Genomic DNA, 72,089 nt, shown 5'->3' with positions numbered 1-72,089 from the left:
AACGTAGCAGCAATGGTAATATTTAATTTTAGTTACACAGGTAAATATCTTCCTCTATGCCAACATTCTTGTGAATCTCTTACGTATTTGATAATGTGGAGGCAACTTTGCGTGTTTAACTGACAGTGCAATTTAGCGATCTGTGCAAAATAACCACAGAAAGCTTCGGAAAGAAAACGTGAATCGTGTTTCGTTACCGGCTGCATCACTAATTCGGCGGGTAAATTCGATAAGAGCCAATCAGAATGCTCGATTAATTGTGGTGGGATATAGGAGGGAACGTTTGTGTATGTTGAGAGGTGGATGGGTACAATGTTAGGAGCATTGGGAAGAGCGCATTCGATGTTATTTCCGTAAACACGTTCTGTTATGTGAAGAATTTCCGTGCACACGACCTGAGACGTCTAGAAAGCGAGCGTTAACTATTTTCGGGACATTATACAATTTCCGAGAGGTTGACTAGGGCGTTATTTTTCTACAGTGCGTTGTGACGTAAGAATAGCGTTGAGAACGTTTTAGATGGCGAGTCGTCACGGAGCCGTTTCGCGGCGAGGCGAGAGCCATGCTGAGTAGTTAAGTATGGTTAAATGTGTGTGTGTGTCAACACGCGCTGTGCTATTATGCCTTCAATGGGGCTTATGAGACTGGCGTGAGCGCTGCTTGGAATGCAACTTTCATCGGTGTTCGACGACGCCGGCTCGGGGACTGTGACAGAGCGCACGGGTCCCGATCTGCGGCCGCCTCACTTCGCGAGTGTTGTGGCGCGCGCGGATTAGCTTCGGTCACGTCATCGTCGGCTTCAAGGAGAACACATATTTGGATAGGAATTTCACGGTTGTGAAGTATGAATGCACCTGTCACCACCTCATGTTTCCGGAAGCCGAGCAAGGACCTGTGTGCGGCTTGACAGCTGACGGGCGTGTGACTTTGCGGGGGACAGGGTGTGGTGGAGGGTGCTTGCGCGCGTCTGATGCGTTATTTTGCGAGCAGTCCTGTAGGCTGTGTCATGCGTTATTTGGACAGTTTACGAGTACTGATCGTGTTTGCAGATATGTGTACTGCATTATTCAGGAGCAGTTTGCTATTGTGTACTGAAATAAGGGGTTGTTTGCGCGTCTGTGGGCTGTGCAACATGACCCCAGGCACATCTGTGTGGCTGTTTTGTGACAGTGGGATAAATATACTCCATGCCTAAATAAATTGTTTGAAAATAGATAGAGTGCAGTCAATCTTTATTCTCCCCTGCAGCCCATAGCAGGCTGAGTCGTTTTGCCACCATTTCCCTAACCATCTTGCTTTACATCAGGAAGCGGACAACAGCGTCCTCTGCTGGTGGTACTGAGTACTAGACTTCGTGGAGAACATACTGTTTGCCGCAATCATGGATAACTGTACTTGTGTCATCAGCTGGTGTCACGGTGGCGTCCTCTGGCGGCGAAGAAATCTAGTAAGCCAATTGGGGTATGGGGCTCGTGGTGATCCACTATGTGGCGCCATCTTAGACTATTTAGACAATTTACGAGTTGTTTGGCTCTCTCGACGTAAATGTATTGCATTATTTACGAGTGGTTCGCATGTCTGTAGGCTGTGCAACGCGTTATTTTTGACAGTTTACAGTTAGCATGCGTGTGTGTAGAGCCTTATACATGAGTTATGTAGGAGTAGCTTGCAAGTCTGTATGCTGTGGGACATGTCACAGCCTGTGTTCTGTGGCAAATATACTCTATCGCTAAACAAATTGCCCCAAAATAAATAAAGCCAAGTGCAGGCTGAGTCCTTTTACCACCCGCCCCTACGAAGAGGTGGTGGCCTGGTCACTTAGGTTAGTGGTGGTGGTGAGCTTCGTTTGCAACAATTTTCTTACGTTGGTAGCGAAAGTACAAGTGACCTTTCTTTACTGCCAGAATTCAAACTTGGCGCCGGTTCCTAGGAGGAGGTGGCGGTCTGGACCTTGAAAAGTAGTTGAAAGTATAGCGAACACCTTTTCATACTTATAAGAAGTCGAATCACGTGGCCAATAGGAGTGCAGCATTCGAGGGGTGGGGGGGTGGGGGTGGGGGGGGGGGGGGGAGTGCTAGGTCATGAATGATCACCGCGCTGATAGTGGGAAAATACAGAACTTCTCATTTGATCATTGAATATTGAAATTGTGAACTGAATATGATTAAAATTGAAATGAAATTATGTACTTAAGTAATTGATAGGTTAGATGCGCGATGTGGGCGTTAGAATATTTACAGAAGACTATGTCCGGCGCTTGTATGGAGGTGGCAGCCAAGGGTGTGTGATGTAAGCAGTCGGACGTCCGTGGGCCAGTGGTGTGGCGCTTGTCCGGTTATAACGTGCGCGCGTGAGAGAGAGCAGACGATCTTGTGTCATCACTCGACTTCACGGCAGTGCTCTCTGGTGGGCACGATATGAACTAAGTCAGTTGCGCTATGAAGCTCACGGTGAACACACTGGGTGCAGCAATCTGAATAACTGTACTTGCGTCATAAGCTGACGTCAGGAGAGCGCCCTCTGGTGGCACTGATATGAACTAAGCCAGTTGGAGTCCAGCCCCAGTGGTGAACACACATGCTTGAAACTGGTTAAAAAATTAAGTCAAGTCCTTTTTTCCCGCCTTTTTCTTAGGTTTGATGCATTATCCAGTTGGAATTTGAACTTCCCGCCAATTTTTCTGGAGGGTTAGGTTAGTGAAGGTAGCCCAATTGACCTATCTTCCCGCCAAAATCCGCCATCTTGGATGATGTCATGCGCTGTTGCCGAGTCTACACGACGCCATCTTGGATACATGTGGCAACAATGGAATGTGAGGTGACACGCAGGTTGTCCTACTACTATTGATTTTCCATACTTGGATCATATCCTGTTCTGCATCTCTGAGTTTCTCTTCCCAGCAGAGGCCTCTGTGCTCTATCAGTCTTTCCTTCGGCTTCAAGTCACCTAAGCAAGTGACATCATCAGGATCGTGATAGTGTTGCCAGTCCCTCCTCATGCGCCGCTTAGTGACTTTCATTTCCCAGATATCAGGGGGCAGGTCCCTGGCTCCAGGCTCGGTGGCTATCCTGGTGCTTGTCTCTCGAGCACAGATCTGGATGACGTTTGTGAAATACACTACTGCTGTGTCCACCTCCCTTTCATTTCGCATTTGCGGGATGTCCTCCAGTTGTTATCCTACCTGGGCGGTATATTGTTCCCAGTTAGTTTGATACGTTGTGTTTGCCATCCAGATTGTGTCTTCGACATTCACACATTCCAAGATAACCGGGTTGTGGCTAGAGTCCAGCTCGTAATGGACTGTTTCGCAGCTCTCCAAGGCAGGTCCTTGCACAAGAAGACATCTAGGATGTCTGGTGCATGCTCAGGGTTGTAGGGGATGTGAGTAGGCTCGTTGGGAACAATTATCCCCACTTGGGGATTGCTCTCGATAAACCTTCTCAATCTCCAACCACCAGCATTTGTATTGTTGCACCCCCAGCCCACACTTTTAGAGTTCATGTTCCCTGCTGTTATGACTCTTTCACTGATGCCGATCAAGCTCTGAAGGTCCTCCACGCCGAAATTACTATGCCGACACTATTTTAACTATCTGATTGCCGACTTTTAATTCTATACTGGCCGCCTCGACCGTGGCCAAGTTTGGCATATCGATTGTCTGGTGACAAATCCTCCGCTTCACAAGAATGGCGACTCCTCCGCCTGCGCGGTCTTGCCTGTTGACCCTGTGCACGGAATAGTTCCTCACCCTCAATCGATCGGTCGGCGTTAGATGTGTCTCCTGAATGGAGGCTATACCTATGGCGTGCCGGTCTAGGAAAGATTGTAACTGTGGGATCTTTGAGGATATGCCAAGATCGCTGTCCGCGCTTGGACCCGCCTGTGGCTGCTCCTGCGCCGGGGATGCAGTTGCGTTTGTTGTTACAGTTGCCTGTTCTGGGACTGGTGGTGCGGGTGAAGTAGTGTGGGTTGGGGGAGGTGCTGATGGGGCTGGAGGAAGGGTCGTCTCCTTCACAGTCGCAAGGGTACCGCAGACGCAGAGTAGTCAGTGGGAGCGAGCATAGCTGCCCTGTGTGGTAGCATACCCGGGAAATCTCTTGCTCGCAATTCAAAGTTTGGCTGTTGGCGAACTTAAGCGTTTGTTGTTGCTGTTGTTGCTGGGGCAGTTCTCCACTGCATCTGGTTTTGCACCAATCTTTGGTACACTTCACAGCCGTGGTAGTTAGCTGGATGGGGGCCGTTACAATTGGCACAGACTGGGGTTGCCAGTCTCTAATGCCTGCATAGCTTGGTAAGGTGGGGACCTGCACATTTAACGCATCTCGTTGCAGTTGTTGCAAGTTTCTGACACCTGTGGCACTGTCCAGAACCTTCCAGTTTATTGTATCGTTCTACTGTTATTCGTAATCTTAGCAGGTATCTCAGTTTGAATACCCTTTGAGCATCCTCGTTGTTTTCCAGCACTGCCAAGAAGCTAGGCTCCTTCTTGCGGCTGTGGTTGACTTCTTCAGTCGGGGTGGGTTTTGAGAATTGGCGAACCAAGTGTACTATGAACCCTTCCTCTGTTAACTCATTTTTTACCTCCTCCTCTTCAGCATCGATGAGTAGATGCTTTAATACTACTCTCAGAGCCTGTTTGGGATCGATAGAGTATGTGTGGAACTCGATTTCTTTCTTTTCAAGTTCCGATTTAACCTTCCTATAGTCCTCTACATTATCCACCTGTATTTTGGTTGTCCTAGGGCGATATACCGCCGTCAATTTCCCCTATATCCCCGCTTGCAACTCTCTGAGGAGTAACGAACTTCCCTTTGCAATACAGGCGATGATTGGCGGTACTCGCTCCTTCCTCTTGCGCCTAACCGTCTGCATTTCGCCTTGCACTCCCGCGCCTTCATTCTCCAGGACTGAGAATGAGCTCGCGGTCGGTACATTAGCGATAACCTGCTCCTGCTGTTCGGTTTCCCCATCGTTTTCCGAATCTCTTCCAACTAAATCAATGTAAAGTCTATCTGTACCCGAACTATCGGAACTATCAGACTGTCAGAGCATGACTCCTCATGCACCGTCTGCAGACTAGCCTTGTCTGTGTTAGCTGTTTGTCCGGCCCTACACAGGCTGCGGGTTTTCTGGAGAGAGCCGCAGCGGTCTAATGGTGAGGATTTCCTCGAACGATGCGTCGCAGCCATATTGAAACGTCCCCTTAGAAAAATTGTACATGACTGTGCTTAAACTGACACACAATATTTTTAGCGCAACGCAATCTGACTTTCAAAAATCCCTACAAAAGAATGGCCCTGACTAACATTAACCTATACGTTTCACAGATCACTTACCCCACAAAAATCTTGGTTACTCGAACTACTGCAATACAGCGAGCGCCACTACTGCCAGCTAAATAAAAGATTCAAACTACCGAAGGCACTAACTACTGATAGGCATAGTTAGCAAATGAAATATTTTAATAGAGAACAAACAATGTATTTACCTTAATAGTCATCAAAAGTCATAATATATATAGCAGTTCATGATATTCAGTCTTACAAATTTCAAAACTCCGCCATTTCTCTCCCCACATCCACCACTGCTGGCGGCTCACATCCAACTGCGCAACGCTATGCGTTGTTCACATCCAGCTGCCCAACACTACAATGGCAGACAACAATGCAAACCAGCCACAGACTGCACACAGCGTAGCCAGTGATTTTCATACAGAGCGCTACGTAACGTTGCCAATAAGAAAACATAAACAGCCTACTTACATAGCCCCCATGCTCCCCACAAAAAATTTTACAAATTGTTTTGGGCAGTGGCCAATAATGATTTGATAAAATTTTTCATAATTACAATAACAAAGATATCAAATGCAAACACTTATTGATACAATGTTGGTCAAAAGCTAAAATTTTCTCACAGTCCATAAAGACAGTCCTGATCATTCATCACAGTAGGAAGGACGACGGTTCAATCCCGCGTCCGGCCATCCTGATTTAGGTTTTCCGTGATTTCCCTATATCACTTCAGGCAAATGCCGGGATGGTTCCTTTGAAAGGGCACGGCCGATTTCCTTCCCCATCCTTCCCTAACCCGAGCTTGTGCTCCGTCTCTGATGACCTCGTTGTCGATGGGACGTTAAACGCTAATCTCCTCCTCCTCCTCATCACAGTAAAATTGCAGTGTTTCTTTTTTTCAAAGTCTGAGCAGTAAAAGAAAATGCACACAGAAGTAGTGGATTTCCATGCAGTCTTGAAGAAGTAGTGTTGTCCTTCCAACGGAAAGACAGTGCTGACTCTTGACATGCAGACAGGTAATGGGCCACAACAGAGCAAACCCACAGCAGAGTCATTCGCAGTTTTGAAGAAAACTTGTAGGTAGGTCATCACAGAGCAAACCCACTGTAGTCCTGGTAGAGATTATTGTAGTGGTGGACCACCAGAGGTGCAGACCCACTGCAGTCCTTGTAGAAATAATGGTATTGGTGGGCCATCAAAGATGCAGATCCACTGTAGTCCATGTAGTAACGGCCAGCAGCCATCTGTTGCGACTGTGCAGGTGCACAACCACCATCGAAGAGTCTTGTACTATATAACAAGTCCATAAACCACCACTTGTGCACTCACAAAGTTCTTTTTTTTTAATTGTCCTTAGAACCAGCAATGCTGTTATCCAGTCCCTTGCTGAATTATTAACACACGTGCAAACACTATCAGTCCCTACTTCTCACATATTGTCCATATACTATGACCAACAGAAACGTGTGCAGTGAAATGATACTTAATTTTATGAACTGGTGTCAATTACAATTTTATAACATAAGAATACAATAACAAAGGTACAAAATACATCATTAAAGAACATAACAGTACAGATAACATTTGTAGTAACACAGACTTTACAAAAGAATTAAACTAACATATACATCAGTGTTACAGGAATTATGACATAAATAAATACATAAAAGATCAGAATAACTTTTGAGACATCAACTTTACACATGAGCATTAAAACAAAACAGAATAAATAATGTCTAAGCATATTTACAAGGTAAATAACATATTATCAGAAAATTATACAACATAAATCTTATTAGCTAGACACATACAGACAGGAAAAACACAAATTCACATAGTGTAATAATACAAAAATATAGGACAGGGTTTGTTTTCAGTGTAATATTTGGTACTGCAGTCCAACCCAAAACTTCATTCCATAGATCTTTCGTCTTATTTCAACATTTGTTTCCACCAAAAAAATCCTATCCAAGCATGCTTTCTGTATTTATATGTTCACATATTTCTAACCTCATTATTTATTTTCCATTATCTTACCTCATCATTTATTTCCAAGAAAATCCTACCTAAACCTGTTGTCCCTAAACCCTACTTTTTTTGTTCATATCCTCTTTCAAAATACTTTTTTGGCCAAACCATTTTCTTATAGCATCTCAATGCATTTCTTCCAATTCATCACAACTTGTTCTCTTATATGGCCTACCCCATCTTAAGCTAACTTAAATCTACTGAGCTCAGATGCTAAACTAAGGGACGAGGAAATGCAGCAGCACAAAACAATTAACACAAACAGCAATGACAAAAAAATGCAAATTGGCAAAGCAAGCAGCAATATTACAACTAATATAAGGCAATGAGCAGCAAACAAGAAAAATAAATCAGTAGTAAAACTGGCTTAACAGAGTAATGCAAAGTGAAATTTAGTAGCACTGTGCCTGGCAAACAGCAGCAGCAAATGCTATAACTTATATCTAAACATGACAGAGCTCAAGCACAAAAAATAGTAGACCAAAGACAACAATGCAGATAAGGGAAATGTCTATTTACATCTTAATATCTATGTCATTAAAGTGGTGCACCAAAAGAAGTTATTCTACCAAAAATATTACCAAGTAGTTGAAAAGTAAATTAAGTATGCAGTAACTGTTATTAATCCCTTCTTATTGTTCTTTCCTTTCCAAGTGCTCTTTTTTCGAACAATGTAGATCATAAAATAATTATTTAATAGGTCTGTTGACAGAAAGTGTTCACATTAGCACATGCATTTAATTTTATTTTATAAAACCAATGCTGCAACAGAGCTGGAAACCAGATATCAAATGAAATAAGCAAATATGTACAAAGTAAAGCATAAAATAATCATTCAGTAGTCATGAGGCATTTCATAAGTTAGTAGAAATTCTCTCAATTCTCGTAGAAAGACACTTCTCATAATCAGGTGTGCAGATGTACAAATATTTCCCATCAATTCATAAGCATTTCAGTAAGTAGCACAAAGTATGAGTAATCATATGTTTTCAAGTAATGAGCGTGTCATATTTGCGATGCTTTCTGTTGTGTCGGTAGCTGGGCCGACACCGTGAAGTAGAGATGGCTGAAAATGAACTCTAGACTAACGCTGTAGCCGATAGGGCACGCACTGCTAAAGCAGACGGGCGTGAAGTCTGGAACATGAGAACTTATAAATGAATAAGAAGAAAAGTATGTAGATGCTTATTACTTATCTTTTTATTAGTCCTTGGAATACATCTCTCTTGAATACTCGTAAGCTATAGGCACTGATACAAATGGCGCCTTGCTAGTTAGTAGCCATTAACTTAGCTGATGGCTATTCTGTCTCTCGGCTAATGAGAGAGAAAGGCTTCATACATCTGGTCGGTAGCTAGGTTCTCGTACAACTGGGCGGTAGCTAGGTTCTCGTACAACTGGGCGATAGCTAGGTTCGCGTACAACTGGGCGGTCCACTCTCGTATCACGAGACCTGCCTTGGTGGTGGCGCTAGGTCTGCGATCACAGTGGCGACACGCGGGTCCGACATGTACTACATGGACCGCGGCCGATTTAAGCTACCACCTAGCAAGTGTGGTGTCTGGCGGTGACACCACACTTTCTACAAAGGAATGTCAATAGCGAGGTTAATGGTCTCTTTTTTTTTCTCCACCTGTACCTCTGAAAGGCACACACTAATGGCTTTTTTCCAGGCGACTGTCGCGCAGCTGGGTGCCCACGACTCATTACGTGAAGGTGGTCACTTAACTTTCTTACTGAAATATTTACGACACCAGTCTGCATTACAGTGACAGTCTCATATAAAAAATTTCACAGGTCGAGAATTTGCATTACAAATGCATAGAAACTACATCCTATAAATACAACAGTGTCCAAAAAATTTTCAGTGGCATTGTGATACATTCACACATTTACACACATTTCATAACTCTTTAAAGTACGATTCTTGGTTTCCATCATCGTTTTTCGCAAGTCAGAGTCCCTAACCACTAATCCTTATTCCTTATCTTATTACATATATACATATTCATCAACACGTCTTCAAAATTTCCTCAAAATTAATGCAGAGCATAATCAAATTCCTCATATAGCATCTCATTGATCATAAACATACCTCAACAGCATAATACACATCGTCGTCATAATAATAAATCATAACAGATCAATCACATCTCAAAATCGTCGTAGCTTTCTGGATATTTTAAAACCTAAAAAAAATTCTCTGCTCATTTCAAAAGTGTCATCTACCTCAAACATACTTTAAAAATCATGATCCCATTACAAATACATCATTCAACGCTCTCATAGTATCACAATGGTTCCGAAAAAATATGAACAGTTCACAAAGTACAGACAAAATACAATTTCGTAAGTGTGAAGTTACCCAACTGTGTAATTGTGTAAACATATGTCATTGATGTAGTAAAAAAAATGTTTGTTTCTCTGTTAAATGATCAGATAGCTGTGTAATTTGTGTGTTAGAGAAATATGGTACCGATGTGTAAAGTTGTATAAGCAAATATCATATTAGCTAGGGCTCCTTGTGCTTGCCAGACACATGGTGAACAAAGTAAGCGTGTACCCCCTGAGGATTAATGAATAATACCCTCAGGTGTTACAGATTACAGCAATGGAATGAAATGTATCACGGAAAACCTTTGTATCATTGTACTTCAAATATCTTTAAAAATAAATGTTTTAAGTACAAAATTAATCACTCAAATACGAGTACTGTAGCGCTAAACTGTGCGTCTTGTTGTAAGATAATCTCTGTGGAAGTGTCGTAGTTATCGTCCTCCGAAAACTAAGTTGCGCAGAAGTCAATGTACTTACCTCATGATAAACAAAAGTGAAATGCTTTGCGTATAGATATCTTAGTTATTACGCTTATTGCCGTGATGAAGAAAGTACTGTGCTGTAACGTATTGTTGTGCTACGGAAAAGGCTGTCTCATTGTAGCTATACCACAAAAGTTACTACTAAAACATGTTTTACTTTCCAGAATAATTCAGAAAAACTGTGCAGATATGAAACAGAAACACCGCAAAAGCAACATTGTAAATTGTCACTCATTAGTAGCGTCGTGATAAAATCGTGTAGCTGTCACATAAACTAACCACTGTGTCATCTGGTATCTCACAGAAAGTACTTTAAATCCAGAATGTATGTTCAAGTAAACCAAAATGTTGCATTAAAATCTCATTAGCAGTACTGGTAAATGTTCTAAGTATGTGAGCCTTATAGACGTTGCGTAATCGTGCAACTAACAAGCAAGAATGTACACACACAATAACACTGTGTCGTCTGTTCACAATAACAATGCATTCGTAATTTCTGTTTAAATAAGTTCTCTTGGTTCTTGACTGGATATTTGACTTCAGACATTCATGCATGTTAACAGATTCTAAGTCTGACAAAGCATACTAGTAATGAAAGTGAAAAATTTTGTAGCAAGGCTAAGTTAAAAAGCAGATTATCTCTGAATAAATGGTTTTACATGTGAAATGTGGTGTAACCCTTTGCTCTTCCTAGTACGCAGAGTTTCAACTTTAACGCAATTATCATGTGGTATACGTCGGTAAAGAATACTGCAATTTTTCTCAATGATAGCGTCTATGTTATTTTTCTCTGAGCCAGCCGGCGCACGCGGCTGCCTGCGGTGAGAGTCATTGTCTGTCTCTTTGTTGGCACGCGTCGTTATTAGGATTAGGAGACCTAACTTCTACAAATTCACCTTGTCGAGAGTGCCCTGCTCTGTTTGAATCTCGCCAGTTCTGATGCAATTCAAGTCTGTCGTTACGATTATATCGTCTGTCGTCATGTCGGAAGTTCCTGTAGCTTCTTTCTTGTCGGTTAAGTGGTGGAGAATTTCTCCCTGAATTATCACTGCATGGTGGACTGTTGCGTCTGAAGTTATTCTGTCTCCCGTGATAATAATAGTTCTGGTTGCCATATTGTCTGTTTCTATGGTTATCTCTGTCATACTCATTACTACGGAAATGCGGTCTTTCTCTGTAACTATTATTCTGCCAGTGGTTGTCATATGGGTAGTGTCTGTTTTGTTCACGATTTGCGTTGTAAAAATAGCCTTGTCGTGTCCAGTTATTATTTCTTTCATCGCGGAATTGCGACGGATGTGACCTGTAATTGTTGTGTTCCTGTTTTCGCGTTCCGCGATTGTCAGTGTCAATTTCTAATTCTTGTAAGAGTCCCTGAAAAGCTTCAATGTCGTCTTTGCAACGTCCTGCCAAAATAATATGTCGTAAATGTTCAGGTAATTTGATTAAGTAAATGCGGATTTAGCGCAACGCAATCTGACTTTCAAAAATTCCTACAAAAGAATGGCCCTGACTAACATTAACCTATACGTTTCACAAATCACTTACCTCACAAAAATCTTGGTTACTCGAACTACTGCAATACAGCGAGCGCCACCACTGCCAGCTAAATAAAAGATTCAAACTACCGAAGGCACTAACTACTGATAGGCATAGTTAGCAAATGAAATATTTTAATAGAGAACAAACAATGTATTTACCTTTAGTCATCAAAAGTCATAATATATATAGCAGTTCATGACATCCAGTCTTACAAATTTCAAAACTCCGCCATTTCTCTCCCCACATCCACCACTGCTGGCGGCTCACCTCCAACTGCGCGACGCCATGCGCTGTTCACATCCAGCTGCCCAACACTACAATGGCAGACAACAATGCAAACTAACCACAGACTGCACACAGCACAGCCAGTGATTTTCATACAGAGCGCTACGTAACGTTGCCAATAAGAAAACATAAACAGCCTACTTACAATATTAGCAGTCAGTCAGTTTGTGGTGCCGCCATGGGACACTGGATGGTGTTTAGTTCTCACCTCCACAACTAAGTGGCAGGTATCTGCACCAGAGCCAGTTACTACGCCTCAGCAGACGCTGGTAACCGTGCAGCGCAGCGGGCCCTGGTCTGCAAATTCCCTAGTACCATATGGAGGAGCAGGGAGGATGCCCCGCGGCGGCAAGAAAAGAAATGCGCCCGGCAGAAGAAGCGCCAAGAACAGCTCTCCAGTCGCACAAATCCTGGCCGCAGCCTCCGCGCTGGCCAGTAAACCGGCAAACGGTAACGCTACAGTCACGCCATGCGCATCCGTTAGGTGCAAACACGACAATTCTGCAGGATAAACACGACAATTTCGCTTCCTACTCTCCAACTCGACGAGAAGAGTGCTTAGAGTGAAGGGGAGACCCCAAGGCAGCAGAACTAAAGCTCACGAGCTATGCAGTGCGTCCGCTCAGTGCGCCAGTCGCTCGGCTAATGGTGGCTTGAAGGTCTATCCACATGATGTGGTTTTTGTGTTCAACATTGCGCATGCGTGTAAATTTCCAGCAGCGCAACTACACATGCGTGTTTGTGCATGCGTAATTTCCTGGAGATGAAGGAGCTTTTTAGCAGACAATAGGTAGATGTGACCCACGTGTGTTCGATTGCGTAGTGTGTTGACGTTTATGCTGTGAAAAGATTTATGCGCAACAATGTCTGTTGACTCCAAAGGAAGCACGCTAACGTTTATAGAAGATTACAGACAAAGAAGAAAGTCGTACGGAGTGCTCCTTCTGAAAATAATTTGAATAAAAATTCGAGCTCTGTTGGCCTGAACATCAAGTGTTATATAAATGGTCTCCGATCATATTTTTGTAAAGAATAAATTACTGTAAGTTTTGAAGTGAAAAACTCAGAAGAGTAAGCCAAAAAATTGTGAAAAACATAGGCCTACATGAAAACCATGGACGAACATTCATGCTGCGGCGACTTAAAAGCACAACTGGGCACTCTAACATTTGATAAAAAGAAGTGATCGGGTTTGTTTATCTCCTCAAATAACTACTAAAAGTTGAAATGAAGTGCACTGATGATGCGAAAAACACAAAAATTGAAAAATGCAACCTCATTTGTAATTGATTCTGTCGACTATGAAATTCCCAAATTTGTCGAGTGCGAGGCGTTAATCACAGTTCAGATTGATATACACTGAAAATCCAAAGAAACTGGTACACCTGTCTAATATGTAGCCCCCCCCCCCCACACACACACACACACACACACACAAACCACGCAGAAGTGCCGCGACACGACGTGCCATGGATTCGACTAATGTCTGAAGTAGTGCCAGAGGGGATTCACACCATGAATCCGGCAGGGCTGTTCATAAATCCGTAGGAGTACGAGGGGTTGGAGATCTCTTCAGAACAGCACATAGCAAGGCGTCCCAGATATGTTCAATAATGTTCATGTCTAAGGAGTTTGGTGGCCAGTGGAAGTGTTCAAACTCAGAAGAGTGTTCCTGGAGCCATACTGTAGCAATTCCGGACGTGTGGGGTGTCGCATTACCATACTGGAATTGCCCAAGTCCGTCGGAATGCACAATTGACATGAATGGACGCAAGTGATCAGACAGGATGTTTACGTACGCGTCACCTGTCAGAGTTGTATTTATACGTATCAGGGGTCCCATATCACTCCAACTGCACACGCCCCACACCATTACAGAGCCTCTGCCAGCTTGAACAGTCCCCTGCTGACATGCAGGGTCCATGGATTCATGAGGCTGTCTCCATATCCGTACACACCCATCCGCTCGATACAATTTGAAACGAGACCTGTCCGATCAGCCAACGTGTTTCCAGTCATCAACAGTCCAATGTCGGTGTTGGCAGGTCCAGGCTAGGCGTTAAGCTTTGTGTCGTGCAGTCATCAAGGTACAGGAGTGGGCCTTCGGCTTCGAAAGCTCAGATCGATGATGTTGCGTTGAATGGTTGGCACGCTGACACTTGTTGATGGCCCAACATTGAAGTCTTCAGCAATTTGCGGAAGGCTTGTACTTCTTTCACGTTCAACGATTCTCTTCAGTAGTCGTTGGTCCCATTCTTGCAGGATCTTTTTTCCGCCGCAGCGATGTCGGAGATTTGATGTTTGACCGGATTCCTGATATTCATGGTACACTCGTGAAATGATCGTATGGGAAAATCCGCACTTTATCGCTACCTCGGAGATGCTGTGTCCCATCGCTCGTGCGCCGATTATAACACCACGTTCAAACTCATTTAAATCTTGATAACCTGCCATTGTAGTAGCAGTAACCGATCTACACTACTGGCCATTAAAATTGCTACACCAAGAAGAAATGCAGATGATAAATGGGTATTCATTGGACAAATGTATTATACTAGAACTGACATGTGATAACATTTTCAGGCAATTACCCACACGCAGTACCCACAACAACCACCTCTGGCCTTGATATGCCTGGGCATTGAGTCAAACAGAGCTTGGATGACGTGTACAGGTACAGCTGCCCATGCAGCTTCAACACGATACCACAGTTCATCAAGAGTAGTGACTGGCGTATTGTGATGAGCCAGTTCCTCGGCCACCATTGACGAGACGTTTTCAATTGGTGAGAGATCTAGAGAATGTGCTGGTCAGGGCAGCAGTCGAATATTTTCTGTATCCAGAAAGGCCCGTACAGGACCTGCAACATGCGGTCGTGCTTAATACTGCTGAAATGCAGGGTTTCGCAGGGATCGAATGAAGGGTAGAGCCACGGGTCGTAACACATCTGAAATGTAACGTTCACTGTTCAAAGTGCCGACAATGTGAACAAGAGCTGACCGAGACGTGTAACCAATGGCACCACATACCATCGCGCCAGGTGATACGCCAGTATGGCGATGACGAATACACGCTTCCAATGTGCGTTCACCGCGATGTCGCCAAACACGGATGCGACCATCATGATGCTGTAAACAGAACCTGTATTCATCCGAAAAAATGACGTTTTGCCATTCGTGCATCCAGGTTCGTCGTAGAGTACACCATCGCAGGCGCTCCTGTCTGTGATGCAGCGTCAAGGGTAACCGCAGCCATGGTCTCCGAGCTGATAGTCCATGCTGCTGCAAACGTCGTCGAACTGTTCGTGCAGATGGTTGTTGTCTTGCAAACGTCCCCATCTGTTGACTCAGAGATAGAGACGTGACTGCACGATCCGCTACAGCCATGCGGATAAGATGCCTGTCATCTCGACTGCTAGTGATACGAGGCCGTTGGGATCCAGCACGGCATTCCGTATTACCATCTTGAACCCACAGATTCCATATTCTGCTAACAGTCATTGGATTTCGACCAACGCGAGCAGCAATGTCGCGATATGATAAACCGCAATCGCGATAGGCTACAATCCGACCTTTATCAAAGTCGGAAACGTGATGGTACGCATTTCTCCTCCTTACACGAGGCATCACAACAACGTTTCACCAGGCAACGCCGGTCAACTGCTGTTTGTGTATGAGAAATCGGTTGGAAACGTTCCTCATGTCAGCATGTTGTAGGTGTCGCCACCGGCGCCAACCTTGTGCGAATGCTCTGAAAAGCTAATCATTTGCATATCATAGCATCTTCTTCCTGTAGATTAAATTTCGCGTCTGTAGCACGTCATCTTCGTGGTGTAGCAATTTTAATGGCCAGTAGTGTAACAATTGCGCCAGGCGCTTGATTTCATATAGGCGTTGCCGACCGCGCCCTATTCTGCTTGTTTACATATCATCGTATTTGAATAAGTATGCCTGTACCAGTTTCTTTGGCGCTTCATTGTATAAGTCGCCATTTACTAGTAAACGATATTTCATTGCCAGCCTTATCACTGCAGTTTCCGAAGAAAAACTAAAATCTCTCTGTGACTACCTTTGAAATTTGCAGACAGAACCTTGTCATCACTTCGAATTTCTCGTACCTCTGTTATTTTGATACTTCTTTACCTACAGTCGCTTTTGTGTTTTCCTTTTTCTGCCGCCTTTTCATCACAATAAACGCAACAGAAGCGCCCAAGCAAGGAAGGGAGCTCATAGCAGTATGCTTTCACATCGAGGCAGTATATGGACATGAGAATACCATTGCATACATGCGTTCTTTGCACAATTTTTTATGCATGCTCTTTTATTCCCGTACCTCTGCGATTGTGCACGACGAAGGAGGCATAGTGTGGACTACCTTGAAGGCCCCTGTAAACGATCAAACGTCTTTGACAAAATTGTTCCTATCTAGCCATGGATTTGCCAAGCAAGCCTGTACACGTTCAAACAAGGTTTTCCAGTTTAACCTCACTTTGAAGCAGACGCTGTCCGTCTTGCTAAGTATCTTGACAGTAGTGAGAACGGCCAAAAATGAGGACAAATCAGTCCTGCTATTGTCTTTGGCACTGTATTTAACGAAGAAGAAGAAGAAAGCAAGACTTTGGTCCAGGAAATGGTTTAAAATGAGAGATTTGCCCATTAATATCTGCTAAAGGAAATATTACCCTCAGAACCCGATGATTACATCAACTTTCTTCGAATGGATACTGAAATTTTTTAAAACTTGTTTATGCACTCCTGAAGGAGCAAGCTTGTCTGTCGAGTTCACTTTTACCTAGCCACAGATGTGTCAAACAAGCCCGTACACATACCAGAAAGCATGTAAATTTAACATTACATTTGAAGCGGAGGCTTTTCATGTATGCTGTATTTTGGCACTAATGGGAATGGCTACAAATGCAGATAAAGCATTTGCAGTAGCATGGAAAACTGCATCAAATTACTCTTCGGACTGAAAACCACAAAAGCAATAACACTAACTCTGGCACTATGTTTAATGAAGAAGAAAATAAGACGCCGCAAGACGGAATGGTTTAAAATGAGAGGGAAACATATAACTGAAGACCTGTTAATGGAAATGTTACATTCAGAACCTGATGGTTACATAAAGTTTCTGTGGATTGACAGTGAAGCATTGAATAACTTGTTTAGCGTTACTTCGCCCTCACACTGAAAAAGCAGACACAAGTATGAAAAATTTATTCTCTTCTACTTATTCCTGTAAGACAGTTCGTTAAAATGTCACAGCATAGGAACATATAGCCCACATCGTCCGTGGAAGAACCGGAAAACTTTGATTTCTTTTCTTTCATTCCACTTGGATATGGCTGTATGCGTAAAATATTGATTTTGTCGATAACCGGCGAAGAAGTAGACAGTCACAAGCATTGTATGGATAAAGTTTGTTTTCAATTACTTTGCACTTAATTAACGGAATAGTTGTTATATTTTTGGGTTCCATACGATAGTAAATTACCGAGAGACATGAAGTATCGTGAAATACATGTAAAAACAACCGAACCGCACCTATTCACTGACATAAGCTACAAGTCATTCATGAATAAATACATTCTAATACGTCTGTATTTGCGGCTTACTCTGTTGAAAGCAAGAGAATATAAACACATTTCATGCATGAGAAGCATATATTTCTTTTATTGTCTGTTGTTTTTATTATAGGCACTATCCTTGGCACTTAAAAATTTTTATGGAGTCCAGTAATTCGCCCTTTCTTACACATTACTAGACTTTCTAATACACGAATATTTTAGTAAATGTAATACCTTTTGCTTCAAAAGCGAATACGTCGAAGATTCTTGTCGTTTGTGACTCAGATTTAGCAACAGGTTTCTCCTGTGTTGGGAAACAGTTACATTGCTTTTGATGATTTATTACCACGTCTGTGAGGTTTTCCCTTAAACTACAGTAGTGGTGGCTTATTGGATACATTAAATATTGTAGGTATTTATTTCATATAGGTTTCTTACGTTCCACTTTCACTGATTTGGCCGAAAGGGTACTGGACAAAACTCTGCTGTGCTGGATAGATTTGCGATGACTTTCGGTAAAATGACGTGTCTTCTGGAACTGATAATTTTATGTTATTATGGAAAAAGACATTATTCAGTAAACGTCTGTATGTTACAAGAGAATCGTAAATAAACTGTCCTGTAATTCACCATTTCGTGTCTCCCAGGGTGCTTACGAAACTAATTAATCACACATGTAGTCTAATTTTTAATTATTGTCGATTTTTATGGCATTACCTACACTTCCTACTGTCAAAACTATACTAAAAATCAATTGAAACGTAAGTATTCGTACTCATCCGAAACCGTATTCAGAAGTGTTGCTTGCTGGCCGCTTGGGGCGCTGCTACAGCTGGGGTAACAAAAACGAGACAGTGTATCGTGACTGTCACGTTAGACTGTGCTTCTACCTAAATATGTCACTGTAACGATCAGAAACAGTTCACGTGTAGCTCAAAGAGCAAATTCATTAGCCCAGGCCTGCTGGTGTGGCCCAGCGGTTCTAGGCGCTTCAGTCTGGATCCGCGCGACCGCTACGGTCGCAGGTTAGAATCCTGCCTCGGGCATGGATGTGTGTGATGTCCTTAGGTTAGTTAGGTTTCAGTAGTTCTAAGTTGTAGGGGACTGATGACTTCAGACGTTAAGTCCCATAGTGCTCAGAGCCATTTGAACTATTTCAGTAGCCCGAAAATGCTGGCTTGCAACTGAAATAAGAACGTTATACACAAAAGATGCGAAGTGAATCGCACATTGTATGAAGCGCACTTACATGACACTACAAATAACACCACTTTTTTCTGCTTTAATCTACACCGGCCGATATCTCTTGAGCGGCACAATTCTGCAAAAAATGTCTCTTGTAAAAGTTGTAAGGTTTGAAGGGGGTCATGGAGTGATTTCATCGAAATAACACTGAACCCCGTTTTCAAGGTCAAGCTAAGGTAAAGTTCATTTTTGCAAATGGCAACCCCTATTTTTTATTCCATATTCGTATTCTACATGAAAAAGAAGCATTGTTTGTAGAGAACATTTTTTTCGAAAAACCAATGGTTTGTCGCCAGGAGGCACTTCATTGTAACTTTCCCAGGTTACCAGTATCTCGAGAACGAAGCGAGATCGGGAAAAATTTTCAATGAAAATCTTGTATGATTTCTAAATTCTGTCCACTGGTGAAATTTTAGTGAACGTGAAATGGCCTTGAAATTCTTCAGTAGGGATTAACCTGAAAGCAAATACCGTCGGCATTAGCGGAACCCAATGTGCACCACGTGTAGGTTGCCCAGCGGATTTCGCACATCGTTAGCTCTGAAAAGAGCTGAGTAACATGGTTCTCACTTGAAATTTATAATTTCAGATGCTCGATCAACTTCCCATTTTGCCTAATGCACATTTGCACTCTGTGTCTGAAACTCGTCTCGACATTTTTCAGTGTCTGATGGGTGATTGCCTGGAAAGCCGCCACAATCCTTTCTCTCATATCTTCTGGCATCGTCGGATTAGTGGAGTCCACCTTCTGCTTCACAGCTCCCCGTAAGAAGAAGTCCACTGGTGTTAAGTCTGGCGATCTTGGCGGGAATTCATGAATTGCACTGCCGATACCAATCCATCGATTCGGGCAAGTTGCATTAAGGTACCTTCTGACAGTTAAGGCCTGATGTGCAGGGGCGTTGTCATGTTGAAAGCAAATATGTGCTCATATGTCTAGGGGGATATTTTCTAGTGAAGGAAGCACCAGATTCTGGATAATATGAAGATAGCGCAAGCCGTTCAACGTTTCGCCATGAAGAACAGAACCTACCACGTAGCCTCCAATTATGCCCGCCCAGACACTGACGACCACTGCCTCTGTATTTGGTGATCTCTTTGAGAGCGAGGATTTGCTTCCGCCCAGTAGTGTGCGTTATGGAGACTGACTCCTCTCATGTTGGAGAAATTTGCCTCGTCTGTAAAGAGAGTGCGTGCGAAGAAAAAGGGACAACGATGTATTTGCGTATCGGCCCATCGACAAAATGCTAGGCATCTCTCCGGATCCCCAGGCTTGGGTGATATGTAAGCGATATGAGTGGAATTTAAAGATGCCGTTGATCGAGGCACGCCATACATTCGCTCAATCTGGCGAGTCGAAAGGTCTGGAGCTTCAGCAACGATAGCACGAACTCCCAGTGCAATCGCCTCTCTCAGGCCCGTCTTTCGTCTCTGCCTTTTCGAGGTCCCTCTTAGCTCGTCTTACCAGAGACCTAATTGTAACCTTCGTGGGATGACGGGCATCGGGATTCCTTTCTGAATAGAATCCTTGTTGCACGGCTGCATAATTATCGTGACGCTCGCCAACAATTTTTTATCATTCTCACTATTTCTAACGGCATGTAAGCAGTCATTTCGAATAGATTAGAGTCGAAAAATAAATTTTACTGATCACTTTTACTATTATTGGTTTTCTTAGGTTTTTCCTTCAACGATACATCAGACAAAAGTGTTGCAGGACAAATGACTTATTACAGTGTACGCGACCTGTTTGTTTACACGTTTTCGCCGTTGTTTACGTCACAACATGAAGCCAAAACATACAGTTTCAAGAGCCCTCGTTCAGAAAATTACTTAGGTGTCTAACTAATGTGGGTCTTTCAAGTGGTCACCTTTACATATCTCGATATTGACGTAAGTAATAAAATAATGAAATACCACATGATTATTCGTCCTTTTCAAATATGGAGATAAGGTTCAAATAAAAGATGGGCCTGAGAAAGTCGATTGTAAGACGAGGTGACTCAGATAAATTTTTCTCTTATGAGCTCCAAACATTTGTGTTGAGAAGAATTTTGCTTGTATGGATTTGGAAAAATTTAACTTCGCAGGAACTCATAAGAGTCTCACGAGACGAGATTGTTCTGAGTCCCACGAGGCGAAATTCATAAGAGTTCGACGAGGTGGAATTTTTCTAAATCCCTTAACACACACTTTTGTCAGTCTATAAGAGGAAAATTTATCAGTGTCACACCAGTCAAGAATCATTCTAAGTGAGCACAGCCGAGAAATTTTCAGTCTCAAAAGGTAAAATTTCTCTGAACCCTCAGTCATGATTTTAAATTCCCCGACAATGACACTTATTAGTTAGCCTCAAAGCTCCACCCTTCACTTCCCTGATTGTACCGGCACAAGCCCAATGCTAGTTTCTGATTTGGCACCCTCAAAGTGGTGCACATTGGGTTCCGCTAACGCCAACGGTATTTGCTTTCAGGTTAATCCCTACTGAAGAATTTCAAGGCCATTTCAAGTTCACGAAAATTCCATCAGTGGACAGAGTTCAGAAACCATGCAAGACTTTCATTGAAAATTTTTCCCGATCTCGCTTCGTTCTCGAGATACTGAAACCTGGGAAAGTTACAATGAAGTGCCCCATGGCGACAAACCATAGTTTCTCGAAAAATATGTTTCACGTAGTATACGAATACTGAATAATAAACAGGGGTTCCCATTTGCGAAAATGAACTTTACCTTAGCTTGACCTTGAAAACAGTGTTCAAGGCCATTTTGAGGTAACCATTCTTCAAGGTCATTTCGAGGTAACCATTCCATGACTCCTTCAAACCTAACAACTTTTGCTAGAGACTTTTTTCCCAGAATTGTGCCACTCCAGAGATATTGGCCAGTATAAATTAAAATGGGGCACCCTGTATACTGCAGAAGTTTGAGGAACACACCCATAATGCCATACAACAGCTAAAGCAAAGACAGAATAAGAAACTTAAGGACACTTATGGACAAAGAAATACAGTCAAACACCCTAAACAGACAGAGATGCACCAGTCAATTCTACCCATGTCTCATAAACTTCACAGGCACTAAACTTTAACATGAAGAGACACAGCTACTACAGAAAGGTTTAAAACACAATGTAAACACAAAACTAAATGCACAGTTCATAGAAAATCTTATTATAGAGTCTGAGAACATACTGTCTCAAGAACAGAGGAAAGACATAAGCACAATGTAACATAAGCCTAACAAGAGAATTAATAGGCAAAGGAATTAAATCATCATAGATACAAGACATGGACACAATGAAACAAGGGTGATACCCACAGAAACTAAAACTCTGAACACTCTTAGAGAAGAGCTACACAGAGACAACATAATCATAACAAAGGCAGGCAAAGGGACTGCAGCCGTCCTTATGGATGAACAAGAATAAAATAACAAGACACAAGAATTAATTTCACAAAATAAAATCACAAAACTAAAGTCAGACGCAACAAGCATGTTCTACCAAAAAAAATGTAAAACGTTCTAAATACAACTGAAGACACACTAGATGACAGATAAAAAGCTCATGACACATGAAACCTAATGCCCCAAAACTCTGGAGCCAACCGAAACTTGATAAAGAATATACCCCTGTGAGGCCTGTTGTGAACTACAGAAAAGCACCCACATATGCCCTCAACAGGCGTATACCAAACATACACAACAGTATAAAATACAAAATGACATGAAAAACACAGAATAACTAATAAATCACATAAAAGACTTATACATCCCAGACACAGGTATGTTCATCTGACTTGATGTATGAAACATGTACTACACAATCCCATCCAAAGAAACAATCAAGATAATAGAAAAAGACCTAAATACTTACAGTCAGTTAGCGCTAGAACACATAAGTTTGAAAACATCGTCTTTAAAAGTTAGAAAATATTATCTAAAAACTTGCATAATACAGTAAACTAAACCTTGTGGAATTCATTCATGGAATGTGACTTAGTAAAGAAATGTTGAAGCAAGTGGAACTTGCAGTGGCTAGAAAACTGATGAAAATTAGAGCAGAAGCACAGTAAAACATCCACGAAGCACAACTGCACAAAAAGAAGACTCAGTCCTGGCATCGCTTATAGAGTTAGTTGACCATACTGCTGCGAAGAGCGCAGCACCAAAGATGGTAATAACACTGCCAAGTAAGTGGATTATGGATAAAAATTAACAACAAAATTCGAAAAACGCTGAGAAAGCAAAGTCTGTTGCACTCTCGGTTCAAAAGAGAAAGCGTAAATGACGATTGGCAAAATTTAATTAAAATTCGTGTGTCTGTAAAAAGAGTGATGTGTGGCGCTTAGAACAATTACCATCATAGCATAGCAACAGATATTGTATTCTTGTCTGACACAAAATCGTTGAGTGGGTCTGAGGTTTCTCGCCAGTCACCCATCGACCAGTCTGGTATGGCAGTAGAAGGTATCAAAAGTACAACCGAAGTTTAAAATTTCAAATTTAATAAATTATACATGCAGGTGAATCATACACACATACCATCGTTTGACCAGCACACAGACTCCTGTGTGAAGGACATAGTAATACGCATCACTGGTGCAAAGAAACAACTAAAAGATTTGAAAGCAAATAAGTCGCCAGGTCCTGATTGGTGTCGCAATTCACTATTACAAACAGTACTCTACAGTACTGGGCCCTTACTTAGCTCACGTTTATCGTGAATCTCTTGTCCAGCACAAAGTCCCAAGCGAGTACAAAAAAGTGCATGTAACTCCTGTATATAAGAAGGATATATGAACAGACCTGCAAAATTACAGACCAATATCTTTAACATTGGTTTGCTGCAGAATCCTTGAACATATTCTCAGTTCCAATACAATAAATTTCCTTGAGGAGGAGAAGCTTCTGTCCACAAATCAGCACAGTTTTAGAAAGCATCGCTCATGCAAAACTCATTGGGAAACTTATTTACAGTTTCAAGGGGACAGTTGATACAGTCTGGGGCATGCTGATACAGTTTGGAGGCAACCTGATACAGTTTTGGGGTTATTTGATACTTCTTGTGGGACAATTTGTTATAATCTTGGGGCAATTTGATACAATTTTGCTACAGCATGGAATACAATTTTGGTAACCAGCTTCAAATTTTTAAATGGTGACTCATTTTGTTTTTTCAAATTGTGATCAGTTCTATTTTTTCTTAAATTGTGGCTGGTTCTGTTTCATTAAATGGTGATCCATTCCTTTTTTTAATGGTGACTTGTTCAGTTTTTTAAACAATGATACATTCAATTTCTTTAAATGGTGACCCATTCCCTTTCTATAACTGGTGACCTGTTCCATGTTTTAAATGCTGACTCATTCAGAGAGGCTGTATGTTACGAAAATATATTTGAATTTCATGGAAATAATACAACTGGTGGCCATTTCTATTCATTATTTTGGTATTATACTAATTAAATACAGAGGTATGTATTTGCAAGCAAATATCTTTGACTTTCCTGGAAATAATATGTATCTTTTTCCACAGTACCTATTCAAGTGAAGGTTACATATTTTTTCTGCACATCTTTATATTTGGTGCCATTTCATGCATCATTTTAATACTGCAGTGATTAAATAGATTTATGTTGCATATGCAAAGATCTTTGAGTTTCATAGAAATAATGCAGATCTTGATTTTGGTGTCTATTCAAGTCAAGGTCCACAATTTTTTATTTCGTACCTTCAAACTTGGCACCATGTTTTGCAGCTGATTGCCTCACTTTAATACTACACCCTGATAATCTGGAGACAATGAGGAGGAGGAGAAGGAGGAGGGGAAGGGAGAGGGGCTAAAAACCACAGCTGGGCTAATTCCATCATCTTTAATTTTTCCCATTAGCACAATGGGGTCAGTTCCATCGTCTTAGATTTTGATTGATGCTTTCATTTTAGTGACACTAAAGTGCCAGGCTATGATTGGCTGATGAATGGGGAAGTTTCAAATTTCCTGCTAGCACAACTAGTTTAGCTCAGCCACCTTGGATTTTGATTAACTGTCTCAATTCTGTTGCTCATAAAGGCTGTGATTGGTTGGAGAAGGGAGGGTAGGTGGATGCAGAAAGGGGCATGGCTCGGTAGTGTCATTGATAACTTGTAACATCATGGGTGTTCACATGATACCTTCATGAGCATCAGCAGACATTTGAAGGTTAGGGTGTACTGGAATGCCTATAATATGCTACTTATCATGTATACACTGAAACGAAAAGTGCAGCACTAAACACAGACAAAACGGGAAAGGGGGGAAAGATAAAATTCTGGGTGACAATCATGGATGTGGTATCAGGAGAAACTCAATGCAATAGGCATTTAGCTTTATTACACCAGTCTCATGACAGCTTGTGGCAGTTCCACCTGCTTCATTTATCTTGTTGTTTGTTGATTGTTGTCCTTGGTGTCGACATACTGTGTTGCCACACTGGATGAAAAATGGGGTTTGTTGAATCCAATACTGACTACTTTAAATGATGTAGCCGATAGATGCACAGTTATGTTTTATATTATTTTAATTTTCACTTTGCACAACCCCCTAATATTACACAGTTAAATGGCCAGTGCACCATTTTTAAACTTTCCATAAGCCTCATTAATAGTTTGCATGCGAAACTCCATAGACTGCTACAATAGTTTCTTGTTGAACATCTATGATCAGTAAAACCTAACCTCAAAGATCACAGTTCTTGAAGAATAATCAGATTCATATGGAGACAGACACTGTCACTGGCTTTTACCCAAGGCCTAATTGTTTAACATTTATACCATAATTAATCTGAAGCATTGTTGTTGTTCTAACCAGCACAAGTTACTCGTCTGAAACCCAGCCATGGACTGACTGTCTCATGTCCAAAAATTGGGCCCTTATATGCCATCACAATAATAGGTGCTGAAACTAAAGATTGTTTAAAGTTAAATTTACAGAAATTACATTTAAAACATAACTCGTTTGATTACCTGAATACATAGAAAAATTGGTTCTTTTTAACAGTTTCCTCTACTGCAAGGAACTTGTGATTTTGTAGATTTATTGAGAGGTGGTGTTAAAATAAAGGTAGGTGAAAAGAGAGAGGAAGTGATGTTTGTAGGCTGTGTAATCCCAAAAAGTAAACGGAATGCGTGTAAAAATATCAAAGAACAAAATTAATGATTACCATGATGAAAGTGGCAATGGAATAATGAAAGTTGAGACAGCACAATTGTAGCTTTAGAAACAAATCAAATTGCATTATGTATGATGAGAAATATGTATCTTTTGATACAGTAGAGGAGAACATGAAATATGTGGATTAAGGTTAAATTTCATAGCATCCCAGCAAAGCAATGATGACATAATCAATATCAATTGTAAGGTGCAGGATATGACGGAAAGAAATCACTAAAGAGGTTGTTGAGGAAAATGTTAAAGTATTTTCTGATAGATGTGGTCTGAGGAAGGACTATGTTCACTAGTTTGGAGGTGAGAGAATGTAGCCGTCCCAAACTGCAGTTACGTGTAATACCAATAGTAAGACAGAAGGCCATAGATAAAGACATTAGACACATGCTGAAATGGAATGTTTTTTAGAGAGCCCAGAGGCAATATTCTAGCCCCATTGTTGTGGTAATTGAAATGGTGGATATTACAAAATTTCTCATCGTCTCTGGAAACAAAGTTTTTCGGCACATGCCTTCAAGATACACACACACATAAAATAAATGGAACACTAAATAAAATATGTTATAGAGTACAATTACTCTATGTTAAAGCAAGTTTTAGCACTGTCCAAATTGCCTCTTTGTCCAGTTCCATAGCATTGTGTGGTACGGAATTGTATTTTAGGGTTGTACACCACCTAGTTCACTCATTTTCCTAACCCATAAAAGAACTGTAAGAGCAATGCAACAGGCACGTCAAACAGATTCTTGCAAAACCCGCATTCAAAACTCATCAGTCCTCCCACTTTCCTGTATGTACATACTAGAAATCTTTAAGTGTGCTAGAAAGAATTTAAAGAAATAAATGAAAATTTTAATAGCCATGAGCATGATACAAGACATAAGGAAAAGCTTCATGTCCATTCAGTAAGGACATCAGCCTACAAAACTTCTACAATGAACAGGTTATAAAAATTTACAATAGGCTTTCACATAAAGTAAAAATCATGTCATCATTCACTCTCTTTTGTGAAACCCTATGGGCATTCCTGTTAGATCGTTGCTTCAATTCAGTAACAAATTTTTTTTAAATATTTGAGGTACAAGAGACTTGAAACAAGACAGTGCAGCTACTGCAACTAGTGCAAGCTTGTTTGTGGATAAAAATAAAATTTATGTATCTGCTGAAGTAATACCGTGTTTTTGCTGTGATGTGTTACTTTTTTGTTTCGAGTTTGTTTTGTGTCCCACAACCTGGAAAGGTTTTTTGATGAATAAATAAATTAAAAAACACTGGATGCTAAGGCAATAAATAAAATAATCATTCCACAAATGGATAGAACAGAGCTGTTAGAGGAATATATTTGTGTCAGCCTTTATAAGTATGTTGGATGGTGTGTTAGGAGAGGACTTATTACCAAGAATGAAGTGTTATGTAGATGACTGATATCAGTTAGTAATTGGAAGGAGCATAACAAAATTTTGGATATATCAGTATCAGGGGCATTCCCTGAGAATGGCATCAAAGTTAGTGGTATATATCTGAATTTGGACAAAAAGAAATAAAGTTTTTGGATATGTTATTATAGTAGATGGCATTTGACAAAATCCAGAAAAGAATACAGGATTAGTGATATAAAAAAAATTATGGAATAAATGAAGGACCACACAAAATAATGCGCATAACTCTTACTAATGCAGTGGAACTGGCAGCATCTGTAAAAAATGTGATGAACTCTAGGGTGTTGTAGATATAAAATATTACTGCGCATGAAAAATTACAGGCATCATTATTACACTGAAAAATGATACATTTTATTAATAAAGACTGAAAGGGAACTGACTTTGTTACTTTAGCCATTATGTATTTTAAAAGGTATGTCAGTACTCTGTTAATGTTATGTGATAATAAGTACAAATGTTGTAATATTTTGTACATAGCATAGAGGACAGATAAAAAGGCTCACACAGTGCAATAGAGTGAATAGTGGCATCTCTGGAATGTAGAGTTGGTGAATCATATTGTCTGGGTCGCCGACACCTGGCAGTCATACCAGTCAAGGACATATTAGCGGCAGCCAAAACACAAATTATGATCTGGATATTGAGAGGATTCAGATCAACGTAAGAGTTCACAATTTATCAACAGATACAATTTTAATTTACTGTGTGTAATTATTAAATATTAATCTAACTAACTTTATTGTGATTTTGGTTTCCAGGAAATTAATCTTTTGTGTGTGTCTAGTGTCTATTTTTAATATATGCTGCATGCGTTATAGTATTTGAGATAAATGGAAATGAGGTGCTACAAAGACTTGAACGCCATGAGCAGCCAATGGACCGACAGCAATTAAGACAACCAACAAGCCACATGGTGTGGCTGTGTCATGAGTAAATACACTAAGATGTACAAAATTATGTTTATAATATATGCATATGATTCTTAAAATATATATTGATTATAATTGTAGAATAAAATAAAAAATAGCCAGATTACTTAATTTATCCATCAGACTTCAGAAAAAAAACATTTAACACAGTTCTAAAGATAGCAAGAGTCAACAAGTGCGAGAACACCAAAGAAACTGGTATAGGCATGCATATTCAAATACAGAGATAAGTAAACATGAAGAATATGGTGCTGAAGTCGGCAAAACCTATATAAGACAAAAAGTGTCTGACACACTTACTAAATCAGTTATTGCTGCTACAATGGCAGTTTATCAAGATTTAAGTGAGTTTGAATGAGGTATTGTAGCCATCACATGAGCAATGGGACACAGCAGCTCTGAGGTAGCGATGAAGTGGGGATTTTCCCATAGTACCATTTCCCAAGTGTACTGTGAATATCAGGAATCCGGTCAAACATGAGATCTCTGCTATCACTGCAGCCATAAAAAAATTCTGCAAGAACAGGAGCAACGATGACTGAAGCGAATTGTCTAGTGTGACAGTAGTGCAACCCTTCCGCAAATTGCTGAAGATTTCAATGCTGGGCATCAACAAGTAGCATAGTGTGAACCATTCAATGAAACATCATCAATACGAGCTTTTGGAACCAAAGGCCCAATGGTGTACCTTTGATAACTGCATGACATAAAGCTTTACACCTCACCTGGGCCCATCAACACTGACATTGGACTCTTCGTGACTGGAAACATGTTGCCTGATTGGAGAAGTCTTGTTGCAAATTTTATCGAGCCAATGGACGTGCACAAGTATGGAGACAACCTCATCAATACATGGAACCTGGATGTCAGCAGTGGACTTTTCAAACTGGCGGAGGCTCTAGTGGTGTGAGGCGTGTGCAGTTGGTACGATATGAGACACCTGTTATGTCTAGATACGACTCTGACAGGTAACATATATGTAAACATCCTGTCTGATCCCCTGCGTCCATTGTGCATTCTCACGGATTTGGGCAATTCCAACAGGACAATGCGACATCCCAAACTTCCAGAACTACTACAGAGTGGCTCCAGGAATACTCTTCTGGTCACCAAACTCCTCAGAAATGAACATTATTGAGCATATTAGGAATTCCTTGCAACATTCTGTTGCGCAGAGATCTCCACCCCATCGTAATCTTACAGATTTATGAACAACCCTGCAGGATTCATGGTGTCACTTACCTCCAGCACTATGTCAGACATCAGTCGAGTCCATGCCATGTCATGTCATGGCACTTCTGCATGCTGAAGGGGACCCTATACGATATTAGACATGAGTATCAGTTTCTTTGGCTCTTCAGTGTAATATGCTCTTCCAGATACGTTGAGGAAGCTTGTAGCAGGTTTTCTCGCATTCCATTTGAAATTTTCAATACTTCCTGTGCAGTGGTTAGCAAATGAAACAAAACTAAAGCAGGCAAGAAAGGCCAAATATCTTTACAAAAATGGTTCACACCACATTTAAAGAAGCTAAGATTATTGCTTTTGATCTGTCATAATAAAATAAAAGGTGGTAGTACTAATAAAACGGCATATAGCCTCTAGAGACCCTACAGATCACAAAGCAGGTTAGCCAAATGCAGAGAAAACGATAACTTCATTGAAAACTCCAATAAGAAATGTCAGGCTGCATTAGGTACAGGTAGACATTGTGCAAAAGTTAAAAACGATGTTATTGTCACTCCAGAGGAATTTATGCTCTTTTTTCTCAATTCTGCCAACCTAACTCGTCATTCTCTCATAAAAAAGGTTTGAAGGGTGCACCAAAAGCTAATTCACAATCTGCTCATATAAATCAGTTTGCTGATACAAGGCCAGCTTTTAATTGAAGGAAAGTGGAAGTATGTGCTGTAATTAAATCAGAACCGTAATTACGTGGTTCCCAAAAGATAACGATCTTAATATCACTTCCTCTCTGCAACTTATGAACTGGATGTTAATTAGCGTTATTTTTTTCAGAATGTCTAAAAATACAGTAGTAATTCCATCACACAAAAGGGTAATAAATCCTGCACTAGTAATTATTATCCAATTTCTCTGGTATATTTTTTCTCGAAAACAATTGAATATTGTATGCAAAATCAAGTTTATATGCATATGTCAGAAATCAGTTAAGTCTCAGTTTGGTCTTAGGTCCCAGTGATCAAGCTGTTCAAATTTTGTTTCTATTGTGCAGTCCTCTGTTGAATCCAAATTAACTGCTGAAGCCACACTAATGGACCTCAACAAGTCTGTAAACCACAGAATATTACAGGAGAAACAATGGTGTTGCAGCATTAGGGACACAGAGCTCTGCATCATTAAATCTTATTTCAGTAGCAGCAAACAAATTGTAAGCTACAGTGCTCAAAACTCAGTTTCTGAATGTTACTAGAGGCGTTCCCCACAGGTCAATGCTTGGGCCACTACTGTTTATAATATTTATCAATTACCTGCCAGCAATACGTCATGCAGATCTGTACTTTATGCAGATGATTCAGTTTTCATCAATTCTGGGAAGGACATAAATAAACTGAAAGAGCAAAGTAAAGATTTCCTTGAATTTTCCAGTATGCGATTTGAAACTAATGAGCAAGCTATTAACAATGAGAAGACACTAATATTTGTTTAGCTTATCCAATGTTGATGATAGTCCACTCCTATCAAACTCCTTGGCATATACCTAGATACAAAATTACCTTGGGAGAATCACAGACACTATATACATCACAAGCATTCGCAAGTTATCTATCTACTGAAAAAAATATGCACATCTGTTTCTGAGAAACTTCTATTTAACTCCTCTTATACCTTCTATCATTGCCATCTACGCTATGGTATTCTACTATGGGGTAATTAGCCAGGGGCAAGCTAAATTTTTATTTGGCAGAAAGAAGCCATTAGGAGCAATGCTGGGATCACCAAAAATAACATCACATAGGCATTATTTCAAAGAATCACAGTTACTGACAGCTGAATCCCTTTCAACAAATGGCTGCTTTTTGTACATAAAAGAAAACCTCAACAGTTACAACTTTATGCATTCAGTTCACAATAATAATACCTGTCAAGCATTAAAGGTAGAAATACCTACTTTTTGCGTGGCCATCCTCCGCAGTAAGTGTAGAAATATTTGTTTCATGAATAAAAAGCGCTTTTTCTTGCTGCACTGTAGTACTGTATTTTATTACTCCCAGATGCGTTTCGCCTTTTTTACTTTGAGGCATTTTCAGTGGGGTCTCGAATGATACAGTTTTGATATGTGTTATTTGTAGATTATAAAACAATTCACATCTTATTATTTACGTAAACAAGTGCTTACTTACAGTCCTTCACGCTTTTTGTTGGCAGCTGCGTTTCCTCTCATCTGGTCACATGTTGGAGGTCGCACTAGAAATTGACTTAAGAAACATAAGCACGTTTTCACGTTTCGAACTTTTTTTCTTCACAATTTTAATATTGTTTGTCCTCATTGGTGTAGTGCACAATTAGTCTTCTGTCACTAATTGCTAATATTTGATCACAAACTGTGAGTTAAAGACGTAACTACTGTCAGTTCACTCTATGTCTCATCCTGTTTGGTTTGCTTATGCAAGTTGCCAACCGACTGAAGTGTATGCTAGAAACTAAGTCCCGTTTCACACTGGGACACTGGTGACGGTCGCCTGTCATGGTCACCAGTGACTGTGGTGAACACTCTTGGATCACTGGTGTCTGACACTACAGGTATTGCCAACAAATAAGTTAGTGAAATGGACTCATACAGGGGTAACAATTAAATTTCGCTAGCCTTTTATGGTTCGAAAATTAAGGTATTAAATTTGGAAAAAGAACATACAACTTACCAATTTTGTTTTTCTTATCCATGCTCTTCTCACTGAAATCAGGCACAAACTTCATTATAATTTCTTGCCATGCACTCATTTTCATCAGTTTGTTGCTATACTGATCACTTTTGACATCCCAAAAAGCAGGATGGCTTTCTACTTCACTTACAAAATCTTCCATGTTAATCAAATTTAAACTCATGAGTATAGTGTGTACAGTATAATGTGCAACGAATATTTCACATCTCTGTCTCAGAAATGACTACCCATCAGTTGGCAAATCTGCAGTGCTGTATCTGTGATCAGTGTTCCAAACTAATGCATGCATGGCGATGACTGCTGTGAACAGAGTGACCTTGTCCATCACATGTGGCGAGGGTGCGTCACTGCTGGATCACAGTGGCTTGGTGAGGCAGTGTAGTGTTCCGGTATGAACACTCCAGTTCAGACGAATGTATCTCAGTTGGTGACTGTCGCTGGTGACTGTCACCAGTGTCATAATGTGAAACAGGCCTAACGTCTATTCATTTCTGTTATATTTGTAGCTGTGTGTGTGTGTGTGTGTGTGTGTGTGCGTGTGCTGTAGAATGGTGAATATGAATGTAATAGCTGTCAGAGAGTGGTTGGATATTTTAGTGTTCAGATGATTTGAGTTTTGGTTTAAATTTTTGTGGAAGGGTTCATGGACAAGTGAGAGGAAAAATTACATACTGACATCAATAAGGTTCATAAAAATATAAAATTCACAATTGAAAGACAACAGAATAATCAAATTAACTTTCTGGATACAACAATCAAAAAACAAAACAATAAAAACATGTTTGAAATTTACCATAAACCCACAGAAACTAATGTTATCATTCCCCAATACTCGGAATAGCCACACATACAAAAGCAAGCAGCACTTTGACACATGCTCCATAAACTCAACACAGTGTCGCACATCAAATAAAACAATAAAGAACTTCACACAATAATGCAGATAGCTGAAAACAATGGTTCCGTCAAATGGGGATACTTTGACCAAAATTTTCAATTTAAGTGTGATATCGGTCACACACAGTTTCCTGAAACTGAATATTGTATTTTGGGGGCTAGCCACCTAGCTACTGATTAATTTACCTAACTTTATTTAAAACGATGTACATCAAGCAAAATAATTTTTTTGTCACTGGTCAAAGCTACTTCATGGTTGGGGTTACTTTGGACACTTGCACAAACTTAATGAAAAATACTTACCTGGGCAAAATATCCCCAGCTGGCGTGTAAATTGACCAACTCCATGATAAGTAAATGGATATTTATATTTCAAAAAATATTTTAAGTAACCGTAATGAAGCTGCAGTACATTTATCATCAGTTGTACACCATTATATTATACAAGCTTATTGAATTACATTTGAATTTAGTGTGATGTGAGGTAACAGTAACCTCCTTAAACCACTCAAATTATAGAAAAGCCTTCAAGTCCTTTTTCTGAGAAACGAACACCACGCTTCAAAATTTCTGGTTTGTTGAGTACAAAAGCAATTTGCTCAAATGTTATTAAGCATTCGTCCAACACTTCTGGCCACACAAACTTATTTTGCTGTTTCCTTAGAAACCTAACAAGAAATTCTGAGCCAGTTTTCTCTTTGATTTCACCCACAAAGTATTTGCGTGTATTGTGTGTTGTCAGCACACAAACAATCACAAAGTCATTAGTTTTTACACTTTGTTGAGTCATCCCTGAATCCCCCAGACATTCAGCAGTCTCTCCAGCCATTCTTTCTTCATTATCTTCAGCTGAGAACAAGAAATAAAGTAAAATAACCTAGGTGATTCAAAAGAGCAATAATAAGAACCAAGATAAAGAAGAAATAAGTTAATAAGTGATTACACAATCATACATGATTTTACCTGTATTTAATAAATGAATATCTAGATCATTGTTCTCACTGGAAGAGGAATCTGGGTCATCTACAAGGTCTTCCATACACTAACTCTTTCCTGCTATGACATTTACTCTGGAACGCCATCTGCGAGGTTTGGCATTCTCTTCATGTCTCATCGATTTCAAAAGATCGATCAATGCATTGGAGACTGTAGGCATAATTTCATCCAAGCCAGAGTTGTTCTGACCAGTTATACGGATCAGTACTTGCTCTGGATTAAAAGGCCAGATACAACATTTTCTTAATCATGAAATAAGATTCTGACTTACAGCTTCATTTTCTGGTGAACCTTTGATCTTATCATACAGGGTTGATAATAATGCTGGGAAGCTATCTTTTGACAAAATATGTGACCTCTTTTTTGAGCCACTTTTCCAGTTGTCCAAAATTTTTTAAGGGGCCATAAAATGCCACATCCATAAAATGCCACATCCACTGGTAGGCACATGTGTCTGGAGTGTTTTGGGATGCACAAAAAGGCAATGTTATTGCTTACAGCTGCCTGTATGACTTCAAGAGTGAAGTGGGAAGATAGATTGTCTCCAATAAGCACAAATTTGCCACCAAGCTTTTTGGCATGTGGAAGAAATAATTTCATAAACCAGTCAGTAAAAATATTGGCATCAAACCAACCAGAACGACTTCGATTGTACCTGGTTTTGCCGGGACCCCCTTTCACCCAGGTTTGCCACAAATGTTCAGACTTATAAACTACATATGGAGGTAGAACCTCTCCAGCTGCAGAGCCACAAAACATCAAAGAAATGCTGGTTTTGGTACTGTCCTTCACCTGTTCTGCGTATTTCACCCCTCACTTGAAAATGCACTTCTTCACACCCGAATCATCACACAGGTTCGTTTCATCAAAATTAAAACTTCTTTCTGGAGGTACACCAGTAACTTCATTTTCGTCTTGAAGCGACTGTTCCAGATTAATGAAATAGTTCTTTATTACATCTGCTGTAATTCCCGCTTTTTCAAGCCTGATGTTCTGGCGGTTCCTAAATGTAAGACCATTTTTATGTCTGTTAACAAATGAACATACCCAATCAATTCCTGGCAAAATATTCCTGCCAAATAATATAACTGGTCTTCCCTGTATATCTAAATAAGACTTAACAAGGTGTCGTAAATCAAGGCTGTCAAAAGGGAAACCCCATTCACTAACAACAACAGCATTCCACACCAAAGCTATCTCCTATTCAGAAGAAAATACAGTGGGCTTGCCAAACTGTTTTTCATGCCTGTTGTGAAACCTATTACTTAATGTTCCTTTCACTATATTGTATTTCTTAGCAGCTGCAGTGATTGACAATGTACCTTTTTTAACCTCATTTAAAGCTGACTCGATATTTTCTGGAATAGCACTCTTATATCTTCTTGCTGAAGGGAGTCTTTTATGAATTCTAGTCATTTTCTCTTTGTGGTGGTGGTTAGTGTTTAACGTCCCGTCGACAACGAGGTCATTAGAGACGGAGCGCAAGCTCGGGTTCGGGAAAGATTGGGAAGGAAATCGGCCGTGCCCTTTCAAAGGAACCAACCCGGCATTTGCCTGAAACGATTTAGGGAAATCACGGAAAACCTAAACCAGGATGGCCGAAGACGGGATTGAAGCGTCGTCCTCCCGAATGCGAGTCCAGTGTGCTAACCACTGCGCCACCTCGCTCGGTATTTTCTCTTTGTTTAGGCCTACCTACAACATAAGGGCAAAAAAATGCTGTAAAACGGAAGAAAAGCCATTAAAATCGCTATTTTTGTGTAGTGGGGATACTTTGACTACTAGCCAAAGTAACCCCACATAACTTAACAAACATGCAGTCCTCAAAAAATGGTTCAAATGGCTCTGAGCACTATGGGACTAAACATCTGTGGTCATCAGTCCCCTAGAACTTAGAACTACTTAAACCTAACTAACCTAAGGACATCACACACATCCATGCCCGAGGCAGGATTCGAACCTGCGACCGTAGCAGTCTCGCAGTTCCGGACCGAGCGCCTAGAACCGCTAGACCACCGCGGCCGGCATGCAGTCCTCAACAAAATGTTTATTTTTAAGTTTCATGAGTCAATTCTTGCGCAAGATATTACATAAGCATTGTCAATAGATATCGTACAGCTTACTACAATACACAAAGACTGCAAATCACCACTGATATTCTTCATATAGGTAAATTTAGACAGACGAAAAAAATTTGCGGAATGTAACGTTCAATATGTCTGCCATTTATGATTGCACATTTATGTTCTTTGATGATGGGATTTGTGCTGCCAACTACGACGGAAAGAGTGCGTTCAGCTAAGTTCAGTAATATCTGTGAAAGATACGCTCAAAGTTTTTCCTAATTTTTGAACAAAGTAAGACCTGCAGTCAAAGTATCCCCACTTGACGATTACAGTTGTAACATAGTCACAGAGCTAAACAGCAAAATTAAACGTAAAATAAAAGCAGAAAAAACAAAACCACTTACAACAACACAACAGAACCAAACACTATTGTAAACAGTCAGTACTATAACAAATCACAAAATAATCAGGAAAATTTAAGAGAAAACACGAGATGGTATACAATGACATACAAACACAAAATCACTAACATTTCCAAAAGACAGGGCATAACCATAGCATACACAACAGACAATTCTATCAAATATACCCAAAACTGGCAAATAACATACATGTATACTAGAAATCACGTATATATCAATTACAGTGTAGCTCTTGTGATGGCAGATACACAGGACAAACAGGCAGAGCATATGATGTCGGATACAAAGAACAGATGAGAGCCTTGAAGTATAAGGCAAACCACTCCACATTTGTAGAACACCTAAGGGAACACAATTACAAACCAACCACTTGAGAAGAAGAAGACATGAAAATAATTATAATCAACAATAAAAAACGCCTACTAACCCTGCAACAAAATTATCACGTGCAGAAAACCAAAGCAGAAAAGAAAACCCTGTTAATTGATCAAGTTCACGTTCCAGACAACTCATTGTTTACACTAGTAAATAAATTAATAGAGTAATGCTCCAATAGAGGATTATTATCACAATAATAATGATAGTAATGATAATACCAGTCACTTACCCATGAACCTCTCCATAAATCATTTCAACCAAAACTCAAATAAGCTGAACACCAGAACTTTCAACCACTCTCTGAGAGCTATTACATTCATATTCGACATTCTGCAACTCTAGCTGCACACACCTTCGACCATAGATATCTATGGTCGAAGGCGTGCACACACACACACACACACACACGTTTGTTTCCAGCAGACACTTCGTTAGGTTGGTAATTTGCGTAAACAAACCAGGCAAACAGGATGACACACATGGGGAACTGACAGTAGTTGCGTTTTTGATTAAATATGTACAATTACTGACAGAAAACTAATAGTGCGCCGTGTCAAGAAGGGCAAACAGTATGTAAATAGTAAAGAAAAAAAGTTCGAAACATGAAAACGTGCTTATGTTTCGTATGTTAAGTTCTGAAGCAGCCTGTGACCAAATGAAAGGAAACGCAGATGCCGGCCAAAACCGCAAAGAACTGTAAGTAGCCACGTATTTACTTAAAACGAAATATGAATTGCCTTAAAATTTACAAATAACATATATCAAAACAAAACTGTATCATTCTATACACTGCTGAAGATACCCTAAAATAAAAAAAAAAGAGTCTGTGAGATATAGAACACAGTGCAGCAAGAAAAGACAGTTTTTATTTATAAAACAAGCATACCGTCAATTCGATTTAATAAAACACAAAACAGTTGCAAATATGCAGGACTAAAGCTTTTCAACACACTACTTGCGCAGGCAATGTTACTTACTTTCATTCTATGCTTTTTTGTGCCCCTTGTAGTAATGAATATTCAAGTAACTAAATAATGTTCAGCTAATATTTATACTGTTACCATATTTGCAAATTTTTGTCTATATCCTTTATTAATTTATTGCGTGATACTTATTAAATTACCAATGTATAATTCCATATTTAATATTTAACAGTGTGGAGGAATCTTTATTTACCACGTGTGGTTTTCTTGTATCGTATATGTGCCTTTATTATGTTTGTTTTATTTATGTGTAGTACCATAGTGTAAGTATGTTTCTTAACAAGTTACTCGTACTTTATAAAACCTCTTGTACATTGTTCATGGCAATTCAATTGCATGCAAATGCTTAAAGATGGATGAATAAATAAATAAATACATAAATAAATACTTGGTTGACAAAACCTTGGGAACAAAAACATGCCAGCTCATGTAGAGCATGGCTTTAGAATCCAAAAATCACACTGCTATATATGACTGTGTGCACAATGTTGTAAAACATATGGATGATAAAAGTCAAGTAACAGGAATATTCCTGGACTTAACAAAACCATTAGCCATGGTTGACCACACCAGTCTCATTAGGACAATTAGACACTATGGTATAAGGACTTCCAATTGAGCTGTTTTAGCGATCGTATCCAAAGAGTTAACTTACGGTTTACATACTGCATCACAAAACTAGTTCCTGTGTGCTTATCAATTCAGACCCATTCACCTCTGGCATTTATCAAGCATCAGTACACAAACCTCTAGTTCTTATCTGTATTTATGACTCATTCGAAAATATTGAGGCAAAAAAAAGTATTGTTTGCTGATGACATGGCAATTATAATGCAGGTAGAAAATTATGAGAATCAGCTAAAACCCAGATGAACTAGGTACTTTTTAATGACAGTAAAACAGCATAATTAAATTTTTGTTATGAACAAAACTGAAGTGACCAATATCAATATATCGCTTTTAGTATTCAACCAGTTGTAAATCTGCGTAAATAAGCAAGCAGCTGTTAGTGCATGTTACACATTTATGCTCATTCTCATTAGATATAAATTAAGAAAAAAAATAATTAAAAAAATAAAATAAAATAAAAAAAATAAAAAAAAACACAAAAAAATAAAGTAGTTATATTAACTTAAGTATGTTGTTAAATTAACCTAATTATGTCATGTATTGGAAAATTCGACTCGTTCCACATCATTACGAAATATCGTATTCATGATCCATGGAACTAGTGGGCAATTCCATAGTTACGGGTGTTACATGTACACACCTTAAAATCAGGAAAAATAATGTAAGGAAAAATATTTATTGAATTTAATATTGAAAACTTTTAAGGCTTACATTATATTTCATGTTAAAAATGTTGATACTGGAATTGTTTTATTGTTCTCCTGGTTATTAATCAAAAAAGTAGTGTTACGGGTGTTACCAAAAGTAGACCTAGTCCCTGTTATGAGTTAGGGAATTCTCTAATTTCTGCAAACTTGATGAAGCTTTTATTCTTGTAAAACAACTGTCAAGAGGTATTGCCCCAAATTTTATTTTGAAATATAAATTTTTATTTTTTTGGACATCATAACTCAGTATATATATTTTTTTTGCTGTTACGGGCGTTACATTAAATGTTACGGGTGTTACATAGACGCATCAGATTTGATTCTTGAAGGAATAAATCTACCTCTTACAATTGCATAAAAAGAAAAGAAGTATTGTAGTTTATTTGGAATAAAAGTATGTACTTAAGAGAACATATTTGAAGGATAAAGCTATTTATTACACAAAAAATTTTGTTACAATTTTATAGTACAACTAGGCCAAGATATCGTTACTTACTTAACATTTACCTCATTTTGTAGGCCTAATAAATTTATGACAAAAATGTTTTCTTATTATTGATAGGTTTAAAAACTTCATTTAATAAACTTTTCCAGCAACATCCAATTCAAAATTGAACTCATAGTACAAACGGTTACCTTGTTTGATTTCTGGTGCTGTTGCCTTAGATAGTACTTGACTGAATTTCACAAAACAAACATCAGTTTCATCTAGTTTAGAAAGTGTTTTACTTTTTCCTACTGACTTCAGAAACATTATTTTCACATCCTCCTCTTCATCAACCTCACTCTGGCAGATTCCCAAGTAACGGTGTTGAATTTTGGATAGGGTTGGCTTCTTTTTGTCACTTGGAATGTCAACCAAGACAAATAACCCAAATTTTAAATCAGACTTTTCAATTTTATTAGTTAGGCTTAACTCACAAGCACTTCCAATATTGTCTTGCGATTCAGATGGTGAAACAGTCTCCTGATTAGAATCATTAGAACTGCACATTTCATAGAAGTTTATGCATCTTTTTGCATGTAATGTTTTAACTTTGGCATCCTCAGTAATAAATACTGACATCCTTGTCATTAATGACTCTGCTGTTTTTGAACCCAGCAAATCAGTTGTGTTATAAGCCCGAAAGTGATGGCAGCCCTGGATTTGAGGAATTGCTTGTAAATTTTTCCACCTTTCATCCAAAATAGGAATGTTATGCTCCACTGTTATCTTATCAACCCATAGTACCTTAATTTTAGAAAAATTCTTCAGAGTGTAGTCATAAAAGTCAATTGCGTTGTTAATAATAACTTTCCTAGATCTAACAGCTGTCCACACACTCCTCTTCAGTGCACCTCCTATGCCATCCATGGCTCCTTTACCATGTGAACTGGCAAAAAAATTCCATTCAACTGTCAATCCAAAGTTTCAGAGCCAATTATATCGGAAACTATCTTTTTAATAACACCAGATTTTTTACTGGGGCTTTTTGGAAGTACCTTCAACACTTTCTTCACAGCTTTACCAAATGTCTGTTTACACTTGTAAGTCCCAATAGGAGAAGATTCATTTGGAACTTTTGATCTTGCGAGTTCTAGTTTTTTCTTTTCTCTGATTGCTCTCCCTCTCTCTCTCTCTCTCCTCTCTCTCTTATTTTTCTTCGATTCTTATCTCTAAGACATTGATTATTTTTCAATTTTTTTTTAACCTGCAATCTTCTTAATTTGTCTTGTTCTTTCTTCAAGTAAGCTTCTCTGTTTTCATGGTTATCTTTAATCTTTTCTTGGTACTTCTTCACTCTTTCCCTTGCTGGTACTGGTGCCACGGTCTCCGAAGACAGAAATCATGATAATGTAGGCATATATATGTATAAACATAACGCTGTCCAGAGAGATAAAAGTAAAAGACATTGTTAAGCATAGGCTCTTATGAATGACTAGAATCTGCCTCAATGAGCTGTTTACTGGGCCTATATAAAATTTAAAACTGAGGTTAGCAATATTGTTGTTCTTGGAAAAGTTAGAATGGAAAACATAAACTATATGTAATCTAATTTTGGGCTTAATTAACGTTTTAGGAGGATGTCAGTTGAGTCAGGTTAATGACCTAATTAACTTTTATAATGTAGGTGTAGTGCTTAAACAAATGTATGCAGTGGAATAAAAATTTTAGTTTTCATGCTTAAAACTGTTTTCAAAAATGACTCTGAGCACCATGGGACTTAACATCTGTGGTCATCAGTCCCCTAGAACTTAGAACTACTTAAACCTAACTAACCTAAGGACATCACACACATCCATGCCAGAGGCAGGATTCGAACCTGCGACCGTAGCGGTCACGCGGTTCCAGACTGAAGCGCCTAGAACCGCACAGCCACACCGGCTGGCAAAACTGTTTTCATATGTCATAAACATAGTTAAGAAACTTTATTCATTAATAATAATACCATTTGGTTATAATTTAAATGTAGGGCCTAGGCCTACTAAAGATTGAGGTGGCATTAAACCTTCCAATTCAAGTTAGGGTGTTACGCATGTGTTAAGTAACACCCGAAACAAAAATTAGTAACACCCGTAACAGCTCTAAGAGTGTTAAATAAGATTTCAAAATGCCATGTAATGGTATGATATTGTAAAACATGGGTATAACCTCACTTTTACAGAAAGGTATTGTACAGAACAAATTTACTAGATTACAAATTAAACTTTTGTATCTTTTTTGTTACGGGTGTTACAAGCTGCATATATATTATAAAACTAACAAAATAAAGAAATGCAATTAGCTTACCTCAGCAAAATGAATTATTATGAGCTATAACAATGTTGACTTCAATATTCTTTGCAACAATAGAACAATCAGCTATGGATAACACAACTAATATTCATCTGGAAATAGCATAAAACATACCTCTCTTTGGTGCCATAGAATAGTGCACTTTAAACACTTAGTGAAGGTAGAAATTTATTTTTTTCATATTCATGATTATTTTGCAATGAACAAATGTACTTTTAACTTGGCATTTTTAAGGTTATATTTGTAATATTGTCATTTTAATTTTTTTGTCACAAAGTCTCTTTAACATGGAATGACCCTAGTATTAATGTAATCTAATCTAATCTAAGATATGTCCATGGTAACTCTCTTGCAGCACAGAGTACTTTCAAATTACAAAATAGAGGTATTGGAATCGTTACTGGAAAGAGTGTTAGAGATTTATGTGGGTCTTCACTTTAAAAAATTAAAGATATCACCATTCCACTGTATGTACATCTTGGGAAAATTCACTATTAATCGAGAAACATGAAATAAGTAATGTTGTTGTTGTGGTCTTCAGTCCAGAGACTGGTTTGATGCAGCTCTCCATGCTACTCTATACTGTGCAAGCCTATTCTTCTCTGAAAAACTACTGCATCGTCCATGTTTCTGAATCTGTTTAATGTATTCATCTCTTGGTCTCCCTCTACGAATTGTACCCTCCACGCTTCTCTCCAATACTAAATTGGTAATCCCTTGATGCCTCAGAATGTGTCCTACCAGCCGACTCCTTTTTTTAGTCAAATTATGTTACAAATTCCTCTTCTCACCAAATCTGTTCAGTACCACCTCATTACATATGTGAGCTACACCTCTAATCTTCAGCATTTACACATTTCAAAAGCTTCTATTCTCTTCTTGTCTAAATCAATCATCACCTATGTTTCACTTTCATACAGGGCTACACTCCATACAAATACTTTCAGAAACGACTTCCTGACACTTAAGTCTATGCTTGATGTTAATAAATTTCTTTTCTTCAGAAATGTTTTCCTTACTGCAGCCAGTCTACATTTTACATCCTCTCTACTTCGACCATCATAAGTTACTTTGCTCCCCAAATAGCAAAACTCATTTGCTGCTTTAAGTGTCTCATTTCCTAATCTAATTCCCTCAGCATCACCTGACTTAATTTGACTACATTCCATTACCCTTGTTTTGCTTTTGTTGATGTTTGCCTTATATCCACCTTTCAAGACACTGTCCATTCTGTTCAGCTACTCTTCCAGGTTCTTTGCTGTATCTGACAGAATTATAATGTTGTTGGAAAATCTCAGAGTTTTTATTTCTTCTTCGTGGATGTTAATTCCTGCTCTAAGTTTTTCTTTTGTTTCCTATATTGCTTGCTCAGTATACAGATTGAATAACATCAGGGATAGGCTACAACCCTGTCTCACTCCCTTCCCAACCACTGCTTCCCTTTCATGCCCCTAGACTCTTATAACTGTCACCTGGTTCCTGTACAAACTGAAAATATCCTTCCTCTCCATGTATTTTACCCCTGCCACTTTCGAAATTTGAAAGAGATTATTCTAGTTAGCATTGTCAAAAGCTTTTTCTAAGTCTACAAATGTTAGAAACATAGATTTGCCTTTCCTTAACCTATCTTCCAAGATAAGTTGTATTGCCTCGTGTGTTCCAACATTTCTAAAGAATCCAAACTGATCTTCCTCGAGGTTGGCTTCTACCAGGTTTTCCATTTACCTGTAAAGAATCCCCCAGGGGATCCACAATTCTTTTGTGGATACGTGCATGGCAAGCACGGGGCTCCGAGCTATTGCAGCCTTCTTTCTCTCCAGGGCTGCATTTCCTTCCCCTTCCCCTCCTTCCTCCTTTCCTCTCCTCTCCCTCTCTTGGTGTCCTTGCTTATGTTGGCCCCCGCTATCCTCCTGGTTCTGTTGGTTTTACAATTTGGCTTTGTTGCGTAATCACCTCCTCCTTTTGGCATTCCCTGGTCCCCCTCTGGGGTTTGACCTCCATTCCTAAATTTCTCCCCCGTAGTGGAGCCATTTGGGGAAGAGCATCTTACCTAGTGTCTCCGACGTGCGCCCTCCTAGTACATTCCACCTTTTTTTTTTTTACGTCATTGTCTGATGCTAGGGTGCATAGCCAGCATGGTAGCCAGCCCGTGTGGTGGGGTCGCTATGTACCCTTTTGGTTGAGCCCCCTGGACACACAGGGATCACACTTCTGATACCTGAGCTGTGACCTCCTCATGCATGCCTTGGAGTGGTTGCTCGTCATCCTGGAGCATCGGAACTCCCGGCAATGGCCGCCGTGCCAGACGGCCCTTGCTGTGGCTGGGTGGCGCCCGTGAGGAGAGCCCCTGATCGGAGTGGGTGGTATCAGAGCGGACGCTATGCAAATTAAACACATACGGGTCCAGAACTCTGGCCGTTCTTCTGCGGCCGTCTCTCTGCGTGGAACTGATTCTTAGAGTGCTGCTTCTCTTGCCCCTTCGACCTTCCCTTCCATGGCTACCCCCTGGGAAGAGGGTCAGGCCCGTCGGCTAGGGGCGAAACCTTTCCCCCGTTATCTAGTTTGCACCAGGACTGATGGGGATACTTTCACCAATACCAAACCTTTATTCTTTGTGGAACACATTGAAGACAAGTTTGGCGAAGTCGACTCCCTGAGCAAGATGCGATCGGGTTCGTTGCTGATCAAAACTACTTCAGCTTCCCAATCAGCGGCCCTTCATGCCTGTACCCATCTTGGCACAATTCTTGTGTCCATTACCCCCCACCAGTCTCTAAATATGGTTCAAGGTGTGATTTTTCACAGGGACCTCATCCTTCAAACTGATGAGGAACTTCAGGACAATCTCGGACACTTTGTTCGGCATGTTCAGAAGGGTCCTGAGGACAATCGCGTTGGTACTCGTGCCTTTATCCTGGCCTTTTAAGGGGATACCCTCCCTGAGAAAGTTAAGATTATGGTTTATCGATGTGATGTGAAGCCATACATCCCACCTCCTAATAGGTGTTTTAAGTGCTTGCGTTTTGGACACACGTCTTCCCGCTGTTCAGAGGCCCCTCTCTGTGGTGACTGTGGATGTCCACTCCATGAGGGGAGTCCCTGTGTTCCCCCTCCTGTGTGTGTAAATTGTCATGGCAGTCATTCTCCATGTTCACCAGATTGCTCAGTATATAAGAAGGAAAAGAAGGTACAGGAGTATAAGTCCCTCGATCGTTTAACCTACACAGAGGCTTGTAAGAAGTATACACGTCTTCACGCTGTGTCCATGTCATCTAGTTACGCTTTGGTTACATCTTCACCCCTTCCTCTCCCTTCCTTACTCCTATCCCAGACCCCTCTCCTCTCCCCCTTCCCTGTGGCTCCCACACCTTCTCCTCTGTGCGCTGCTGCCCCTCCCCAGCCAGAGAAGTGTCCCACTCCTTCGGCGTCTGCCGGTCCAGGGCGCCTCTCCCGGTATGCCCCTCCCCGGCACCTTCCAGGCCAAAGGTCTGCTGCCACGCGACGACCACGAGAGCCGCGGTCTGTCTGCCCCCATGTCGCTCGGTCTCTTTCTGTTCCCGATCTTGCTGCAGCTGGCTCCTTTATGCCACATAGCCCTCCTCAATCTCAGCCTGAAAAGAAGAAGAAACATAAGTCCCGGGACAAAGATCCTCTGGTGTCACCAGAGGTCCCATCCCTGACTTCACAACCGGATTCTGACCTGTCATTCATGGATGTCGCCCCCTCCTTGTTGGTGACGGGTGGGGACCCGGTGGTATGACTGGCTTTGGCGTGTTCAGCCCCCATTTAAATCATCGTTCTGTGGCTCTCCAATGGAATTGTAATCGCTACTATTGTCACCTTCCAGAACTGAAATCCCTTCTTTCGTCTTACTCTGCAGCTTGTGTGGTTCTACAGGAATCTCATTTTCCTGATGCTCACTCACCGACCCTCCGTGGGTTCCGTGTTTTCTGTCGAAATCGGGCCGGACCCCTGCGGGCTTCTGGTGGCGTTTGTACGTTGGTCCGTACAGACATTGCTAGCACGTGGATTCCTTTTCAAACTACATTGGAAGTGGTTGCTGTTAGGGTCCACCTGGACTCTGAGGTCACAGTTTGCAATCTTTAACTCCCTCCTGACAGGACTCTTACACCTGCTGCCTTAACTGCCCTTCTTCAGCAACTTCCTCCTCCCTTCCTCCTCCTAGGGAATTTTAATGCTCATCATCCCTTGTGGGGCAGTGCCTTTCCATCTCTAGACGAGGTCTTCTCATAGACCAGTTTATTGCAGACCACGACTTGTGCCTTCTTAATGATGGCTCCCCTACTCATTTCAGTGCTGGTCATGGTACCTTTTCTGCCATTGATCTTTCTCTTTCTTCTCCCTCTCTCCTCCCTTCATTACACTGGTCGCCACATGACGACCTTTGTGATAGTGGCCATTTCCCGTTGATTCTCTCTCTCCCTTCCCGCTCACCGATGGACAGGTTACCTCGTTGGTCTTTCCAATGTGCCGATTGGCCTCTATACACTGCATAGGTCATGTTTTCTCCTTCTTTGTTGGGTTGTATTGATGACGTCCTACGTGATGTGTTTGACGCGATTGTTCGCGCTTAGCCTTGCTGTCCCGCGCTCATCTGGACCATTTCGTCGCCGGCAAGTCCTGTGGTGGAGTACAGCCATTGCCATCCGTGATCGCTGTCAAGCTTTGCAACACTTTAAGAGGCACCCATCCGTAGCCAGCCTTACTACCTTTAAACGCCTCCGCGCTAAAGCCCATTATTTAATCAGACAGAGCAAGTGGATATGTTGGGAACGATTTGTTTCTTCCCTCGGTTCTACTGTCCCTCTGTCACAGGTATGGACTACACTTCGCTCTCTCCAAGGTTGCCATCGGCAGTCCACCCTCCCAGGTCTTCACCTCCCAGATGGCCTTTGTACGGACCCATTAGTTCTTGCAGAACATCTTTGCGACCCATTTCGCAGTGGCATCAACATCAGCCTCCTATCCAGCTGCTTTCCTTCACCAGAAACAGTGGGCTGAAGCTTCCACCTTATGTTTTACCCCTTGTGAGTCAGAATCTTACAACGAACCTTTTACTAAATGGGAATTTCTTTCTGCTCTATCTTCTTCTCATGATACGGCCCCTGGCCCAGATTCCATTCATAACCAACTGCTTCAACATCTCAGTGCTCCACAATGGCAACATCTTCTTCGGGTGTTTAACCGTATCTGGCTCCAGGGTGACTTCCCCTCTCAGTGGAGGGATAGCATCGTGGTTCCTGTCCTTAAGCCTGGTAAGAACCCCCTATCTGTTGACAGCTATCGGCCAATTAGTCTGACCAATGTTGTTTGTAAGTTACTTGAATGGATGGTAGCCCGTCGGCTCAATTGGGTCTTCGAATCTCGGGATCTATTGTCCCCTTACCAGTGTGGCTTCTGAGAGGGACGGTCTCCCATCGATCATGTACTTCGCTTGGAATCCGCAGTTCGTCAGGCTATTTCCCAGCGCCGCCATTTGGTTGCAGTGTTTTTTGACCTTTGCAAGGCCTATGACACGGCCCGGCGCCATCACATCTTTCTTACCCTTCATCAGTGGGGTCTTCGAGGCCCACTCCCGATTTTTATCCACCAGTTCCTGTTCCATCGGTCATTCAGGGTTCGAGTTGGTACTGTTTTTAGTTCTCCACGGATCCAGGAGACGGGCATCCCACAGGGTTCTGTCTTGAGTGTCCTTCTTTTCCACATTGCTATCGATGGACTTGTGGCCTCTGTCAGTCCTTTGGTCGCCCCTGCCCTGTATGTGGATGATTTCTGCATTTGGGTTAGTTCCTCTTCGATGGCATCTGCAGAGCGTTAGCTCCAGGGAACTATATGGCGTGCCTCTGCATGGACCCTCTCCCACGGGTTTCAATTCTCTCCTCTAAAATCGCGGGTGGTCCACTTCTGTCGCCGTACTACGATCCACCCTAATCCAGAGCTCTATCTCGATGTACAACGATTGCCTGTGGTCCCACAGTTTCGTTTCCTAGGTCTTCTTTTCGACAACAAGCTCACTTGGCTTCCCCATATCAGACTTCTGAAGGTAGGATGTTTCCGTAAACTCAATGTCCTTTTCGCTTCCGTGCCCACTCCTCTTGGGGTGCGGACTGTTCCCTCCTTCTCCGTCTTTATCGTGCTCTAGTTCTGTCTCACTTGGACTATGGTTGTCAAGTTTATGGTTAAGCTGCTCCTTCCACACTGCACGTGCTGGATCCCGTCCACCATCGTGGTATCCGTTTGGCCACTGGTGCCTTCCCTACTAGCCCTGTTGATAGTCTCCTGGTTGAAGCTGGGTCCCCCCCCCCCCCTTTCTGTTCGGTGGTCCCAGCTTCTGGTGTCTTATGCACTCACTATCTGTTCCTCTCCCACTCGTCCTTCTATTCTATCCTGTTCCCAGACCATGGACGTCACCCACCCGATTCCCGCCCTCGGGCGGGTTTACCGGTTGGGCTTCGCCTTGCATCTCTTTGCCGTGATTTTCAGCTTCCTTCTTTGTTTGTCTTCCTCGCTCCCTCCCCTCCACCCACCCCCCACCTCCCCCTCTTGGTTAGTTCCTCGGCCTCGAATTCGGATGGATCTCCACCGAGGTCCGAAAGATTCCATCCCCCCAATGGTGTTCCATTCCTTTTTCCGCCAAATTTTATGGGAGTTTCGGGATGCTGTTGTTTTTTACACTGATGGCTCTAAATCTGCTGATCATGTGGGGTATGCCTTCACGTCCTCTATTGGAACAGAAAATCATCTGTTGCCACCTACATGTGGGGTGTTTACTGCGGAATTGATGGCTATTTCCCAGGCCCTTACCTTTATTAAACAGTCCCAACACAACCGCGTTTTGTTATGTACGGACTCAATGAGTGGCCTTCTTGCTATTGACCGGTGTTTTTCGCGCCATCCCTTGGTCTCTGCCATCCATGACCATCTCGCTGATATTCACCGTGCTGCTTGTTCCATTGACTTCCTTTGGGTCCCTGGCCATGTGGGTATCCCGGGTAATGAGCTGGCTGATCGTTTGGCTGGGGCAGCAGTCACTTACCCCCCCGTTTTCTGTAACCCCTCCTGCAGCGGATTTACGGCTTCACATCAAATCCCAGTTCGCACAGTCATGGGCCAACTCTTGGGGGGCTACTCCCCTGTCTAATAAACTTCGTGCGATAAAGGTGACACCAGGCCCGTGGCGTTCTTCCTTTCACCTCTCGTGAAAGGACTCGACCACACTGTGTCGTCTCTGCATTGGCCATACCAGGCTGACCCATGGTTTTCTTTTGCATGATGAGCCACCCCCACTTTGTGATTGTGGAGCCTTCCAGTCAGTAGCCCACATTTTCGTTGAATGCTCCCTTCTTTTGACTCTGCGTGCTAAGTACAGACTCCCCAACACTTTACCTTTGATGTTGGCTGACGATTCCCGGATGGTCTCTCTGGTTCTCAGTTTCCTACAGGAAAGTGGTTTTTATTCTCAGTTTTAAGGTTGGTGTTGGGGCAGGGCGGTGAGTGTTTGGGTATCTCCTGCTGTAAGCCGTGTTTGGAGATTCCCGACTCGCCTCCCTGACCGAGATCCTCTTTTCTTCCCCTTTTACTCTGTTTTTACCCATTTTTTTTTAAAAAAAAAGGATTGGTTAGTCTCCTTTTCCCATACGTACTTCTACATTCTAGCTGTTGCACCTTTTAAGTCACAGGTGGTCTTGCCTATGCTGCTTCAGCATAGTGTTGGGTTAGTTCTCTTGCTGACTTCCCTCATTTTGTTTTTATCATTGACAACATGACTGCCCTTTTGCGTTTTTAGCCTTTTCCCTTTTATTGTTCTAACTTTCCTGAGATGTCACGCTAGCGGAATGGACCACATTTGAAACAAGGGACTGATGACTTTGCTGTTTGGTCCCTTAAACCCCACACAACCAACCAACCTGTAAAGAATTCATGTTAGTATTTTGCAACAGTGACTTATTGAACTGATAGTTCTGCAATTTTCGCACCTGTCAACAGCTGCTTTCTTTGGGTTTGGGATTATTCTATACTTCTTGAAGTCTTAGGATATTTCACCTGTCTCGTACATCTTGCTCACCAGATGGAAGAGTTTTGTCATGACTGGCTCACCTGAGGCTACCAGTAGTTTTAATGGAATGTTGTCTGCTCCCGGCACCTTGTTTTGACTTAGGTCTTTCAGTGCTCTGTCAAATTCTTGATGCAGTATCATATCTCCCATTTGATCTTCATCTGTGTCCTCTTCCATTTCTATAATATTGCCCTCAAGTACATCACCCTTGTGTAGACCCTGTATAAACTCATTCCATCTTGCTGCTTTCTCTTCTTTGCTTAGGACTGGTTTTCCATCTAAGCTCTTGATGTTCATACAGCTGGTTCTCTTTTCTCCAAAGGTCTCTTTACTTTTCCTGTAGGCAGTATCTGTCTTACCCCTAGTGGTACATGCTTCTAAATCCTTACATTTGTCCTTTAACCATTTCTGCTTAGCCATTTTGCACTATCTGGCAATCTCATTTTTGAGATGTTTGTATTCCTTTTCACATACTTCATTTACTGCATTTTTATATTTTCTCCTTTCACCAGTTAAATTCAGTAGGCCTATCTCCTTTGTTACCATAGGATTTCTACTAGCTCTCATCTTTTACCTGCTTGGTCCTCTGCTGGCTTCAATATTTTATCTCTAAAAGCTACCCATTCTTCTTCTTCTGTATTTCTTTCTGCTGTTCTTGTCAATCGTTCCCTAATGCTCTCTGTGAAACTCTTTACAACCTCTGGTTCTTTCAGTTTATCCAGGTCCCATCTCCTTAAATTCCTACCTTTTCGCAGTCCGCATCTGCCCCTGAAAATGTCTTACAATTTAAAACCTGGTTCCTAAATCTCTGTCTTACCATTATATAATCTATCTGAAACCTTCCAGTGTCTCCAGGCCTCTTCCATGTATACAGCATTCTTTCACGATTCTTAAACTGAGTATTACTTATGATTAAGTTATGCTCTGTGCAGAATTCTACCAGGCGGCTTCCTCTTTCTTTCATATTCACGTACTATTTTTCCTTCTCTTCCTTTTCCTACTATCAAATTCCAGTCCCCCATCACTATTAAATTTTCATCTCCTTTAACTATCTGAATAATTTCTTTTAGCACATCATACATTTCTTCAATGTCTTCATCGTTTGCAGAGCTAGATGGCATATAAACTTGTACTACTGTTTAGGCATGGGCTTTGTGTGTATCTTGGCTACAATAATGCATTCACTACGCTGTTCTAGTACCTTATCCGCATTCCTATTTTTTATTCACGATTAAACCTACTCTGCATTACCCTTGTTTGATTTTGCATTTATAACCTTGCATTCACCTGACCAGAAGTCTTGTTCCTCCTGCCACTAAACTTCACTAATTCCCACCATATCTAACTTTAACCTATCCATTTCCCTTTTTAAATTTTCTAACCTACCTGCCTGATTAAGGGATCTGACATTTCATGCTCCGATCCGTAGAATGCCAGTTTCTTTTCTCCTAATAATGCACATCCTCCTGAGTAGTCTCTACCTGCAGAGCTGAATGGGGAGACTCTTTTACTTCTGGAATATTTTATCCAAGAGAAGGCCATCATTTAACCATGTGGTAAAGCTGCATGCCATGCCCTAGGGAAAAATTATGGCTGAAGTTTCCCCTTGCTTTCAGCTGTTCACAGTACCAGCACAGTAAGGCCATTTTGGCTAATGTTACAAGACCAGATCAGCCAATCATCCAGGCTGTTGTCCCTGCAACTACTGAAAAGGCTGCTGCCCCTCTTCAGGAACCGCATGTTTGTCTGGCCCGTCAACAGCTACCCCTCCGTTGTGGTCGCAGCTATGGTGCGGCTATCTGTATCACTGAGGCATGCAAGCCTCGCCACCAGTGGCAAGGTCCATGGTTCATTTGGGGGGGGGGGGGGGGGGGGGGAGATTCATAATAAAATATGAGAAAATTCACTATCACTGCACACAGCAAGTAGGTAATTTCCATGTTATGCTTCAAAACACTTACAAATGCCAAAAGCCTACCTACCACATGGGAATAAAACTCTAGAACATCCTATAAAATCAGTCACAAATGTAAAAAAGGAAAAAAAATTGAGAGAAAGGTTAAGACACAGGCATCTACTCAGTAAGAGAATATTTTGATAACATGTAATAGTAACATATGTTTCAATTGACAGTTTATAAATTAAATGTGAAACTCTAAGATACTATCATTGTATATGGTACATGAATTTTGTGCAACCTATGTGTAGAATGTGCAAATATAAATATGAGTAAATACAGTATAGCCTCAAAATTAAGAAGAGTAAGATGTCTAACATTACAATACAGTGTGTTGTACTGCACATGATCCATGGGACAGATTCTAAAGAAAATAGTAATAATAATAATAATGTAATCAATAATAATATAAACAACTACTGCCTATCATTGTTGTATAGCAAGTCACATGGAAACCAAACAGGTTTCTGGGGCAGTTTGTACTACTGGGAGAAGTGGGTACACAAAGAATTGTTTAAGTATTTGCTTATTTGTGTTACAGTAAAACAAATATTAATTATGGGATGTCTTTTCTCAGTGCTCAGGCAATGCTACAGTTTTACCTTCTTACTGTTTGATTAAGTATCACATATGTTAAAGTCCTTCTCAGAGGCACTTTCCAGTGCTGCAGAAAAAGTACATAGTTCACTTAAAAACAGATTTTCATATCATGAGTCAACAGCTACAAACATTGAAAATTATTTCCTTATGTCGAAAAATTTGCTACATTGTCTGCTATAATTTAATAAAAACCTCACCTTGACTTACTCATTCTGGGTAGTCTGTTTTAGCTGCCTCAATAGCTAAAAAGCTCAGAAGCACTATTGCATTATTGGACAGACAAATGTAGGCAAATAACAACTTGTGGCAATTTCAATTTCCATATCCCCTGTGTTTTTAATTAAAAGGAGTACCCACCTCGATCCACAGCTGAAATCGTAAATGTATGCCTGTACAATGGTACTCTGTTGAGAGGTATCCAGTTTGAATCCTGGGTAAGGGCTGTAAAGTTCCTATGTACCAGATTTTGTGCCAGTGTACTAGATTAAATTCCAGATCTCTGCTGTGTCTCATGTATCAGCATTGGGTATAATAATGGTGCCCTACTCTCAATAAATACTCTGTATGGAAAGGGGCCATTGTGTGTGGAGGAAGTAAAACCTACCCTATTAGGTGGCTGAACAACTCCGTGGAGTGTTTCAGCCAACTCTGCAGGAGATTCTTACTTTCTTTCTAAGAAATCAAACCCCTGGCATAAAAATATTGCTCAACACTTATATTTCAGTATCATTTGAAAACCTTTGCTTCAGAACTGTACAAGACAGCTGCATATTGGTAAGTTACTTGCTTAATAATGTCTTTATATTTGGTCAATAGACAATATGGCTACTTAAATGGAGTTCCTGACAAGTAAGTCAGGGTAATTAATTATTTCACAACAGTCGAGTGTTGGAAGAGCTAAGGGAATATATGTTGGAGTGCTATATTTAATGTATTAAATGCTAATTTTTAACTTTGACACATTTCTAGATAAATGTCTCCACGTCCAATAGTTGATCCCAATAAGAATTGCGAAATACAGAAGTAACAGAACATAAAAAGGCCATGAATTTTGAAGGAATTAAAATATTGAGCTGCTGGAAAATACAAGGTTTGTCCAGCAAGTAATGTCACTAGTTCTATTCTGATGCTCCTATTGGGTTGGAGTACGTCTATCTCCCTGTACTAATTGGTGGATGTTTTTAGCGTCCCAGCATGATCAACCCCAGTTTTACTCCAAGGTCTTGGAAAATCAGGATATGTCCCTACATGAACCTCTGTTTGGTGAGCCAGTTCTAGACACAATGTAGAATTCACTTGAGAAACAATATTCAATGAAAGTCTGTGTGAAACTTGGTAAGTCCAGTGCCAAAAATTTTTCAGTGCTTGAGTAACATTTAGGAATGAATGTCTGTCAAGACAACCGAAGTGATGACGCCAATGGTGAAACTCACTCTGAATGCTCTTAAATGTCGGAAGGTTTATACAGCATGAATCGTGTGTGTGAACTTTTTAATACAGACCGTAGAGAGAGAGAGAGAGAGAGAGAGAGAGAGAGAGATTGTGTGTGTGTGTGTGTGTGTGTGTGTGTGTGTGTGGTAACTCAGACTCTGGATATACTCAACACCACTTTCATGAAATTGTAACCATCAGCCCACACATCGCCAGTTCTGGGAAGCTACATCAGGGCAATGCACCCAGTCAGACCACTTTTTAGGTGAGTGATTACCTGCTCAAAAATGATGTGGCAACAGTGCCCTAGCCTCACACCCCACTCCACCCACCCCCAGTCTCAACCTCGCTCCAGGAGACTTTTTTTTTTTTGTTTCTCTGCCTCAAGACACCCTTGAAAAGATACCATTTCAAGACCATCGACAACATGAAAACTGCTGTTATGCATGCCCTAAAGGACGTTTGAACCCAAGCTTTCCAAGAGGCATACAATACTTGGAAATCTCACTGGCAAAAATATATCAGTGTAGGATGGTCCTTTTTTGAAGAATTTTGATGCAGTTTACTATTCTGATCAATAAGTTACTTTTTATGGATTTAGTGATCTCTTTTCTGAACAAACCTTGTGGATCTGTCCAAAATGGTTAGAACAAGCACATATGTACAACTGTCTGAACAGTAAACATATTGACCCATCTTAAGAATCATTATCAAAGAAAATCATAATGTCTGCATGTCAAGTGCTAAGTAAATATTTGTGAAAACATTGTTAAAGCCATATAAGGAAAACTGTGAGATATGTCAAGCATCAGGATGATTTAGCTATCAAAGTAAATGGCCACATGAGAAAGGATGCTATTACATAGCAAACATTTTTAATAATTACATCCTTAACACGATGGAGGAAGTTGGTATAGGTAGCTGAAAAGGAAAATCAGTTCAGTGTTTGTGACTGCATGTTACGCAAACAGTCCATCAGTTTTGTGCTAGTCAAATTTTTTCACAGGAAATTGGAAATGTAATTAAACCTCTTTAAGACACAAACTCTCATGAACTGATTAAAATTTAAAGTAAAATATTAAAAGCCTATTCTCCTGACATGGCTGTTTCAATCAGTCATGCATGTGCTGCAACACTTAAACAAGGAATTTTCATAGAGTGATATTAAAAGCCTATTCTCCTGACATAGCTGCTATAATCAGTCACACATGTGAGAAAATACAGAAGGAATCTCCCAAAAGTGATCAGAGTCTGCTATTGACCAACCATACTGTTAGAGAAAATAAGGCAAGTATTAACAATTGTTCATGAAGATCACTTCACATCTTCCTCCAAAGTTATGGAAGAGGTAATGGTTGAATGTATCTGCAAAAGTAAGATTATGAAAAAATATCACAATTTGAATTCCTGAAGATATGTTTTTCAGAATTTTTAATCTATCAGCCCCCCTCCCTCCATATTCTCAGTTGGACTTTCGCATGATTTCTGAAAGACCACAAATCACAACATTTCTTGAATAAACTTTAATTTCATGGGACTGAAGGTACACAAGCATGTTATGTCATATTGAACTAATGATGATGATGATGATGATGATGATGATGAAGTCCCATACTCCGTGACGGAGCGTAGGGGAACGATGCGGGAGACCCGCACCGCCGTACTAGGCCAGGTGTACTAGGCCAGGTCCTATTGGAGGTGGTTTGCCATTGCCTTCCTCCGACCGTTTTGGGGATGAATGATGATGATGAAGACACAACAACACCCAATCATCTCGAGGCAGGTAAAATCCCTAACCCCGCTGGGAATCGAACCTGGGATCCCGCGCTCGGGATAATAGAAAGCAGAAATCCATATTAGGCATCTTCATCAGTTCAGAAAAGACGCCATGTTCAGACTGGGGAAAATTCACTGCTGGCATGTTACACTACTTGATATTAGGTTTACCGTTATTATTATTATTATTATTATTATTATTATTCTGTATTAATGACCCCTTCATTTATAACAGTAAAGGAGAAATAATTATCTTTACTGCCAACCCAAATATCGTAATCAGTTTTACAAGAGCTACACAACTGAAGGAAAATAAATTAAATGTTCAGTTAACTAGACTAATATTTGTGAAAATTACAGGACCAAGAGCGTTACATATGATTGAAATAAAAGTTACACAACAAATTCATGGCAATAGACAAGTGATCAGAATTACAGGACTGTACATGATCTCTGAGATCTCATAACAGTGTAAAGTTCTCACATACTGGAATCTCGATCTCTAAATGTTGTGGAATAGACACAAAATGGGCCTTTGATTACAGGACTATACATGATCTCTGAGAATTCAGTAGAATGTGAGGCTTTCATATAATAGAACCCAGATCCCTAAACGACTTGGGATAGACATAAAGTCATCCTTGATAAGATTATGAGGAATGTACCTCCCCGCAGTTGATATACAAGTCCATAAATGTCGTTAGTGAATGTTCATGACCATCAGTCAGTAAGCAAGACAGCTAAATTTGCAGATCAGGAATGCAGTGATATTAGTTGTTTTTCACAGAAGGATTCCACTTTTCTCACAACATACAGCTAAGCACTCCTCAAATTAAACGTGACTTGTGGGCTTGACTGTTACATGGATAGTATCTCAGATTGTGGAAACGTATTTTGTTGATGTAGCTTGCGTACATCAGGCACTCCTGATGTACTGAGCTACCACAGGAACTGCTCCTCCCTCTGTACCTGACCCCGATCCCTGCCAGTCGCTCCCTGTGGTTTGGCTGGTGGTAATCTGTCATGTTGGTCGTGCCTGCATCTGCTCCTTCATCTGTGTCTTAGTAGTGTGTAACGTCTCCTCTACTAATCGAGGAAGTGCCGAGGAAGTCCTACCTTTCTATTCCCAAATCCCCCCTGCGGGTTCGGGGGTTAGAATAGGCCCGCGGTATTCCTGCCTGTCGTAAGAGGCGACTAAAAGGAGTCTCAAATGTTTCGGCCTTATGTGATGGTCCCCTCTCGGGTTTGACCTCCATCTTTCTAAATTATTCTGAAGAGCGAGCCAATTGGGGAAGGGCGCCTTACATGGTGCACTGTATCCGTCGTGCATTGAGACCTTTAGCCGGCTTTTTCGTCGTTGCAATGGTGTCCCACTCGTTTTCCATCTCTTGGGCGATGATACGTCCCTGGGTGCGATTACCACGCTGCACTCTGCAGTGTTGCTTTTAACTGTGACGACGACCTTGGACATTTTTGCACCTAAGATCCAGCACGGTAGCCAGTCCGTTGTGGTGGGGCCGCCATGTACCCTGTTGGTTGTAGCCCCCTGACAACACAGGGATCGCTCTACTGATGCCTGCGCCGTTAACTCCCCACGTATGCCAAGGAGTAGATGCCCATCTCCCTGGGGCATCAGGACTCCCGGCAATGGCCATCCTGCCAGGTGGCTATTGCTGCGGCTGGGTGGCGCCCGTGGGGAGGGCCCTTGGTCGGAGTAGGTGTCATCAGGGCGGATGATCCACAATGAAGCGTGGCACATCATCTCTCGCTGGCGGCCAGCCCCCAGCAGTCTCTAAGCGTTCGAGGGCTCATTTTAAAGCTAACGTTTATGACCCCAAATCGTTCCCATCCCTGGCCACACCATGGGAGGAATGAAAGGCAATGAATTACAGTGACGTGTATTCGCCCAGGTATCTCGTCTGTACCAGAACTGATGGGGACTCGTTTCTATCCGTGAAGCCTCAGTTCTTTGTAGAGCATTTAGAGGACTAGTTTGGGGAGGTGGAGGGCTTGTCCAAAATGCGCTCTGGGTCAGTTTTGATAAAAACAGCATCCTCTGCCCAGTCACGCAGGTTACTTGCTTGTGACAAGTTGGGGGATGTTCACATTACCATCACCCCACATAAGAGTTTAAATATGGTCCAGGGTGTTATTTTCCATAGGGACCTCCTTTTGCAGTCTGATGACGAGCTGCGCGCAAATTTAGAGCGCCGAGGTGTACATTTCGTCCGACGTGTTCATCGGAGTCCGAGGGACAATCAGGTAGCTACCGGTGCCTTCATCTTGGCCTTCGAAGGTGATACCTTACCAGAGAAGGTCAAGGTGATGGTCTACCGGTGTGATGTCAAACCCTATATCCCTCCCCCGATGCGGTGCTTTAAGTGCTGGAAGTTCGGTCACATGTCCTCTCGCTGTACTTCTAGCCTCACATGTCGAGATTGTGGACGCCCATCTCATCCCGATACTCCATGTGCTCCGCCTCCCGTCTGTATCAACTGTGGAGAGCCTCATTCCCCTTCCTCGCCGGACTGCAGTATCTTACAGAAAGAACGCAAAATCATGGAATATAAGACCCTGGACCGACTGACTTACACCGAGGCTAAGCAGAAATTTGAACGGCTACATCCCGTGGGCATGATGTCATCTTATGCCTCCACTGTCACTCCTGCTCCAGCTCCTTCAGCTGCAAGATATACAGTCAACTCTCAGAGTCACAGGACCTCACCTGCCCCCTTGACGATGGGGGCCCCTTCTCCCGCTGTTGCTCCCACACCATCTACCTCGGGAGCAGCACCCACTAAACCACCGGGGACACCAGTCCCCACTTCTAAGCCGGAGAAGCGTAAGTCTTCTTCGGCTTCTCTCGCTCGGAAGGGATCCCTTGGGTCACTTCCTTCCCAGATTCCTACCAGCGGCACAGCAGACACCAATCAGTGGCTGAAGAAGCCACAGGTCGCTGGTCGACGGGCTTCGCGATCCTCGTCGGTCCCAGAGACTGACTCCAATAAGCCCTCTCAACAACGGCAACCAAAGGAACAGCGAGAGAAAACGACTTTGAAGACCCGTAAGTCCAAGACACCTGTGGTGGCACCTACTCCACCGCTACCTAAAAGCTCTGCGTCTGAGGATGAGGTGGAGATCCTTGCGTCCGCTGAGGACCTTGATCTCGCCGATCCCTCAGACGCAATGGATAGCACTTGCACGGGTGCTCCATCGGAGGCAGCAGGTGACCCAGCGGCGTAATCTGCCTTCCCAGTCCCGTCACGCCTTTCTCCGCAATGGACAATACCATCCTCCAGTGGAACTGCAGCGGTTTCTTCCACCATCTAGCTGAGCTCCGCCAACTTATCAGCCTTCACCCTTTCTTCTGCATTGCTCTTCAGGAAACTTGGTTTCCAGCAATGCGAACCCCCGCCCTCCGTGGCTATCGGGGTTATTATAAGAACCGGGCAGCATATGAAAGGGTGTCTGGTGGCGTCTGCCTCTATGTCCTTCACACTCTGCACAGCGAGTCTGTCCCTCTCCAAACACCTTTAGAGGCTGTCGCTGTTCGGGTGTGGACGCCACAGGCTGTTACCGTCTGCAGTCTTTACCTTCCACCAGATGGTGATGTCTCGCAGCATGTCCTGGCTGCGCTGATAGCCCAATTGCCGCCACCTTTCTTGCTATTGGGCGACTTCAACGCCCATAACCCTCTGTGGGGTGGGTCAGTGGCAACAGGTCGAGGCGCCACTGTTGGGCATTTATTGTCGCAGCTCGATCTCTCGATTTTAAATGATGGCGCCTTCACACACTTCAGTGTGGCGCATGGCACATACTCCGCCATTGACCTTTCAATCTGTAGCCCTGGCCTCTTACTGTCTGTCCAATGGAGTGTGCATGACGACCTGTGTGGTAGTGACCACTTTCCGATATTTCTGTCACTACCACAGCATCACTCTTCTGGGCGCCCTAGCAGATGGGCTATGAATAAGGCTGACTGGGACTTGTTCTCCTCCACTGCCGCTCTTGAGCCTCTCTCTACTGATGACATTGATGCGGTGGTTCAATCGGTCACCACCGGCATCGTTACTGCCGCCGAATCTGCCATTCCCCGCTCCTCTGGGTCCCCTCGGTGGCGGACTGTGCCTTGGTGGTCGCCTGCGATCGCTGCAGCGATTACAGATTGCCGGCGGGCGCTACAGCGTCATAAGCGACATCCCTGCATTGAACACCTGATCATCTTCAAACGGCTGCGTGCGCGGGCCCGCCGCCTTATCCGCCAAAGCAAGCGGGAGTGCTGGGAGTGGTATGTGTCCACCATTGGCCTCCATGTCACTCCATCGCAGGTCTGGGCCAAGATTTGACGCGTCTACGGCTATCGGACACCTATCAGTGTCCCTGCGCTCTCAATGAATGGAGCAGTTTGTACTGACTCAGACGTCATTGCAAACCACTTAGCAGAGCATTTTGCTATGAGTTCCGCTTCTGCGAATTACCCCCAGGCCTTCCGCTCCATTAAAGAGCGGATGGAACGTCGGAGCCTTTCTTTTCGCACCCACACTTCTGAATCCTACAACGCTCCATTCAGTGAGTGGGAGTTTCACAGTGCCCTGATACCGCTCCTGGGCCAGATAGCATCCACTGTCAGATGCTGAAACACCTTTCAGTGGACTGCAAGCGACGCCTCCTCGACCTGTACAACCGTCTCTGGGTTGATGGTGAGTTTCCATCGCAATGGCGAGAGAGCATTGTCATCAGCGTTTTGAAACCGGGCAAGAGCCCTTTGGAGGTGGACAGCTACCGCCCCATTAGCCTCACCAACGTTCTTTGCAAGCTTCTCGTACGGATGGTGAGCCGGCGCTTGCATTGGGTACTGGAGTCTCGGGGCCTCTTGGCTCCGTCTCAGGGTGGGTTCCGTAAAGGCCGCTCCGCCGCCGACAATCTGGTGAGCCTGGAGTCGGCCATCCGTACTGCCTTTGCCCGCCATCAGCACCTGGTCGCTGTCTTTTTCGACATGCGGAAGGCGCACGATACGACATGGCGTCTTCACATCCTTTCTACGCTTCATGGATGGGGTCTTCGGGGCCCTCTGCCGATCTTTATCCGCAATTTCCTGTCGTGTCGTACCTTCCGCGTGCAAGTCGCAGCCTCATATAGTTCCTCCCACGTCCAAGAGAACAGCGTGCCACAGGGTTCTGTTTTGAGTGTCTGCCTGTTTTTAATAGCCATTAACGGGCTCGCTGCGGCCATGGGAAATTCTGTCTCCGCTTCCCTGTATGCTGACGACTTCTACCTATACTACAGCTCTATTGGCATTGCAGCTGCTGAACGTCAGCTACAGGGCGCAATCCGCAAGGCGCAGTCTTGGGCTGCAGCGCATGGTTTTCAGTTTTCGGCTGCCAAGACCCGCGTTGTGCATTTCTGCCGGCGCCGAACGGTCCATCCTGAGCCGCGGCTTTCTCTTGACAACGAACTTCTTGCTGTGGTAGAGACCCACAGGTTTTTGGGGGTGGTTTCCGATGCCCGGTTGACTTGGCTGCCTCATATCCGGCAGCTTAAACAGACGTGTTGGCGGCATCTAAACGCTCTGAGATGCTTGAGCCACACCCGCTGGGGCGCCGACCGATCTACCCTGTTGCGGCTCTACCAGGCATTAATCCAGTCCCGTCTGGATTATGGGAGCCTGGCTTATGGCTGAGCATCCCCATCTGCGTTGCGGGTGCTGCACCCAATTCTCCACAGCGGGATACGCCTTGCCACTGGTGCTTTCCGCACCAGCCCTGTGGACAGCGTACTAGTGGAGGCAGGTGTCCCTCCACTGCGGTTACGACGCCAACGTTTGCTGGCCGCTTATGCTGCCCATGTTTTAAGCTTGCCCGGGCATCCAAACTATCGTCTCCTGTTCCCGCGATCAGTCGTCCATCTGCCAGAACGTTGGCCCCGGTCTGGTTGTACAATCGCGGTCCGTGTCAAAGAGCTTCTCTCCGGGCTTCGGGTTTTCATTGTTCCCCCTCCTTTCCGGGCCACTTTGCATACACCCCCATGGTGTGTTCCTCGCCCTTGCCTTCGGCTCGACTTGGCACAGGGCCCGAAGGACTCAGTCCCTCCAGAGGCCTTCCGCCGTCACTTTTATTCCATCCTGGCCACGTATCAGGGCTCTGGCATTGTTTACACTGACGGTTCGATGGTTGCTGGTCGTGTTGGGTATGCGCTCACTCTAGGGGACCATTCCGAACAACGTTCCTTGCAGGATGGCTGCAGCGTTTACACTGCTGAGCTGGTCGCCATCTTTCGTGCCCTAGAGTATATCCGCTCCTACTCAGGTGAGTCTTTCGTTATCCGTAGCGATTCCCTGAGCAGTTTACGAGCTCTCGACCAGTGTTTCCCTCGTTCTCGTCTGGTGATGGCTATCCAAGAGTCCCTGCATACTCTTGCCCGTTGCGGCCGCTCTGTGGTGACCCCCGGTCATGTCGGTATCCCGGGCAATGAACATGTTGACCACCTGGCGAAAGAGGCCACGAGTAAACCATCTCTGGATGTTGGCCTCCCAGAGACTGATTTGCGGGCAGTCCTCGGCCGAAAAGTTTTTGCGCTTTGGGATGCTGAATGGCGCGATCGGATCACGCCCAATAAACTCCGTGCCATTAAGGAGACGACGACTGTGTGGCGGTCATCCATGCGAGCCAACCGCAGGGACTCAGTCATCCTTTGTCGGCTCCGCATTGGCCACTCCCGGCTGACACACAGTTATTTACTGCGCCGGGAGGACCCTCCTCTATGTCGCTGCGGGGCGGCTTTGACAGTGGCCCACATTTTGTTGGCCTGCCCCCTTTTAGCTGTGGTCAGGCAGACATTTGCACTGCCTGATACGCTCCCTGCCCTTTTATCTGATGACCCTGTTATGGCTGGCTTAGTTTTACATTTTATTCGGGCAGGGGGTTTTTATCGTTTACTCTGAGTGTTTGTTCTGTTATTTTGTGTTGATTCTGGCCATTGGCCTACGATTTTACGCTGAGTTTTTAATGTGTTCTCGGTAGTTGGCTTTTCCTTTTTATCTCTATGGTCGGCCAACCACCGTCACACTCTGTGTGATTTTAATTTGTTTTGTCTGATCTCTGTAGGAGTATTTCTTATCCTGTGTCGTCTGATGTCTTTCCTGCTGTTCGTTTTTATTCTCTTTGGGTGGTTTTAATTTTTTGGAAAAAGGGACCGATGACTGTCACAGTCTGGTCCCTTTAATCCCCCAAACCAACCAACCTTGTATTCCCAATCATAAACCCAGTTCACTGTGACCAGATGCCATTACTCTACAATCATTTGAGCATGGTGTGCCAGGCCTTGCTAAGTGTCCCTGTTATCATATTTTCTGCCCTTTTTGATTTGTCGCCCCCTTAATGATACTGTCCAGAACATAGGACTCTGTACCAGGATTTTCATCTCATCATACTTCATGTAGTGCTTGTATCTGCAGATTTACTGGGTTATTCCAGCCTAGTGTGGCACTGGTGTTCTAAATGTTGAATACTACTCTGGCTGTTTGTCATGTTATACTTACAATGTCATGGTGACATTATGTCACACATTTCATTCCAAATTTCTTTGAATTCTGCTGATCTTCACAGACACAGGCTCTGCATATCGTATGTATGCTAATGCCTCTGGTTTGTCCTCTTCTATTTATTATTTTTGCTTGCATTGTGATTGAGACAGTGCAGAGAACTATTCAGTGTACACATTCATCTTGCAGATACCCTAGATCATGAAATCTGGAAGTGGGTGGATAGTGATTCATCGTCCCTTGCTGAATCACCACATGAAGGCAATGACACACCAAATGCTGATGTTTGAGCATTAGCATTTATGTACTAAACAACAACATCAAGCTGAAGGAGTTCACATTGTTGTCAATCTAACAGACGAAGAAGTTGACAACACAATGATAAAACTGCTAAGCAGAAGCCTCAATTTCGTGGCTAGACCCAAAATTCTGCCTTTATCAAGTTTCAGGAGTCCAGTACAATTAAGCTGCACTAGCATTGACACTTTATTTAGCAGAAGTAGTCCATTGAAAGGCATATGATGATCTAAGCCCAGTATATCCAGGGATGAGAGGAAAACCCTCTGGGAACTACAGGAGGACAACAGTATTGTAGTACTCCCAGCTGCCAAAGGGAAGGCCACTGTTATTATGGACAGGCTGGATTATGATAAGAATATTCACCTTTTCTTGGATGACTCTTCATATAGATGTGTTGACAGTGACTCCCCTAACCAGGTCGACAGGAAGACAACAGCACTACTCAAAGTGTCGGGATTACCAGAGAACATCATTGAACATTATACCCCTTTATGCCCTGTAGTCTACAACTCTGCATAGAACCTCACCAAGTTACTCAAGATGTTGTTCAGTCCTTGCGAAGAGAAATGCTGCCACCAGATACACGAGTTGATGGACTTCATCCAGTGTCTGAAGGACCTACACATTTTGGGTACTGACATAAAGGTCAGTTTTGATGTTGTTTCTTTGTTCACAAGAGTGCCACTAAAGGATTTGATAGAAATGATAAGTGAATAGTTCAACCCTATGTTGAAAGACCTGTGCAGGCATTTGTTAACATTCACCTACTTCTTGTACAAGGGACAATATTATAAATGAACTGAAGGTGTAGCTATTGGAAGTCTTCTGTCCCCAGTGACTTGACCACTTACAAACCAACATATTTCATTTGGTACAGGGATTAGATGTTTGTGATATGGCCCTGTGGAATGGTGAAGCTCAATGAGTTCCTTCTTCTCTAATACCAACCAAATATCAGATTCACCACGGAACTGGAGAAAGATGAACAGATGCTGTTCTTTGATGATCTGGTGAGAGACAGACCAAATGGTCGTGTGTGCAGTGTCTACCACAAGCCAAACCACACTGATCAGTAGCCCTTTTCCAATAGCTGCCATCGTCCTGCTGAGAAGAGGGGCACTTGAAGTCCACAGGGCACACACCCTACCAGACAAAGACAGCTTGGGCTCTGAACCTGAGCATCTATGAGAGGTCTTCCATAAAAATGGCTACTTCATTGGCCAAATCAGATGCGCACTACACTATGTGATCAAAAGTATCCCGACACCCCCAAAAACATAAGTTTTCCATATTAGGTGCATTGTGCTGCCACCTACTGTCAGGTGCTCCATATCAGTGACCTTTGTAGTCATTAGACATCGTGAGACAGCAGAATGGGGCACTCTGCAGAACTCACGGACTTTGAACATGGTCAAGTAATTGGGTGTCACTTGTATCATATGTCTGTATGTGAGATTTCCACACTCCTAAACAGCTGTAGGTTCACTGTTTCCGATGTGACAGTGAAGTGGAAATTTGAAGGGACACATACAGCACAAAAGTGTACAGGCCGACCTCGTCTGTTGACTGACAGAGACCAAGGACAGTTGAAGAGGGTCGTAATGTGTAATAGGCAGACATCTATCCAGACCATCACACAGGAATTCCAACTGCATCGGGATCCACTGCAAGGACTATGACAGTCAGATGGGAGGTGAAAAAACTTTGATTTCATGGTCGAGCGACTGCTCATAAGGCACACATCACGCCAGTAAATGACAAACGACACCTCCCTTGGTGTAAGGAGCATAAATATTGAATGATTGGACAGTAGAAAAATGTTGTGTGGAGTTGTGAATCATGGTACACAATGTGGCGATCCGATGGCAGGGTGTGGGTATGGTGAATGCCTGGTGAACGTTATCTGCGATTGTGTGTAGTGCCAACAGTAAAATTCAAAGGCAGTGATGTTATGGTGTGGTCCTCTGTTTCAAGGAGGTGGCTTGCACCCGTTGTTGTTTTTGTGTGGCACTATCACAACATAGGCCTGCATTGATGTTTTAAGCACCATCTTGCTTCCCCCTGTTGAAGAGCTATTCGGGGATGGCGATTGCATCTTTCAACACGCTCGAGCACCTGTTCATAATGCACGGCCTGTGGCGGAGTGGTTTCACGACAATAACATCTCTGTAATGGACTGGCTTGCACAGAGTTGTGACCTGGATCCTATAGAACACCTTTGGGGTGTTTTGGAACACCGACTACATATCAGGTCTCACCGACCGATACGATACCTCTCCTCAATGCAGCACTCCATGAAGAATGGGCTCCCATTCCCCAAGAAACCTTCCAACACCTGATTGAACATATGCCTGTGAGAGTGAAAGCTGTCATCAAGGCTAAGTGTGGATTAACACCATATTGAATTCCAGCATTACCGATGGAGGGTACCACAGACTTGTAAGTCATTTTGAGCCAGGTGTCTGGATACTTTTGATCCATGCCAAACAAAGAAAGAGAAGAGGACAAACCAAAGACATTAGCATACATACCATATGTAGGGCCTGTCTCTCTGAAGATCAGCAGAATTTGAACAAAATTTGGCGTTGTATGTGTGGCATACCCAGCCAACAAACAAAGAAACAGCATACTAGGCAGTGCAGAGAACAACTTAGGTTTATGACAGACAGACACCTACAACATCCGTTGTGAGTTTGGCATGTCATACATTGGCCAGGCAACCAGAACAGTAGAAATTCAATGTGTGCTACACCAGTGCCACACTAGGCTGGAACGACCCAGTAAACAACAATAGCTGAGCACTATCTGTGATACAAGCACTTCATAAAGTATGATGAGATGAAAATCATGACATAGACTCCCAGGTTCGGGACAGTATCATTAAGGAAGTGACTGAAATCAAACTGCGGGGAAAACCTGATTAATAGGGACACTGCCTACCAACTCAGCAAGGCATGGGACCCCATGCAAATGAAGGTAGCACTTTCTCAGTGTGTCCTTGATTGGGAGAGGAAACATTAGACACTGTTAATCCATTCACAAACATTCACAGGTGCAAACGAAGGCACAGGCATGGACAAGGGTACAGATGGCATGACAGAGCACCACGAGATGGACCACAAGGGGAGAGTGGTGGAGGTAGGCGGCAGGTATAATGGGAGGAGCAGGAGATGTGACACCTTCGATCAGGAGCGCCTAACAATGTCGGCAAGATGGACAGAATACTGTGTCAGTCAGACATGAGCATCTGCCAGAAAACCTGAGAAGACTCAAATCAACATCAGCACTGGAAGAACGTAAGGTACCTCCGTGATCTGACTCCTTTTCAGGTTGTGCCCCAATACATAGGAACCAGTATTTAATACTGCATCCAATGTCTCAAATCATTACTACTTGGCTTTCTCCACTCCTTTAGTATGGAATGGGTCCATGGCTTTCAAGTCATTATTAAACACTAATGGCTGTCAAATAATTTTTTTTTTATTTGTTGCTCAACAATACAGGCTACAATATTGTGCCAATCACTTATTTATTTATTTAGTATATGGCTTGCATAACAACATAAACTTGAGACATACAAGAAGTTGAAAAAGACAATATGTTTCACAAAGTTTACATATGGGTTTTAAGAATTTTATAGACAGAAATCTGTGTCTTGATGTATACAATAAAGTCCTCTATTACTATTAGGAACTCTCCAATATTTTGGGGGATGTGTGAAGTTGACACAGAACAGTATACTGGCTTGTTTGTCATTCAGCACTGCAGTCACAGCTGTGTGGGCCTGCAGCTAAGAAATTTAGCTCTGTGACATCTGAAAAAACTGGTTCATAATGTGTACAAATGAATTCACATCCCAGAGTCCAAACATTTTGCTAAGTTAAAGGATGAGAGGTAGATAAAGCATTCTTTTCAGTTATTTTTGAGCATCTGGGGATTTCCAATTTCTTGCTTAATTCCTGGAGGCATGAACCATCTATGCAACTAAATGAAGGCAATTTGTTTATTACCATATGCATTACACTTCTTTTATTTGGGAAGCATCATCAGCGGCCCTAATTACATGTTTCCTTTTATACATACAGTAAATGTATTATGTGGTAGATATAATATGCTGCTATATTATATTTTGTCATGTTTTTTCTTTATAGCAGTATATTATATCTACTACATAATATGTTTATTGTATGTATAAAAGGAAACATGTATTTCAGGCCACTGATGATGCTTCCCAAATAAAAGAAGCAAAAGGTGTATGGCAATAAACAAACTGCCTTCATTTAGTTGCATAGACGGTACATACCTCCATGAATTTAGATCAACTAACGGAAAGGCGGAAAACAGAAAAAATTACTATTCTTGCTTAATGTTTGCTAGTACCCCATTTGAGTCCTTTGAACTAGAATATAAAGCTTCATTATGAATCCAAGACAGAGAAGCATAATCCATATCAAAATTATTTTTAATTCTCATTATAAATTTCATAAATCACAATAAACTGACTTTCATAATTAATCAAAAATACCATTAGCATATAACTGAAGTTTAAGAATCCTTACATCCTTGAAGAGGCTGCTGCAAAATGTTCAGTTACTCACTTCATACAACATTCTTAATACATGATTCTGTAGAATAAACAGTTTTTGACCTCAAAAGTTCCAGATTATGCCAGTGAACAGTATTGGGTAAATATATGCAAAGAACACTAGGAATTCTCTCTGCCGACTAACAAAGTGAGAGAGCATTCTAAATGCAATCCAGGCAGAACTGAGCTGATTGGTTAACTGATCTATCCGGTGAATCCTTCCAAGTTGTTTCCCAAGCTTAAAACAAGATAATGGCACTATCTATTTTTCCACAGACTGCACACAAAACTCCCATTCTCACCGTAGTCATTATTGATTTTTTTTTTTCTTTTTTTTCTCTCTAGTGATGTTTTGGTAACATTGCGTGATGAACTTTTTTTACAACACATTTGTACAAGTGACAGGTTTCTGTTTTGTATGAAATAACATTTGTATGACCTATGTTATAATTATGCATAAGATTATGGTATCCTCATCAGAATGGATTAACACTTTACATTAAGTGTACATATATCATGGCAATGTGAGTGATTATAGATTTGTTTGTCATGACAGAGTGTCACAGAAATGGGAAAACAAAAATCTGAACTGACATAACATGCTGCAAAGATGGACACTATCTCATGAAAATATATTTGTAAAATATGAAGAACTGATTCTCAGTGAGAAACAGGTAGAGAATCATGATACTACTATGTACCACTTCCTTGGAAATGTTGAAGCTAAATTAGTTTAATTATAGCTGACACAGATTCATGTCAATAATGCCACATACTGCCATTTGGTTTAAACTTGATAGGGTAGCGATAAATGCCAAAATATAGTAAATGTTTTATGTGGTCTGGTCAGCCATTCAGAAAAGATATTGTCAAATTACTGTTATCTAATTTCTGCTTCACGCTCAGTCTCAAGAGCAAATCATATTGTCAAAATAAAGAAAATGCAACTTCACATAATAAGGAAATATTTATCTTAATTTGATGTATGAGTTGTAACTCACCAACCTGCTTCATATACCACTGCCTCATAGAATTTCTTCTTTGATTTTGATATTCTTTTTGTGGTTATTGATGGTGATTAACTGTTATTAAATGATGTACACATCACTGCAGATTATTATTATTATTATTATTATTATTTCTTTACTTTCTCAGACGTTAAGTCTGGTTAAAAATGGGACGTGACGCGGACCTTGATCAAGCGTCACTTCCTTTTAACTGTACGGTATATGTTATATTGCATTTAGGAACTTTCGGGTAATTGAACATGTATCAATAATTACGGATTTCTGAAGTTGTATATATAAGTTTGGATGTAGCTGTATTGCATTGATGTACTGGTGGATATTGCGTGGTATGACTCCTGTAGTTGAAAGTATAATTGGTATGATGTCAACTTTATCCTGATGCCACATGTCCTTGACTTCCTCAGCCAGTTGGATGTATTTTTCAATTTTTTCTCCTGTTTTCTTCTGTATATTTGCTGTATTGGGTATGGATATTTCAATTAGTTGTGTTAATTTCTTCTTTTTATTGGTGAGTATGATGTCAGGTTTGTTATGTGGCGTTGTTTTATCTGTTATAATGGTTCTGTTCCAGTATAATTTGTATTCATCATTCTCCAGTACATTTTGTGGTGTATACTTGTATGTAGGAACGTGTTGTTTTAAAAGTTTATGTTGTAAGGCAAGCTGTTGATGTATTATTTTTGCGACGTTGTCATGTCTTCTGGGGTATTCTGTATTTGCTAGTGTTGTACATCCGCTTGTGATGTGATCTACTGTTTCTATTTGTTGTTTGCAAAGTCTGCATTTATCTGTTGTGGTATTGGGATCTTTAATAATATGCTTGCTGTAATATCTGGTGTTTATTGTTTGATCCTGTATTGCAATCATGAATCCTTCTGTCTCACTGTATATATTGCCTCTTCTTAGCCATGTGTTGGATGCGTCTTGATCGATGTGTGGCTGTGTTAGATGATACGGGTGCTTGCCATGTAGTGTTTTCTTTTTCCAATTTACTTTCTTCGTATCTGTTGATGTTATGTGATCTAAAGGGTTGTAGAGGTGGTTATGAAATTGTAGTGGTGTAGCCGATGTATTTATGTGGGTGATTGCTTTGTGTATTTTGCTAGTTTCTGCTCGTTCTAGAAAGAATTTTCTTAAATTGTCTACCTGTCCATAATGTAGGTTTTTTATGTCGATAAATCCCCTTCCTCCTTCATTTCGGCATAATGTGAATCTTTCTGTTGCTGAATGTATGTGATGTATTCTATATTTGTGGCATTGTGATCGTGTAAGTGTATTGAGTGCTTCTAGGTCTGTGTTACTCCATTTCACTACTCCAAATGAGTAGGTCAATATTGGTATAGCATAGGTATTTATAGCTTTTGTCTTGTTTCTTGCTGTCAATTCTGTTTTCAGTATTTTTGTTAGTCTTTGTCTATATTTTTCTTTTAGCTCTTCCTTAATATTTCTATCATCTATTCCTATTTTTTGTCTGTATCCTAGATATTTATAGGCATCTGTTTTTTCCATCGCTTCTATGCAGTCGCTGTGGTTATCCAATATGTAATCTTCTTGTTTAGTGTGTTTTCCCTTGACTATGCTATTTTTCTTACATTTGTCTGTTCCAAAAGCCATATTTATATCATTGCTAAATACTTCTGTTATCTTTAGTAATTGGTTGAGTTGTTGATTTGTTGCTGCCAGTAGTTTTAGATCATCCATGTATAACAAATGTGTGATTTTGTGTGGGTATGTTCCAGTAATATTGTAACCATAATTTGTATTATTTAGCATGTTGGATAGTGGGTTCAGAGCAAGGCAGAACCAGAAAGGACTTAATGAATCTCCTTGGTATATTCCACGCTTAATCTGTATTGGCTGTGATGTGATATTATTTGAATTTGTTTGGATATTAAGTGTGGTTTTCCAGTTTTTCATTACTATGTTTAGGAACTGTATCAATTTAGGATCTACTTTGTATATTTCCAATATTTGTAGTAACCATGAGTGGGGTACACTATCAAAAGCTTTTTGGTAATCGATGTATGCGTAGTGTAGCGACCGTTGTTTAGTTTTAGCTTGATATGTCACCTCTGCATCTATTATCAGTTGCTCTTTACATCCTCGTGCTCCTTTGCAACAGCCTTTTTGTTCTTCATTTATAATTTTGTTCTGTGTTGTATGTGTCACTAGTTTCTGTTTAATGACTGAAGTTAATATTTTGTATATTGTTGGTAGGCATGTTATGGGGCGATATTTAGCTGGGTTCGCTGTGTCTGCTTGATCTTTAGGTTTCAGATAAGTTATTCCATGTGTAAGTGTATCAGGGAATGTGTATGGGTCTGCAATGTAACTGTTAAATAATTTAGTTAGATGTGAATGTGTTGAGGTGAACTTCTTTAACCAGAAATTTGCTATTTTATCATTTCCAGGGGCTTTCCAATTGTGAGTAGAATTAATTGCTTGGGTGACTTCATGTTGCAAAATTGTCACTTCAGGCATTTGTGGTATCATCTTGTATGTGTCTGTTTCTGCTTGTATCCACCGTGCATGCCTGTTATGTTGTACCGGGTTTGACCATATGTTGCTCCAGAAGTGTTCCATGTCTGTTATGTTTGGTGGATTGTTTATTTCAATGTGTGTGTTATCTATTGTCTGGTAAAATTTCTTTTGGTTGGTGTTGAATGTTTGGTTTTGTTTCCTTCTAT

The 72,089-nt window shown here is 41.6% G+C and overlaps 1 protein-coding gene and 1 long non-coding RNA gene across 2 annotated transcripts; one reads left to right on the top strand and one right to left on the bottom strand.

Moving 5' to 3' along the window:
• Positions 1-33,159: 33,159 nt before the first annotated feature.
• On the bottom strand, positions 33,160-37,376 carry LOC126470219 (uncharacterized). Its single transcript, XM_050097902.1, has 2 exons — positions 37,242-37,376; positions 33,160-33,999 (listed from the first exon to the last, which is right to left on the bottom strand). The coding sequence occupies exons 1-2, from the start codon at positions 37,255-37,257 to the stop codon at positions 33,659-33,661; spliced, it is 357 nt and encodes a 118-aa protein (XP_049953859.1). The 5' UTR covers positions 37,258-37,376; the 3' UTR covers positions 33,160-33,658.
• A 52-nt stretch (positions 37,377-37,428) lies between these two features.
• On the top strand, positions 37,429-69,481 carry LOC126470220 (uncharacterized). Its single transcript, XR_007586149.1, has 2 exons — positions 37,429-37,708; positions 68,931-69,481. It is a non-coding gene; the product is annotated as an uncharacterized LOC126470220 (long non-coding RNA).
• Positions 69,482-72,089: the final 2,608 nt, after the last annotated feature.

The sequence above is a fragment of the Schistocerca serialis genome, chromosome 3 (genome assembly GCF_023864345.2).
Source record: "Schistocerca serialis cubense isolate TAMUIC-IGC-003099 chromosome 3, iqSchSeri2.2, whole genome shotgun sequence".
Classification (NCBI taxonomy): Eukaryota; Metazoa; Arthropoda; class Insecta; order Orthoptera; family Acrididae; genus Schistocerca; species Schistocerca serialis.
This window is presented reverse-complemented; position numbering and strand designations above follow the sequence as displayed.